General features: G+C 40.0%; 2 protein-coding genes across 4 annotated transcripts in view; one reads left to right on the top strand and one right to left on the bottom strand.

The window, feature by feature from the left end:
- Positions 1-438: 438 nt before the first annotated feature.
- On the top strand, positions 439-52677 carry STAMBPL1 (STAM binding protein like 1). Of its 3 annotated transcripts, XM_055119624.1 has the most exons (12): positions 441-814; positions 3057-3253; positions 28327-28407; positions 32707-32924; positions 34545-34620; positions 36881-36976; positions 39312-39663; positions 40891-41015; positions 43458-43595; positions 50174-50286; positions 51558-51657; positions 52354-52677. In XM_055119624.1, exons 3-12 carry the CDS (start codon positions 28378-28380, stop codon positions 52408-52410), a joined length of 1305 nt encoding a protein of 434 aa, XP_054975599.1. In that variant the 5' UTR covers positions 441-814; positions 3057-3253; positions 28327-28377; the 3' UTR covers positions 52411-52677. The 3 variants fall into 3 exon arrangements, with proteins under 3 accessions (XP_054975600.1, XP_054975599.1, XP_004607552.2); XM_004607495.3 differs by lacking the exon at positions 3057-3253 and having other exon boundaries at positions 442-814; XM_055119625.1 differs by lacking the exons at positions 3057-3253; positions 36881-36976 and having other exon boundaries at positions 439-814.
- Positions 52678-58600: 5923 nt separating this feature from the next.
- The window catches only part of ACTA2 (actin alpha 2, smooth muscle), a 16014-nt gene continuing 13666 nt past the window's right edge, over positions 58601-60948 (bottom strand). The window contains exons 8-9 of the mRNA XM_004607493.2: positions 59587-59768; positions 58601-58919 (exon numbers count right to left, since the gene is read on the bottom strand). Of these exons, the coding sequence (XP_004607550.1) occupies positions 58776-58919; positions 59587-59768 (326 nt within the window). The 3' untranslated portion in view covers positions 58601-58775. The remainder of the gene's footprint in view (positions 58920-59586; positions 59769-60948) is intronic.

Below are 60948 nucleotides of genomic sequence, written 5' to 3'. Positions count from 1 at the left end.
GAGAACAGAATGGTGGGGGTCGGTGCATGCAGCGAAACCTCCAAGTGCAGTTCCTAATACCAGTTATAAGTTGGATTTTTCACCAACAATTTAGTCTCCTGACTTCGCAGGGAGTTTCTCCACCCAATCCAGCTGCTTTGTGGCATGTAGACACTGCGGCTTTACCAGGCACCCTCTGCTGTCTATCTCGGTGACAGATGATAGTGGGGCAAAGGGACGCTCAGGGTTTGAGATGAGAAAATCTCTCCTTTCCTCTGGGCTGTCTGCCGGGCCTGCTTCCTTCCACCTGCGAGCTTTTCTGCAGAATGCGGGAAACCACGGCCCGAGGAGGAGGGGGCGGAGGCAGAGGCGGAGGCGGCACCAAAGGCCGGGGCAGGGGAGGCAGGGACCATCGCAGTGACAATTTCTTTTCCTGCGGCGCTGGCTGCAGGGAAGGCAGCTGCGGGCTGGGGGATCTGTCTGTCTGCCCGGGCGTTTGCGAGGACGCGATTAGCTCTAAGGAGCACTGTCCGCGACCGGGAAAGAGGAGGAGGAGGAGAAGGTGGAGGAGGAGTGCAACGCTGGCAGCATGAGCGAGTGGAACTAGCAAAGCACCGTCAGTCCGCAGAGGAGAGGGGGAGGAGGCACTGCCCAGGCCAGCCCGTGGGCGCCGATCAGCGCGGGCCATCTCGGCCGGCAGCAGTGCCTTCTAAGCAAAAAAGCCCCCCGCGGCCCGGGCTGCAGCGGTCAGACGGATGCCAAGGCCACACGGTAGGCACGCGGACAGCCGCTGCAGTCGCCGTCCCACGCGGGCTTCGGACCTCAGGGCTTGCCGGTGAGTGGAGCGCGCACACGTGTGTGCGGGAAAGCGGGCGCGCACCCGCATCGGTGCCTGCACGCGGGTGCGAGTAGCTGTGCGCGCGCCGGGCGCCTCTTCTGCCGGCTGGGACAGTCCCGGGTCGCACCGCACGGCGGAAAGAAGCGTGGCTGGCTGCCCACTTCCTTCCTGCAGATCCTGCGACCGCCGCCTCCGCCGGCGCTTCCTCCCCGCTCGCCGCCACCCCGCACCCCTGATCCCTCAGGGCTTGGTTTCACCTCGACGCGGAAGGCAGGAAGCTGTGGCACCGGGTGGCGGGGCGGGACTCTGCTCTGACTTACGCGCATGTGCTCCGGGCTCAGAGTACGCATGTGCATACTTGGAGTAGTCGGTATCTGTCTTTGGGGGAGCTGGTGTGGTTAAGGAAGGGACAAAGATTGGGGGGCGGGGGAGGGAGGGAACAGACCTTTGGTCCCAGTGGAACATGTGGCGCGCCCTTCTGGATGATGTTTGCTTTTATGCACTTTATGAGCCACTCTTCGAACATTTTCCTTCCCTTGAATAATTTAAGCCTTCACTGAAAGCTTTTAATGAAATAAACCCCCAAAGTGGAATGTCATGAAAACTTAATCTTTCCCCTAGCTCTATACAACAACCCCACAGCTGAGAGTCAAGAGCCTAATTATTGGTGTATAATTACCGGTTCTAAAATACACACACACACACACACACACCCCTCATCACCATTTAGACTGATCTGGAGAATTGTACGGAGAATGGAAGATCTTAAAATCTTCAATGTTTGGGTGGCTTAGAAGCAGTGACATTCTGGCAACCAGCATTCTGGCAACCAGCGTTTGGTAGTATAACACAGACATCTTCTCAAGCGAGCTCCCTTGAGCACAAGGCTTCCCAGACATCTCTCCACTCACTGAGAATAAAATAAAGTCTTAGTTTCTAAAGCGTTTCTGAAATTATGATGAGTATCACTAACGTGCGAATTTATGATCTCACGGCACAAAGCTCTGTTAGCGTCAATAGAGCTGATTTGTTTCCCACATAATCCACCTGAATATTCGATTTCCTGTTTCATGTGGGGAGGGGGGCAGTTTTCTATGATTGTTTTGAAGAGATGAAGTCGCAGGCATTCCCCCCCCACTCCAGACCTTGTTTCATTTTTTGTTTTGTGATGGATGCTAAATCGAACTTCTAAAAATTTACCCTGCAAAAATAACATACTGTCCATTAGACTTTATTGTAGATGATTTGTAGCTCTCCATTGTAAAGACCTATTATTATTTTTAACATAATATCTTTGAGAACCAGAGCTTTTGCTTATCATTTTCTCCATTCCAGCTCCTTTATTCAAAGGCATGAAATGGTATAGAAATCGAACTGGAAAATAAGCTGACTGCTGATTTTTTTTTTTTGGTTGGCAAAAATACATCCAAGAGTTTGTCATTTAGACATGTACATCTGAATGTACTTAAGCTGTAATTTATCAGCTGGTTTAAGAAATTGTTTTTCTCGTAAAGAGCATAAGCTTCATCATACACACACACACACACACACACACAAACACACACAAGTAAGCACATAAATAATCAGGCAGAAACTATCATCCTATATTTATATTGAGGTCTGCAGGGCAAGTTTCCTGCCCACTGTTCTCTGGTAGGACTGTTATAGCCATGCCACCAAACCTAGGTTTTAGACATGTCTTCTGCAGAGAAGACGTTGGGATCAGGTCCTGAGAAAGACTGAAAAAAAAAAAAAAGATTGCAAAACTAAAACCTCTATTTATTTTCAGCACAGTGTACTTAACTAAATGAATCTTGATCCCTTTCAGGGACTCTTCCCAAACTGACTTATAGCTATATTCTAGGGATTGGAGTTGTATTTTACAAAGAAAGGCCTAGCAATTCTTGCTTTGATTTTGAGAAGCAGAAGAAATGTTAAAGGAAATGTGTTGATATTGTTTGAGGGAGACTAGATGCCATGTTGGGGGGGGGCAGTATCAATTAGAAACATTTTAACATCCACAGGATTTGTGATTCTCTAATGGTAGCATATCTTCTTGACCCTGTTAAAAATTTATGTTCAGTTGAAATTATGATAAATGACTCATTAGTAGAGTCAGCTTTCTGTCCCTTGGGTCTGGTGAATCATATCTTCTCAATACATATTCATTAAATGAATAACATTGTCTTTATCTTCCCAAACTAACTGCAGCACCTCTTCTTGAATTGATTATTTTTAGCCATAATTTTAAATGAATCACCAAACATTTCATCAAATTGAAGCCCAGTTGATACAGTCAGCTAAGATCATCTTCTTCAACTGAGCCAACAGTCATCCCATCAGAACAAAACAAAAACAAAAAAACATCGCATTTGTTTGGACCTGTTGAAGAGCTGGTTGCAGCTCTCTGATCATGTGCTTTGTCCTATTGGACATGTGAGTATGCATTCCAAAATCCCGAGCTAACATCAGAATGTTCATTCAACTCAGGAATAGTCTGGACCATGGCTACATCTGGATGAGGCTTTTGTCAAAAATTATTTGCATTTGTAAGCCAATCACATGAACTGCTGGCACAATCCTGCATTTCCTCATTCTAAGTGGAAAAGCCAATTAAATGTTTGGCAAGTTGCTAAGTCTTCAAAAGCACATGTCATTTGGTTTTCTCTATACATTTTAGATTAAATCTATGTTATGTTTTTACATTGAAGGGGTGTCTCAGAGACTGATGGTTCATTCAGACTGATAGTCATTTATAAATTTTTCTTTACTAAAAAGCAGCTCCTTGATATTAAGGACTACTAATTTCTATTCATAGGTTTTCATTTGTTCAAGCTAACCTTTTAAGGTACTCTTAAAATAGATATATCTTGTAGACTTGAATATTAAAGTGTTTTCACTTTGTTTTTAAGTTTTGATTTTTCATTTCTAATCACTAGAGGTTTACTTTGTGATTTATGATCTAATTTCAAGTTGAAAGAGTGAAAACTTTTTTGAAATTTACCTGACTAATAATATATTACATTTCTGTACTGCAGATGTTCCCTTTGATAGTTTTTATATCCTTCTCCAATCAAGCTTTTTCATGAAGCATAGAATGAGATCCTGGGACATTTTCAGTTTTCCTCTTGCACTATGTCAAAAATAAGTAGCTAAAGTTAAAAATTGTTCATTACTCTTCTACGTAACACAAACCCCATGACCATTCTCTGAAGTGTGGTCATTCTTATCAAGTGTTTGTCTAATAAATACTCACTGGTGTACGTAAATGAGAGTTAATAGCATGCCCCTTCCAAGCTTTATGAAGGCCTGGAAGCCAAAAGGAGGGATTTTTGATTAGATATAGGTGTTAGTTCAAAGTAGGTTCCTTCAAAAGAGGTTAAGTAAAGAAAGCATCTTTTTATAAAGCTCTCTAGCAATTGGGTGAGGTCTGGAATAGTAGAAAGAGGGAGTGAAGGTGGCAGTCACTGTCAGATAATGACAATTTGATCGATTTCAGTGACACAATGATGAAGAAGGAAACACTGTAGGCAGTCAGACATCAGATTTTTGTTTTATGTGGAGGAGGGATCATAAATTCGTGACACAAGTGTCATGATGTAACTGCAAAGGTTCTGAAGATTCTGTTCCATGGCTGTTTGAGGGACTGATCAATCAAGCGACTTGGTGACAGGTAGAGAAAGAGTTTCATTAGCCACAAACTGGCTTTCAGGAGCTGGCAGTCATGTCTGTCCTCAAAGTAACCATCTTGTTTGCACAGTAATAAGGCATGCTTTATTGTTTTAAAGATAGGAACAAACAAGGAGGCCTATTTTCAGAAAGGGTGGTTTGCAGGGGGATGAGGGCCAGGAAAAAAATCAATAAATTCCCTTCGAGGTCCTGGGATAGACTCTACTGTAGTATCTGCAAATCTAAATAAAGATTTCTAATTAAGAGTTAAATTTGTCTTGGGGCAAAAAAAATAGCTTAGTGGGTAAGACAAGGTGCTTGCCTTGCACTCAGCTGACCTGGGTTTGATCCTGGTACCACAAGATCTGTGAGCACAGAGCCAGGAGTAAATCCTGTTGTATGGCCCCAAAATAAGAACAAAACCAAACAAAAATTCAACCTGTCTTAATCTTAGGCTTTGGGGGAAGAAAAGGTATGGGAAACATCATCAAATTTTTCATTCATCCTGGCACAGAAGCTGGTTTTTAATTTGGGGAATGGGGTAGGGCCATACCCGTGGTGCTCAGGACTTATTATTTATTTATTTATTTATTTATTTATTTATTTATTTATTTTGCTTTTTCGGTCACACCTGGCGATGCACAGTGGTTACTCCTGGCTCTGCACTCAGGAATCACGCCTGGTGGTGCTCAGGGGACCATATGGGATGCTGGGAATCAAACCTGGGTCGGCGGCATGCAAGGCAAATGCTCTACCTGATGTGCTATTGCTCCAGCCCCATCAGGGTTTACTCTTGGCTTATGCTCAGGGATCTTTTCTAGTGCCACTTGATATCATATGCAGTGCCAGGATCAAACTGAATTTGGCCACATGTAAAGCTAAAGCCTTAACCCCTGTATTTTCTCTCTAGCCCAGTAGTTTTTAATTTGGAATTCAGCCCTGAATTTTTGTTTGGGGAGAGGGGCAGTTTCAATCACTCATTCCACATCCATGGAAGATAGTCCAGTTGGTTATTCCCATCATGTTTTCCTGCTACGACCTAGTGTAAACTGAAAATTTTGTAAATATTGGTAATTATTAAAATTAGTCGTTAAACATGTACTTCATGCCAGATATTGTATGCAAGCTTATCAAATGCCACACAGATGTGGCGTGGTTGGGAACACTATCCCTTTTTTTGCCATTTCCCAGTTGTATTGTGTATCCTTGGACAAGTTGCTAACTTTTCTGGGCCTCAGTTTTTTTCGTGTTTCAATTGGGAAATTTGATTCTAGTCTAAGGTCTTGGGGAGGGCATTACATAATTAAATAGATATAAATGAAAATGCATGAAGTAATTGGCACAAAGTTAAGTGCTATATTTATGCTTATTTATTATCATGATTAATTTAAAATCTTCCGCAATAGGTACCAATCTTGATGTGAAAAATTTGAAGTACAAAGAGGCTAGGATAGGGGCTGGAGTGATAGTACAGTGAGTAGGGCATTTGCCTTTAATGCGGTCGACCCAGGTTTGATTCCCAGCATCCCATATGGTCCCCCGAGCACCGCCAGGAGCAATTCCTGAACACAGAGCCAGGAATAACCCCTGAGCATCGCTGGGTGTGACCCAAAAATATAAAAAATAAAGAGGCTAGGGTAAACTGCTCAGGCCGGTAGCTGGTAAATGTCAGAGCCAGGAATCAACCCCAGACAATGTGACTACAATGCCAACTTTTCTAACTTGTGTTTATCCTTGACCCCCATAGTACTGATGTTGGTGGGAGGCTTGGGGGTCCAGGAAGGTAGTAGTGTTGAAAATGAGAGTGCTGCAGCTCTTCTGCTTGCCCCACCTTGCTCTCCGACGGAAGTGCCTGGTTAAAGGACCAGGAGTTAGCACTTGGTATAAGTATGCCAGGAGCACCTATGCTAATGGCATGAAGGCTAGCATCCCATCAGCCCCACAAAGACAGTTAGCAAACTGTATCTGAGGTTCCATTTGATCTACATGATGCAAGAACTGGTCCCATCACCTGAGCTTTCTGGTCACTATGGTCTCAGGCAGCTGTTTGGAATTTCTCTTTATAAGAAAAGTAGAGTCAGTCGAGACTTCTGCTCAGAGTTCCAGGTTCATCATCTACCATTGCAGAAAAAAACTTCAGGAGGATCTGTATACACATATGTGGTAATATGACATAAAGTGGTATTATTTAGGAAATATGAGCAAAAAGAGAGAGGGTACTCCATAAAGTAAGAGAAAATTATTGTATATCTCTAGTTGGGATGCAAATGGAATAATGGCAGAGTAAATTTTAGCTGTTCCTTGGTTTGTTGAAATAATTATGTAATTATGTTTAATTATAAAATACCAGTTTTTTAAATTATAAATTGGAAGGTTACTGTAGCAATAAAGAATTAAAAAAATGTATAGTTTCCAATGCAGCCATTAGGAAAAATGAAGTCATGAAATTTGCTTATAAATGGATGGATCTGGAAAGTATTATGCTGAGTAAAATGAGTCTGAAGGAAAGGGACAGATATAGAATGACTTCATTCATTTGTGGGATATAAAATATATTTCATATTTATGTATATTATAGTATATAACATTGTAATTTATATAACATGTATTATAGTATGTTGTATATTATATTATATACGTACATATTCTGAGACTAATATCCAAGGTCAGTGTCTGGAGGGGAGGCGGGGGGATGAATGGTAGTTAGGATAGAGAAGGAACCATTATAAAAATAATAGTTGGAAATGATCATTTTGGACAGAAACTGAGTGTTAAAAGTAGATAAAAGGATATACCTGATAACCTCAGTATTGTATTGCAAACCATAAGGCCCAAAGTGAGAGAGAGAGAGAGAGATAGGGAGAGAGGGGGGGTGAAGAGAGAGACAGCAGAAAGAGGGAGGGAGATAGAGAGAAAGAGAGAGAGAGAGAGAGAGAGAGAGAGAGAAGTGCCTGCCATAGAGGCAAGTGGGAGAGGGGAGAGGGGGTGGTTGGAGGGAAATTGGGGACATTGGTGGTAGCGAATGTATACTGGTTAAGGGACAGGTGTTGAAACACTATATGACTGAAACCCAATCATGAGTAACTTCATAACAGTGTGTCTCGCTGTGATTTAATTAAAAATAATAATACATTTTTTAAAAGCATGTAGCTTCCCCAGAGTTTCTTTAGGATGGAATGTGCCATCTTTTATTTCTACATATATATTTGTTTATTTGTTTGTTTGGACTGGAACGATAGCACAACAGTTGCATGCAGCCGACCCGAGTTCAGTTCCTCTGTTCCTCTTGCTTGGGTTGCCCAGCAAGCTACTGAGAGTATCCCATCTGCACAGCAGAGCCTGGCAAGCTAGCTGTGGCATATTCGATATGCCAAAAACAGTAACAACAAATCTCACAATGGAGACGTTACTGGTGCCTGCTTGAGCAAATCGACGAACAACAGGATGACAGTGATAGTGAGTTTGTTTGTTTGGGGCCCATTTCTGGCAGTGCTCAGAAACTAGTCTCAGTTCAGTGCTTGGCGGTTGCCTTTGGAGATGCTCAGAAAACCATGCAGTAGAGGTGCTTAAACCTGAGTCTCTAGCACAAAAAGCATGTGCTGTGTGACTTTTCTCTTCATGAAGCCCCGTGACTTCTCTCTCCAGCCCTGTGATTTATATGTCTTAGCATTATACGAGTCCTTGTAATTCCTTGTTTCTTTATTTGGTGTGTGTTGTTTTGGGTTTTGAAGGCCCACCTGCTGGTGCTTACTCCTGGTGGTGGTGCTGGGGAACCGTGTGCACAAGGCACCAGAGGCAGTGCTGAGAATCAAACTGAGCCATGGACCAGGCAAGCACCCTACCCCTGTGCTATCTTTCCAGTGCCACAGTCTCTTTTTCTTCATAGAAAACATCAAAAAATCTTCTAAAGTTGTTTCTTCTATGGGGGCAATGACTTTTTTTTGACTTATATAAAATTAATGGGTAAAACATGAACTACTTTGTAATAGAAATTTTAAATCTTTAAAAATATATTGGGGGATGCTGGGAAAAGTACCCCAGGCAGGGAGTTTGTCTTGCGAGCTGGGTTCAGTCCCTCGTACCCCATGTGGTCCCCCAAACCTTCTAGGCGTTATCCCTGAGCTCAAAGTCAGGAGTAAGTCCTGATCACTGCCAGGTGTGGGCCCCCCCCCCAATAAACTGGAAAATTAGTACAGAGGTTAAGGTGATTGCCTTATGTTCAGCTGATTCAGCTTTTATCCTCAGCACCAAACATGTTCCCTGAGCACTGCCAGGAGGGAACCCTGAGTGCAGAAGAAAGAGTAAGCCTTGAGCACTGCCAGGTATAGCCCAAAAGTGTATAAACTCATAAATTTTCAAAGCAGTCATTTTAAAAGTCACTACTTCATAAATAATAACTTGTAATGCATACATATGTCCTTTTTTTTTCTTTTTGGATCACACCCAGTGATGCTCAGGGGTTACTCCTGGCTCTGCACTCAGGAATTACTCCTGGCAGTTCGGGGGAGACCATATGGGATGCCGGGGATCGAACTTGGGTCTGTCAAGTGCAAGGCAAACACCCTACCCGCTGTACTATCGCTCTGGTTCATACAAGGATTGTTGTGTTAGTACAGTGGGTAGGGCGTTTGCCTTGCACATGGCCAACCCCGGTTTGATTCCTCCATCCCTCTCAGAGAGCCCGGCAAGCTACCGAGAATATCCTGCCCGCATGGCAGAGCCTGGCAAGCTACCCGTGGCATATTCAATATGCCAAAAACAGTAACAACAAGTCTCACAATGGTGACATTACTGGTGCCCACTTGAGCAAATCAATGAGCAATGGACGACAGTGCTACAATGCCACAGTGCATACAAAGGCTTAATCAAAGGACAGAGAGAGACAGACAGAGACAGAGAGGTGTCCTTTGTTTTTAAATTCTGTGAGTTTAAACATGATTCAGGATGACAGATTTGGAGTGTGGATGAATTTATTGTTTGATTGTTGTGGTGCTGGGGTTCCTGCTTCAGCTGTCACACGTACAAGTCAAGTTCTCCACTGCTGGACTCCATCCTGCCCACTGACATTTTCTTTTTTTAAACATTTGTTACTTAGCAACCTACTCAAAGGTTCAGGAGGGGGTTCCTGTGCGATAACTGTTAGGGGGCTCATCATGAAGTATTCATTTTGATTGTTTGACTTTATGACGCTGGGTTCATTTAGAAACAAGAGAGAGAGGCCAGTGATGACTCATTTTTAACCTTTCCTGGCCCCAAGTAACTGCTGCCTCTGTTGCCTTTTCCTGTGCTCACAGAGGCACTCCAATGTGGGTCCTTTTTTGAAGAAGGTTACAATTCGAACTCAACCAATGGGGTCAATAATTAACTATGCACCTTTCAATTAAAGGCAGGAAGAAGGCTGTAATCAGAAATGATGATCATGGTGAAAGCTCACACGAAAGGATGTGATTTACCTATCCTGTTGCTGAGCTCTCTCTTTTAGCACGAGAAACAGACATGTCAACCAGTGAGAAGAAATGCAGACAGGCCTTGTAGTCTGCGGTCAGGCTTCAGTCTGTTGGGGGATTGACTCTAGTTGTTTTTTTTCCCCCCATCCATTTTGTCCTTGAAAGTCTGATTCATAAACTGCTCCATGAGAGTTTTATTTAGCAGCAGGAACAAATGAACCTGGTGATAAAATAAGGTTAGAAAGAAGAGGTCCGAAGCATATATTTTTCATATTATCAATTGTCTATTCATTGAGTTAGAGAAACTGCTCACTGAATTTGATATAGACCTTTAAGCCAAAAAAATAAAGCAAAATTAAAAAATTGAAATCACTTGCAATTATTACTAAATGTGGAGCATAGTTTTCCCAATGAATGAAAAATTAAAGAACTATAAACTGAGAGGAGGGGAGCTGGAGAGACAATATAGCAGATTAAGCACTTACTTGCCTTGCACAAGGTGAAACTGGATTTATTCCCTGGCACCCCATATAGTTCTCCAAGCCCCACTGAGGGTAAGCCATGAGTGATCCCTGAGCACAGAGCCAGGAGTAAACCCTGAGGATTACTGGGTATGGCCCCCAAACAAACAAACAAACAACGACCACTATCATCACTGTATCACTGTCATCCTGTTGTTCATCGATTTGCTTTAAGCGGGCGCCAGTAATGTCTCCATTCGTCCTAGCCCTGAGATTTTAGCAGCCTCTCTTTACTCATCCTTCCAAATGGTGCCATATTGGAGGCTCTTTCAGGGTCAGGGGAATGAGACCAGTTATTGTTACTGTATTTGGCATATCAAATACGCCACAGGGAGCTTGCCAGGCTCTGCCAACTATCATCACACATACACAAATATATATGTATATGTATACACACACATACACACACATAGGCTTAGAAGCAAATGTAAATGAGAAAATGTAAATGATTTTCTCAAACCAGTCTGAAAACCTAGTGCACCCCCTATAGATTATTGTTCAGTAGGGTTGGGTGAGGCCTATCCTAGAACCTTCATGGGAATAATCTTTTGGAGGATTTTGAGGCAGTTTGTCAATGAACCACATATGGAGAAAAACCTATTTAAGAGCTGAGCCTAGTTTTTATCCTGATCTGTGCTCTTTTAATTGTTTCCTTGGGGAATACACCTGGAAATGCCCAGAGCTTCCTCCTGGCTCTATGCTCAAGGATCACTCCTGGTGGGCTTGGGGAAATGCATGCTGGGAATTATACCCAGGTTGTCCACATGCATGACAAGGCCCTACCTGCTGTACTGTGTCTCCAGCACCCTGTGCTACTATTTTAAAGCACATATTCCTCTTTATTTGCATGAATATTTTTTATGTAATAGCATAGCTCTTTTCTCATGGTGCACTATATGTATATTTTTAAATTTTTAATTTTTTGGGTTTGGGGCCACACCCAGAGATGCTCAAAGGTTACTTTAGGATTTGCACTCAGGAATTACTCCAGGCAACCATATGGGATGCCAGGGGTCAAACTTGGGTAGCTGCCTGCAAGACTTGTGCCCTATTCACTGTACTATTGCTCTGGCCATATGTATATGGGTGTATGGGGTGTTTAGACCAAACCCTGGTCAGCCTCATGCAAGTCAAATGTCCCAACTGCTGTATATCGCTCTACCCCTATGGAAAGAACATTTAAAATACCATTTGAGCACTGTCATACTTAATTTTAAAATGATTTTAGGCTTAGAAAAAAATGTAAGACAAGCATACAGAGGGGCTGGAGAGATAGTACAGGGATGAGGCATTTGCTTTACATGTGGCTAATCTGGGTCCAATTCCTGGACCACATATGGTCCCATGAGTACCACTAGGAGCGTTCCCTGAGTAAGAGCCAGGAGTAAGTCTTAAGTCCTATTGGGTTTGGCCCAATGCCCTCCCCTTCCAGCCTCCCCCCCAAATTAGCACACAGAATTTCTGTAGTCTTTTCCCAGTTTCCCCAAACATTACAATCTTACATGATCATAATAGTTATCCAAATCAGGAAAATAAGATTTTTATAGCATTATTATCTAATCTAGTACTTTCCATCCCTTTATACCTATAGACAGAAACTACCATCAGATCTAGGGTTGAAAGCCTCTGTTAGCCAAGCAGCAATGACTTTTTCTCTTACAGGCAAGAAAGTAGAAAATCACTGGGAATCCACAGATATCTTACTCACATGGTGTCAGGATCCTTCTTCTGTCCCAGGAGTCATCCAGGATTACTCATTGTATTTAGTTGTCATTTATCCTCTAGTTCTCTTATTTTGAAACATAGTCTTAATTCTTGATCATCCTTGACCCTTTCAAGAGCACTGGCCAGTTGTTTATAGATAGTCCCCTCAATTTGGGTTTGTCTGCTGTTTCTACATTAGTATATGATTACGAGTATGACCACATCTGAAGGTGTTCATAAATATCTTTCTTAAGGCAGAGATGTTTAAGATAACACTGGAGGCTAAGGACATAGCTAAAATGGTTAGAGCATGTGCTTTGCATGGGGAAGATGGGGATTTGAATCCTGGCACTGTTGGATCCTTAGAACACGGCCAATAGAAACCCCAAGCAATGTGCTGTGTATCACTGTCATCCTGTTGTTCATCAATTTGTTCAAGCGGGAACCAGTAACGTCTCCATTCGACCCTGTTGCATGCTAGTGTAGCCCAATGGCATATTAGGGGCTCTTTTAGGGTCAGGGGAATGAGGACTGTCGTTGTTACTGTTTTTGGCATATCGAGTAAGTCACGGGTAGTTTGCCAGGCTCTGCCATGCGGGCGGGATACTCTCGGTAGCTTGCCGGGCTCTCTGAGAGAGACGGAGGCTTTGGGGGCTTTTGTGCTGGGTATAAGCCCTGGAAATCACTGTATGTGCTGCCCCCTCCTCCCTCCCAAATGAAGAAACAAAAAACACTGGCAAGTGTGGAGAGAGAGAGAGAGAGAGAGAGAGAGAGAGAGAGAGAGAGTACATTTGCATAGGTTTCCACAGTGCATTTCAGCCACAGAACATGCCTGTGTGGTAGAGGGGGAGCCTAAGAATTCTGGTGAGTTGCTACTAGGTTAGATTCAGTTTTGTAGAGCCTATTCAGACAGGTAATAATAACAGTAATGGAGATCCATGGAGGAGGCTTACCTCAAGGAATGACTATTAGAATGACATCTGTTTATAAGTGGAGTTAGTGAAAGAGGAGCATGATGAAAACAAGCGGATCCATTAGAAGTTTAGAATAGTAATGCAGACCGAAAAGAGGGTGGCATAAATGAATGTACTACGAGAAAAAGTGGTGGGAAAACAGATTTGAGAGCCATTTTGGGGATTGATGCTACAATGTAAGTTGGAAGATTCAGTGTGAAGTTAGGGGAGAGGGCATGTGCAGAATTTGTGTATTATTCTGTCCAGGTTTTGGGTAATTGATGTGATGTCTGTACCATTCACTGAGGAGAGTGTTTTCTTGAATTCAGCTGCATCACCATGTCCAATTCTCTTGACTGCTGCCACTTGTTGCCTCCATACACTCTAGTATACCAAGATGTCTTTTAACTTTTATAGTCTGTATTTTTTCCTTTGAGTAGACCCCAAAAGCTGTGTGTCCATTTCCACTCTTTTGACTGCTTTCAATCTGGACATCTGGGTGCTTTATTCCAAGTTGCTTATGCATCTCCTGTCAAGGTTGCTCATTCCTCTTCTTTCTGTGACTTTATTCAGCACTGCCAGACTATTATTTCTCAGATTATATTTCTCAGAGATGATTTCAGTGTAATAAATATGCACCAAGTGTCTAATTGGCGATTATCTTAGCATGAAAATTAAATAGAATTAAACAGAGCTTGAGAGTTGAGAATTAAATAGAACTTGAGAATAATTGAGAAGATTCAGAGAACAATTCTCAATTATATTTTGAGACAAGAGCAAAGAAGGTCATCCTGTGTGGTGATCAAAAGAAATGCCATCAAAAAGAAAAAAGAAAGTAAAAAAGAAAAGAAAAGAAAAAAGGAAAAAAGAAACAGTGTCCCTAACTTACTTCTTACATAAAATATATTCCAGGAGGATCAAAAATATTTATCCAAAAGTAGCTAACTATAAAAATGAATGAGAGAAAAGACAGATGGACATACGTAAAAAAAGTCATCACCAGTGAGTTTGAGGATGTTTTAAAGAATGAAAGAAAAGATAAAAAATTTGACAGCCTAAAATTGCAAAATTTTGTTCTCAATCAAAAACTCCAACTAAACTTATAAATGTAGAATAAAGGACAAAAAGAAAAATCATTATTTCAAGCATAAGTAACAATTGTGTCACTTGTTTGGGAATCATTTATTTGTTTAATTCTATTATTTTATTGTGAAAATCATTTGTTTGTTTAATTCTATTATTATTTTATTGTGGAGAATCCACACTTAAGCAGCACAATTATATAATTCAGTTGTTTGTTTTTTATATGGACCTTTCCAGGGGTGCTCAAGGACCTGGGGGCCAGTCTTGGTAGTGTATTGATTAGCTATGTGGGCCTGATGGTTCAGTGCCTGGGCAAGCAATAGTGCAACATGGCAGGTGATGACGGAGGGGAGGAAATGGACCATTTAGTGCCAGGGATCAAACACACAGCAGACAAGGTATGTGCTCCACCCCTATGAACTCTCTTCCTGGTCCCCAGAAATTGTCTTTGGATGCTAAACTCAGTGGATAAAAGAGTATCTACATAGTCTCAAAGTAACTTCCTGGAAGACACTTTATAATTATAAAGAAAAGAAATAGTACATATACTAGAGAAAAATTTGGCAGGCATAACTTAAACAAATGATCAGAGTTAACATCACTGTTAATGACGCAAGTCAATCTCATGGTGCACAAAGGACACACTGTCATTTCAGAAGTATTTTTGTCCCACAATGCATAAGTCACTATTTCCAGTATTTTGTCTTTGCAGCCGCTATTTCCACCCCGAGCTCTGTCCCATCCCCTACCCCTGGCAGAATATTCTTCACGAGATCGAATGTAGTCTGTCTCTTTGCTTATCATTAAGTAAAGTAGAAGCTTAGTAATGTTGAACAAACCTGTAAACGAATACATTTATTTGGAGCTAGCAGTATCTGTGGTGAAGCTTTTTTAGCCTTGAAACATATTGTGTGAGAAATCACAGGTGGGTGCCCTGGTGAAAAGGATGGAGGGTACTTGAAAGCGGTGTTAAAGCTTAGATTAAGATCTAGTTGAAATAAGGGGGAAAAATTGTGTCCTGTAGAATAAATGTATGTCAAGAGAGAAGACATTTGGCTGGGTGTGGCCCAGCCAGTATGAGAACAAACAACAACCAAAAACCAAACAACAAAAAAACAAACAAAAGAAGAAAAGGTATGCAAATGAAAAAGGAGAGTTGTTGAGATGTTAGGGTGAGGTTTGAGGGAGTAAATCTCAACTTTCTCAAGGTCCTGGCTTGAGTTTGTGTTTCTGTCCTTCAAGGCCACACAGGCATTTAGGGAAACATTCTTTTCTAATTGTCTTTGAGTAATTTGATGTGTCAGGTCTCTGATTTAAAGGTGCATCGGGATCTCCTGGGTTACTTAGTAAAAACAGATCCCTGAGGCACCTTCCCCCAAATCCTGACTCACTGGTGCTCTAACAACCACCCTGCTCTTCTTCTCAGTAATTATGGCCCAGGTGGTCCAGGGGACCCTTCAGGAAACATTAAATCAAAGTGTGGGGTTGTCAGCTCCAGGAAAGGAAAATAGGAAAGGGAGTGGGATTTTGAGCCAACCAAGGCCACTTCCTAACAACCGTGGCAGTATAAGGAGGTGCTGCAGCGCTTTACAATGAACTGCCAGAGAAAGTTCTGTAGTCACACACTGTTTCACTTTTGTCCACTGCATTGAAGAGATCATCTACTGCAAAATTTAAAATGTGACTGCAGGGTTAGTCCCTGAGAATTGCTATGTGAACCCCACCTCTCACTCAAACACATTGAACAGTTAAGATTTCTGCTGGGGCTAGGAAGCAGGATTTGGAGGAAGGTGGTGAAAAGGCACAAATTTCCATGTGTAAGATACGTGTAAGTACTAGGGCTGTCATTTACGGCATGACTAGTTTGGTTTGCACTGTAGTATGACTGGGAGAGTGTGGCTGAGAAGTTCCTGAGAACTCTGATCAAAAAGAATTTTTTTTTATCCTTCTGTTATACTATATGATATGATGGAAAACTAAACCTATTGGGTAATCATTTCATTATGCTAAGTCCCTTGAACTTATACAATGATGTATGTCAATTGTTTTTTCAGTAAAACTGAACAAAATTAAGGGAAAAAAAGATTTCTTGGGCTGGAGCAATAGCACAGCGGGTAGGGTGTTTGCCTTGCACGCGGCCGACCCGGGTTCAAATCCCAGCATCCCACATGGTCCCCTGAGCACCGCCAGGGGTGATTCCTGAGTGCATGAGCCAGGAGTGACCCCTGTGCATTGCTAGGTGTGACCCAAAAAGCAAAAAAAAAAAAAAAGATTTCTTTGCTTAGGAAATATCAGAGAAATGATAGATGAGAAGTATTCTGGGATAACAAAGTAAAAGTCTTTTACTTTGACCAGTAGTGTTGGACTAAATTCAATGTTTTAAAGTACTGGACTTGTAAAATTTATAAAAGTTAAATAAATCTGTTTAATAGTGCTTAAGTACTGTCCTTATCTGTGAGCTTCAGTAAACTGACAGTTGAGAAAAAATTCTTTTAAATTTATATTTCTGACTCATTTTGCTTTATTGTATTAGATGTCTTCTGCATAATACTTTCTTAAAAACCAATTACAATAGAAAGGGAAGTCTGTACACTAAAGTTGAGTGGTTTATCTTTAGAAGGCATCACTTCCAGGAAACTAGTATTTTTACAGTGGGAGAGCAAAATTACCATATCCCTATGGATTTATAATGGCAAAATTTTTATAATGTGCAAATATGAATTTCCCCACAAGACCCCAAATTCATTTTCCAACTGTTTTATTAGCACATTTATAAAGTATAAGAACTGGCTTTTAAAGGCCACTTTTTAGACTTTATATTTAAAATCAGGTATTCTGAATCATACAGTCTTGGTAGAATAATTGTGCATATGAATTTCTTTTTCTTCTTCTTAAAAAAATGGTGCTGGGTCTAAAACTCAGGGCCTTACACATGTAAATGCAGAAGCCTTTATATTTGAATTTCTTAACTACAAAAAATAGCAAAGCTTTCTGTTTACATCTCCTATTATGATGACTATTTTGCTGTATTAAACAGGATAAATAGCCCTCTGATAGTATTTTACCTTCCCCAAACTCAGCTCTCTTATCTAGATACTAGCTTCTTAATGGAGTTCCATCACTGAATGTAGGAATCATGAGGATTTGGCAATAGTAGAAGATTTCTAAATATGCAACAGACAGAAATTAATTTCAACTCAACCACCACATAATGAATCTGAAATGTTTCTGACTTCATTGTTCTCTCTGACATATTTCTCAGGTATAAAGGGATGTGAGTGAAAAAGATTTAAGGATTCCTGATTTAGAATACAATAGGTGGGTGGGTGGGGAGGATGCAGCAACAAAAATATTTCTTGAGTAACCAAATTAGAAATTATGTAGCACATTCTCTGTAATCAGTGTAGGTAGAATTTATAGGCAAAAGTAAGCATTTTATTGCAATCCTTCAGATCATTTCTAGCCTACATTTGAGTTTTACTAATAAATTTAAACTACTTTTTTATTGATCTAAAAGAGACTAAGGTAGGGAAAAATTAATATCAGAGCAGTTTAATAAGGGAGTTGCTTTTTAATTGAATTCTACCACTGTCAGTATCACTGTCATCCCATTGCTCATCAATTTGCTCGAGCATGCACCAGTAACGTCTCCATTGTGAGACTTGTTACTGTTTTTGGCATACCGAATATGCCACGGGTAGCTTGCCAGGCTCTGCCGTTCAGGCAAGATACTCTCGGTAGCTTGCCCGGCTCTCCCAGAGGGGTGAAGGAATCAAATCCAGGTTGGTTGTGTGCAAGGCAAACGCCCTATGCAGAGAAAATTAGAAATACTGTTTATAGTTTTTTAGAAACATTTTCCTGAAAATTGTTAAATATCACAAAATTATATTATTGTTTTTGTCCTTGTAGTTAGTTATAGAACTAAATACTTCTTTGATGACTATATTAATTAGGGTTCCAGAATCCTAAGGGAGTCTTAAACAGCAGCCTTCACATCTCACTTGGTAACAATTTGGAGAAGAGTTGCAAGATAATTAATAACTCACATTCATGCCACCCTTCACCTCTGCCATCTTTTATTTTAAAGTTCTTTCTTTGCTTATTATTATTATTAATTATTATTATTTTGGTTGTTGGGTCACACCCGGTGATGTACAGCTGTTACTCCTGGCTTTGCACTCAGGAACAACTTCTGGTGGTGCTCTGGGAACCATATGGGATGCTGGGAATCAAACCTGGGCTGGCTGTGTGCAAGGCAAATGCCCTACCCGCTGTGCTATCGCTCCAGCCCCACCTCTGCCATCTTTAACTCACTAGCCCCCCTTAACCTCTGGGTTACAGATGTTAGATGACTTACTTTTAAATTTTTACATGAAGATAAATGTCCAACTGATGAGAATACTTTCTTTAAAATGTCTGCCTCAGAATTCTGTCAGCAGGGGCTGGAGCAATAGCACAGTATGTAGGGCGTTTGCCTTGTACACGGCCAACCCAGGTTTGATTCCCAGCATTCCATATGGTCCTCGAGCACCGCCAAGAGTAATTCCTGAGTGCAGATACCAGGAGTAACCCCTGTGCATCTCTGGGTGTGACCCAAAAAGAAAAAAAAATTGTTCCAGAAGATTCCCCCTTCTAATAGCAGTATCCACGGTTTGATCTCTGACTAACTAGTCAAGTTCTAAGAACAAGAGAACCCAGGAGAGTGACCATCTCTCCTGAAACACTGGCAAGGAAGAAGTGTGTGTGTGTGTGTGTGTGTGTGTGTGTGTGTGTGTGTGTGTGTGTGTGTGTGTTGGGGTGGTTATGACTAGAGGTGGACCATGGATAGACCACTCCAGTGTGTCAAAAACTACTAGGAATATGTAAACATTACTCACCTCTGATAACTGAGGTAGAATGCAGCATTTTAGGACAGAGGTAACTAATCTACCTTATCCAACCATTTATTGTGAGAAAGGTCTTATTTTCTTTGCACTTTCCTACTGCATCTTGTGAACTGCAATAGAACTTGCCTCATTTAAGTTTCAGTTGAAATCTGCAAAGGGGCTTTTTCCCTTCATTTAACAAATGACAAGTCACATCAAATGCTATAGATCTCCCAGCTAGTAAGTGTTGAGACTGGCTTCTCCTACAGCAGTGGGTGCTCCATAGCCTAAGCTGTTGATACTAAGGTGCTCTCCCACCAATCCTTAATGTCAGGATAAAATTTGTATGCTTTTGAGAAATAATTTTTATGGCCAAGCATGTGACTTTCTATTGTCCCCAGGGAAACTGAACTTACTTCAAATTAATTTTAAAAATCTATTGGGATGGCCACAATCTTTCACATAGCCAGAATTCTTGGTGATGATTTTGATTTAAACCAGTTATCTGCTTACAAGAGCAGAATGAAATTCCAATAAAAATATTTCTAATATTCTGATCAAGTTTCTTTTTAAAATTGCAGTAACATTGGTTTATAACATTTAGGTTTTATGTGTAAAACATGATAGACTAGCAGTCTGTGTATACTTTATTATACACATCACCAAATATCTAATTTCCTTTCATCGCCACACAGTTGGCCCTTTGTACCCAACTTGCCCACCCCTTCTACTCTTCTGGCAACCCTATTTTGTTCATGAAGTCTTGGTGGTATTTTCATTTTATTTTATTTGTTTTCTTTCTATGGGACTGGAGCAATAGCACAGCAGGTAGGGCATTGGCCTTGCACACAGCCAACCTGGGTTCGATTACTCTGCCCCTCTTGGAGAGCCCAGCAAGCTACCGAGAGTATCCCGCCTGCATGGCAGAGCCTGGCAAGCTACCCATGGCATATCTGATATGCCAAAAACAGTAACAAGTCTCACAATGGAGACGTTACTGGTGCCCGCTCGAGCAAATCGATGAACAATGGAACTATAGTGCTGATAGTGCTATAGTGCAGTGCAGTTTTCTTTCTATATGAAAACAATAAAATCATACTTCTTGTCTCTTCATCTGACTTACTTCATTTACATTATATTCTGTAGGTCTATATATGATGCTGCAAATGGTAGCATTTCGTCTTTTATTTTCATAGCAAGCAGATTCCATGTATATATAAGCCATGTCTTCTTATGCACTCTTCCAACAGACACTTAGGTTGTGTCCAGCCCTTAGCTATTCTGAATCATGCTGCCATAAACAAGGACATGATTACCTCTTCAGATTAGTGTTTTTCTATTGTTAGGTATATATTCAGCAGTGGGCTATTTGGATCATATGGTACTTCTATTCTTAATTTTTTTATTTTTGCTTTTTGGGTCACACCCGGTGATGCGCATGGGTTACTCGTGGCTTTGCACTCAGGAATTAGTCCTCGTGATGCTTGAGGGATCATATGGGATCCTGGGAATCAAACCCGAGTCGGCCTCGTGCTAGGCAAATGCCCTACGAACTGTACTATTGCTCCAGCCTCTATTCTTAATTTTTTGAGGATTCTCCATATAATTTTTAAAAATCTGATCAATATTTTAAGCCATACCATCATGGTTACAGCATATTTCTGATGGGCACACTGATAACACAGATATGTAGAACAATCAAAGTAATATTAGTTTCAAATTCATAATTTTTAAGTCTTTCCAAATGAACAGCAAAGGTGAGTCTGGGTTATTTTTTCCCCCTTTCCAGTTGTAGGTTCCAAACTGTAAAGGTGTGAAAAGGAGTTCCTCCTTTAAACCTGTGTCACTGAAGGCATGGGAATGACACCTCATATCTCTTTGTCTAAGTCATAGTAGGTCACTGCAACCCACAGTTTTGGGTGATGATGATTTCCTTTATCACTAGCTAAGTAGATTGCACTATGCTCTACTTGAAAAAATCTGACCTCTAACCCAGTGGGAAGAAGAAAGTTTGCTTCTTTGGCCAATCAGAAAGGAGACTCCAGGAGGAGGAGGAGGTGGTGCGAGGTTCATCGTTTCACCTGCCTCCAGTCTACACCTGCTTATCCAGTTTGTTGCAGCAGTCAGGTTGAAAGGAGAACCAGAAGGTGTCAGTCTCTGGCTGTCCTCTGTGCTCTTAGTTTATAAGGAGGCTGCTCACTGCCTACAAGTCTCCACTTTGTATCTGACAAATGTAGTTTTGTATATGAAAGAGACTTGGGATTTGCTTAATCATAAGAGAAATATATATATTAATATACATATTATATATATGTAAAGGTAAGATAATTAAGGCTGAAAAGATCACAAAATAAGTGTGCCGCTCAATCATGTATTTTCCTCTGTTTGTTCTTGGTGTTATTTATTGCTGGTTTTATTTTGTATCTTCTGGAGTTTGGAACCACCCCTAGTAGTGTCTGGGGGCTACTCTTAGATCTGTGCTCAGGGTTCAATTCTGGTGGTGCTCTGGGGACCATATGTGGTACCAGGAATTAAACTTGAGTTCACATCTTGCAAGGCAAGTAAGTGCCTTAACTCCTGTACTATGTTTCTGCTGCTGTTTTGGGGTTTTGTTTTGTTTTGTTTTTGGTGTTTTGAGTCGCACCCCACAATGCTCAGAGGTCACTCCTGGCTCTGCACTCAGGAATTACTTTTGGCAGTGCTGGGAGACCACATAGGATGCTGAGGCCCAAACCTGGGGTGCTGGGGATTGGACCCGGGATGCCAGGGATCAAACCTGGGTCGTCCGCATGCATGGCAAATGCCTTACCTTCTGTACTACCAAACTGACCTGCTGTTGCTGGTTTTAAAAGTCAGACTTATGGGCTGGGCCTGGGGCTCAGTGCCCAGAACTATGGTGAAGAAATAAAATAATGAATACATAAAAGTAAAAATTGTAGAGTTGATTCCACACTTATTTGGGGGGAATTGAAAACTTGGGGTCATAGAATTGCCCTGAAATCAAAGGATCCTGCTATGAGGCTGCAAATTTGAGAGAATGTGGAAGAGCTAGACTTACAGAGGAGTCAGAGCTGTGACAGCTTGTGTTATTTAGGAGGGGGCTCCTGCCCCTTCCAGGACACATAGTGAGGAGACTCCTTTTTTTTTTTTTTTTTTGCCAGTCTCCAGGTCCCTCATTTCTGATATAGATAAAACTGTTCAGCTAGTTTTAGGGATTGCTTGTTAGTGGAACTGCTGGTACAAGGTTGACACCTCATGTTCACTGTGAATATGCATGGTTATAACACCTTTTCTATGCCATTTCCCAAACCCTATGTGTCAGAATCAAAAAACAAAGCAGGCTTATTTGTGGTACCATGGCTATAGACATCAAATAAAGGAAAGTTCTATTTAATGGGAAATTTAATAGTCATAAGATAGTACTGTGGTTAGATTGTGTGTCTAGCATGCTCCTGACACACTCAATCCTTAGCAACATTTGGCATGTTAAGCATCACCAGGTGTAGTCTTGGAGACCCCTGAGCATTTCCAGCTTCCCTGGTGGTCCCTTTCATCACATGGTATGAACAGCACTGCATCCCCAGGCCCTAACATTGAATTCTTGGCCTGGTTGGCTGAGATTTTCCAAAAGATTTCCAGAGCACCATTCGGTCAACCACTACCATCCCCCATAATAAAATAAAATGTAATTTAAAGTGGAAACTGGTTTTGTCTTTGAAGTTACAGTAGTGAAGCAGAAATAAAGGCTAGAAGACAAGAACTCTAAAGCAGAAAAACAAAACAAAAAAAACCTCTCTAGAAGTATATATAACAGGCTAACTCTCCTACGTGGCTGGAACAGTGAATGTTGATGTTATCGAACCATAGGAATGTAAGCCCTGCAAGGGATGGGGATAGTGAGGTGGCTGAGATTAAATCAGGCATTGCTTAGGATGTTTTCATTTAGAAGCTGTGGAGTGGGGTCCTGATGTGCCATTGTAAGTGGAAAGGGGAGCGCTAAGGACCCAGTAAGAATGACTCCAAGTAGGTCATAGAGACAGGACTCAAGTTCAGGTCGACACCAAAGGGTGGCCTTTGCACTCTGTACCCCAAGCTCAGTGAGCCTCCACCTCGCACAGGGAATTTGTTTTATTCATGTATGATGTTGAGTACCAACCATCTGCTTATCCTCCAACTTGCAATATTTATCTTATCTTTAGCAATCGAAGTTATTTTCAACCTGAAGTCTCATAATAGCTGCTAAAGAACGAGGAACTAGACAAGATTGCCCTGCCAGCTGTCCCATTTTGTTAATGGACAAGGATTGCTTCCTTTCCTGAAGTAGTTTGCTTATTATCTTGTCACTTGTGTTGTTGGCCTTTCCTCCTTTTGGAAATGGAGAGTTTATGTATAAAAATTACTTCTATTTCCCACAGCAGAGCCCAAACATTATGTTTGCCCCATCCACCATGATTACTGTTTCCCTGTATAACTGTCACTGTCACTGTCATCCCATTGCTCATCAATTTCTTCAAGCGGGCACCAGTAACGTCTCTCATTGAGAGACTTATTGTTACTGTTTTTGGCATATCCAATACGCACAGGTAGCTTGCCAGGCTCTGCTGCGCGGGCTCGATACTCTCGGTAGCTTGCCGGGCTCTCCGTGAGGGGCAGAGGAATCGAACTCAGGTTGGCCATGTGAAAGGTGAACGTCCAACCACCGTGCTATCGTTCCAGCCCTGTACAACCTAAAACATTATTCTCTCCTTCATGCTTTCCTACCTACCTACTCCTCTCACATACTCTGTTCTCAAAAGCACCCTCAAATATCTCTTTTAAATAATGAGGCCATTCATGCCACTACTTGCTCAACATCCTAAATAATTCCCCAATTCATTTCAGCCATGGTACCTAGTGCTGCCAGATCTCTGGTTTTCAAAGATAGGCAGAAATCTGAATTTTTATAACCAGATTTGTTTTTCATTTTTGGACCACACTCAGTGATGCTCAGGGGTTACTTCTGGTGGAGCTCAGGGGACCATATAAGATGCCGAGGACTGAACTAAATTCTGTGCATGTAAGACAAACGCCCTACTCACTGAACTATTGCTCTTGCCCATATTACATTTTTTAATAATGTTGTTAACTGCCTTAAGAATTTTAAATGACTGTAAAAATCAAATGAAACATTTATTATACCAAATATTGTCTTTGTTGCTTAAAATATCTACTTGTTGGAAGGCTTGTGTGGGACTAATTCTGAAGAAGTCTGAGTTTTATTTGGATAAGTGGGATCTCACAGGCTTGGCAGGATTTTGGTAAGCTATGGGAAGGGAAGAAGGAAGGATTATTTATGCAACTTCCTGGATTTGGGCAAAGGTGTGGAGGTAGAAACAAGTGAAGCAATGAGGGTGGTGCAGGAGACAGTGATGAAAGAGGTATATTCCTTGTCATCCCTGACTGTAGTCTCTCCTGGCCTAACCTACTATTCTTTCTAGGTTAAATTTGTTTGACTCAACTATTTTAACAGATACAAATGTATGATACAAGATAGAAATTTGTCAACCTAGTGGTCTCAGGTTGGCAAACTAGATAGAGTGCTTCTTCTTGCTTTGCCATGGCGCATCCTCATGACCCATGGTGACTCACCTGCACACCAATGTTTCAGCTGGCAGAAAGACGCGGGCTGGATGGGTGGAGAGGTCATGTCCCTTTATGTCAAAGGCAGAAACTAGGTGTTGATCACCACATTTACCTTCACACCCTAGTAGCCAGAACTTGGTAATATGGCTACATCTAACTCTAAGGAATCCTGGGAAACATAGGTTTTATCTGGGTGAGTGGCTCTATCAGGTAAAATTGATATTTGTATATTAGAGAGACTAATTTGAAGAGCTATGGCATCTTTATATTCATTGACAATAATTGCACTGTAGCACTGTCATCCCATTGTTCATCGATTTGCTCGAGTGGGCACCAGTAACATCTCCAATTGTGAGACTTGTTACTGTTTTTGGCATATTGAATACAATACAGGTAGCTTGGGGCTGGAGCGATAGCACAGCGGGTAGGGCATTTGCCTTGCACTCGGCCAACCTGGGTTTGATTCCTAGCATCCCATGTGGTCTCCTGAGCACCTCCAGGAGTAGTTCCTGAGTGCATGAGCCAGGAGTGACCCCTGTGCGTCTTCGGGTGTGACCCAAAAAAAAAAAAAAAGTACAGGTAGCTTGCCAGGCTCTGCCGTGTGGGCGGGATACTCTTGGTAGCTTGCCGGTCTCTCTGAGAGGGATGGGGGAATCCAACCCGGGTTGGCCTCGTGCAAGGCAAACGCCCTACCTGCTGTGCTATCACTCCAGCCCACAATTAAGGATTGAAAACAACTTAAGTATGCATATTCAGATGGCTGGATAAGAAGATAATTTATTTAAACACATGGAATACTGCTCAGCTATTTGAAAAAATATGATATTCTGATATTTGTAACACGTGGATGGACCTGGAGGGTATCTGGTAGATGAAATAAATAATATATAGAAAGACAAACACTGTATGATACCATTCACATATGGTACATAAAGAAACCAAATAAATGTGTGAACTAAATAAAACAAAAGTGTTTAGAGGCTGGAGTGATAGTACAGAGGGTAGGGCGTTTGCCTTGCATGCGGCCTAACTGGGTTCAATTCCCAGCATCCCATATGGTCCCCTGAGCACTGCCAGGAGTGATTCCAGAGTGCAGAGCCAGGAGTTACCCCTGAGCATTGCTGGGTGTGACCCAAAAAGAAAAAAATAAAGTAAATGTTTAAATCATAAGGCAAAATAGTGGTTACCAGAAGGGAAAGGCAAATTGGGAGCAAGTAGATAACTGAGGAAAAAGGAAAAAGGGATCAATTGTTTAGTTAGTTATGGTGGGCTAATTGTATTTTGTAATGTGTGTTGTTTACACAGCTATTGATTATTATAACAACCGTATACAGTATGCCTGAAATCTACATAATATTATAATGTACTGTAACTTCAACTTAAAAGGAGAAAAAATGGCTATTGAAGATTATGGAGCAATCTATACATCTGCTCTGTGGGTGTCAGATTCTGTGTGGGTCGGGTGCCGTTTATTATACCCTCAGTTTTCTCATTATTTTAGGAAGACCCAGTAGACCAAGTAGAAAGTGATACTAGATATTGCTTTTTTCTTCTTTTAGTTTCTTTTACGTGTATTTATACCCATTGTGTTTGAGTACTATGGTTGGAGTAACAGTGAGTTTTTGTTTTACTTTGTTATCATAACTGATCAAGAGAGTGTTTTTTTAAACTTTTTGATTTAAAGTCCTTTGGGCACTCTCAAAAATTATAAAAGATACCAAAGACCACCCCCCAAAAAAAATCCTTGTTTATATGAATTATAGTAGTTTGTGTTGGGGTTTCAGCAGCCAGCCTGAGACCCTGGCCAAATCCCCTGCCCCTAGAAACAGGATCAGGCTCTATTCACAGGGGCCCAGGGCCCTGTGCCCGCACTCCACCCAGAAAGGCACTCTGGTTGAGAAGATAATGGGATGAGGGACCTGACAGTCATCACTTGCCTGTGTTAACACACCCAGCCTTGAGAGCGGGAAATATAAATCATTTGCTAACATCTGTAATGAACTCGACAAGGTGTGTGCGATATGCATGTGGGCTGCCTCGAAGTCCATGTATAAATATCCTGTGTGAGAGCTAATGAAATGAGAGCTGCTTGACCTCCAGCTCTCCCCGCTCTGTGTGGTCCTTTCTTAGTGGCAATGGAGAGTCTGTGGTGCGCAGAGGGGCTGGGCAGAGACTTCTCCCCTTCTCACACCCTCTCCTATAGGGTATAAGTCAGGCGGCCTGGGGGATCATACTCCAGTTTGTGGGGGTCAATTGGCGAGGACCCTGACAGTTTGTATTTAGTACATTAAAAATGAAAGCATTTATGAGGATTTGGAATTGAGTATTCAATCAACTTGTAGCCTCTGGACCTATTATACATGGATACATACAGTTGAATGCAATTTTGATATAGGTTATCATATCAACATAATGCTAGTAATATTATGGAGATATTGACCTTCCAGGCCTTACAGATCTCTGGGACTCTGTATACACTTCAACAGCTACTAATAAAAGAGCACAGCCTGTTTGTGCTGACTTTGGGATACTGAGAATGCAACTGTTAGTGCGAGGAATTGGGATTAACAAAGAAAGGAATTAAGACAGGACCAATGTCACAGAGTAGTTAATGTTTCAATACCCCTCCACCCGAAACTGTTGATCTATTGAGCCATAAATTTCTTAGATTTGAGGACAGTTGGTTTATATGTTTGAACTATAAAATTGCTTGCGGGAATTTATAGTGATTGGTTTTATCTTTGGCAATTTAACAAATTCTGCTATCTTAATTTGCAGAATTAAACATTTCTTACATTTAGAAACTCATTGCAAATTTGCTGGATTTTTTAAAAACCCACCATTGATTTTGGCTACCTGGTCCAAATTCTGCCAATTTTTACTGAGTTTATCACACTCTGTCCTAGGGAAGAGAACAGTGCTATACTTTTGCATGTTTAGGTAATTCCCACTGGCTGAAGTTTTGTCCTCATGCAAAAAACTGAGAATTACTCAAACCCACTAATGCCAAGGGGCAGGAATCACGGAGGCCCCTTAGAGTTATGCCTTCTTGGCTCTAAGGCTTTTGTTTAATGCAGACTAACTCTAGGTTAAGAGTTCATGGCCTCAGGGGCTAAAGAAATAGAACAGCAGGCAAAGGATTCGTCTTGCACATCGCCAACTCAGGTTCAATCCAATTACACTTGACCACATTCAGGAGTAATTTTTGAAAACAGAGGGAGGAGTAAGTCCTGAGCACAGCTGAGTGTGGTCCAGAAAACTAAAGAAAATGACTTTTTCACCTCAGACTCCATACTGTCTCCAGTAGGAGCTTGATTTTCTCTTTGAAGAAAGAAAATGTACTTTATTATGTAAATGAGAGTTCCAAGTGAGAAAATACCCATGAGACTCATACTGAGTTCCAAGCAATTATTAATTCCCTTCACACCTACACTTTAGAAAAAATCTGCTCTTACAGTCCAGACAGCTTTAGAATACCTGTAGTTTTGTGTCCACAGGAAGAGTTTTCTCACAGACACTAAAAACAGATTATGTAAATTAGTTCAATTTGTTCCTATTTTCCTGAGGCAGAAATAATGCTGGGGCTGCTGAGAGACTTCAATCCTCAAAAAGTAATCCAGGTTATGCTCTTTGTCTCTGAAACAGATGAAGTAATTGAGAAGAAGCAGCGAACGCCATCATCATAGCCAAGACAGCATGGATCAGCCATTTACCGTCAGTTCTCTGGTAGGTAGCACCAACCGATATTTGACATATGCTTGTAAAACCCCAAAAGAAGAACAGAAACATACCAACATCTGAAATGAGTCACAATTGCTTAAAGAGGTTTAGCACTTGTCATTTCTTCATCCATCTGTGCGGTCCTCTCCTTTGAGGAAGTGACTAATAAAGTTCTCTTTTGCTGGAATTAAAAATAACTTTTTTCCACAAAAGTGTGAAATTTTGATTTTTCTGGCTAGATTCCAAGAGTGCTGAATGCTGGAGGGAGTTGATTTTGTGGCACATACTTCATACCTTAGCTTCTTAACTTTGTGTGACAAAGATCATTTTGGATTTTATGCTAGATGTTGCTTGAAGATTTTTGTGAGGATCTTTACCCCTTGGTTTTCTCCTTTTTCCCCCTTTAAGGTCCACCATGGAGTATACCTTTTCTAACCACATCGTAGAAGGAAGCTACATCTTACGAGGGAAATAACAGGGGTTTTGAGAATCCCTATTATTTGAGTTTATTCTGTCTATGGCCCAGATCAATTCTATGTGTGAATACTGGCACTCTAATATCCCTACGGCACTTTTGGTGCTTAGTCCCTTATGGCAACTGACACCACAGGCTAACATAGGGGCTCGGCTCGCTAATTAGAAAGTATTCATTATCACAATTACCCTGTTACTGGAAACCCTCCCAGTACACTCACTTGCAGCCCTGAGTAGTCCTGAGATTAACAGGAAAAAGAGGTCCAGTTCTTGTTCTGAACTAGGTTATGATCTTCTGTTCTTTCTGCTTATAAAAAAAATTCCTTACAGAGGCTTAGTCCATCAGGAGTAAATTTGAGAGATAGAGAAGTTGAGAAGTTTCCATTTTCTGATGTTATGTTGTCAATCCACTGTCAGATAATAAAGGCTGCCCGAAACTAGAGAGATAGCACAGGGATTAAGGCATTTGCCTTGCACACAGTGACTGATTCATATTTCATTCCTGGTACCATACATGGTCCCCCACACTGCTAGGAGTGATCTTTCAGCAAAGAGCCAGGAGTAAGCCCTAAACATCTCCAGTTCTGGCCACCAAACCCAAAATAAATAAATAAATAAATAAATAAATAAATGAAGACTACCTGTTTTCACTTCTACAGAGGAAAGAGTTATCTTTTGAGAAGGCCTTGCATGCTTTTCTGGAACACTGAGTAGGAATAATTAAAATCCTAGTTGGCAGGTCAATGTAAAAATGATCATATAAGGCATTTTCTGGAAAATTTTTGAAAATTTGGAAGTATTATACTTTAAGAAGTTCATGTACACATGGGACATTATAGATAACTGAAGACCTTAAGCTATTTCCTAGTTTATCGCTAAAATCTTTTTCCCCCTCTAAGAAGGATAAGGCTATTCAGTAAAAGGAACATAAATCTTATCTTTATTGTCATATAAAGGGTAGTCTAATCATAATCATGTGGGCTTTTCTCTCTTCCCTTTAATTTGATGTATTTATCATTTGTCTTGAAGGCAGAATGCTGTATCCTAGGAATAGATAAGTGGAAGATTGTTCTTTCCCTCAAGGAGTTCAGCAGTTCAAAAATATCTGTAGACAAAGCATAATCTATGGTGGACTAGATTCTATAGCAGTAAAAGATAGGGAAATCTTTTGTTCCTTTTGGAGGCTACACATTGTCAGTTTTGGGGGCTCAAAGTTCATGGGCTCCAATTCCAGCAGCTTCTCTGAAATGAGTAAATCAAAGGATTAGAAGAGTAACACAACACAGATAATAGGAGAAGGAAGTGTGGCTACTTTAAGATGAAGTCATCACTCTGGAAGGGTTTAACTGTTGCTACTGATGTCACCTCTCTGATCTCAGAATTTTGGACCAAATGGAATTAGATTTAAGATGTTAGGTGAGGATCAAAAATTAACTGAACATCTCTTTGAGAAAAGTACATCGTAGTAAGGGTCTTGTAACTTAGACAAAACATGGGAAACTGCTTAGACCAAGAACATGGGAGACTGTCAAGTCTTCTTGTTCCTTCTTTAAACTGAGATGGCTTAACCCATAATTTTCTAGTGGGATAGAATGAAGATCCACAGAGGGAGGAAACCTAGGCTGTGAGCACTTACTTGGAGAGAAAGAAACAGGAGGAGGCTTGCCTGTATTCCTCTGTGCCTGATCAGTAGAGTTACAGAAGTTGCAAATGGTCTGTGCTTCTTCTGATTTAATGGGATCTTAAGAAGCAAGTTTATGCCTCCCTACTTTATGTGTTAAGCTTTTAGAAGCAAGAATCATTGCAGGCCCTGAACATTCTGTCTATCGTACTAACCAAAGTAGACCAGATACCCCCAGAAACCTGCATGTATCTTATTCACTGCCCCTTGAGACTAACAGTTGCCCTTCAAGTAATTCATGGCTAGACTAGAGCTATGTCTCCCTTAATATATTTTTCAAATTTTTCTACAGACTTTAATCAAATGCTTCAACCACACTATTGTCAAATTTGAACCCTTTCCAAATTGGCAGAGAGATGTCTGGAAGCTAGTATTCTGGGCTAACTCCATTATTGAGCATCACAGGATAATAGACTGGGATAAAGCAGCACTTCTTAACTCTCAGTTTTTCTAGCCACCTCTGGGGAATCTGGGTCTATTGATCTGAGAAGATATGAGGCATTTGCATTTTGGGGGCATCTGAGGGCTAGGTTTCTGCCACACCTGGTTGTGCTCAAGGATCACTCCCGGAAATGCTCAGAAACCATATGAGGTACCAGGGATTGGCGATTTTACTCAGGTTTCAGGCATGCAAGGCCAGGGCCTTACCTGCTGTGTGATGCTGTATTTAAGAGCTTGCCCATTGCTGCTGCTGCTGCTGCTGGTTAAGCATCTCACTTGGAGCAGGAATCAGCAAATTACAATCAAAAGGCCAAAGACATCAGTTTCTTTTTGTAGATAAAAATTGTTTCGATCCCAGCCAGAATCATTTGCTTATATATTATTTGTAGCTGCTTGTCACCAAGTAGTTGCAATTACCACTTTATCCTGCCTTACAAAGTCTGAAAAATTTGCTATCTGGATTTTATTATTGTGGGGGCCAGGGAACACCTAACAACCAGCAGGTCAGTGTAAAGGCCCAAGGGTGGGGTTCAGGTGAGCCATGTGGGGTCGGCAGGGTTGCTTGGGAGCCTTATGATGCCAGCCATTGAACCTAGCTTAGGTCTGTTAGGCATGTAACCCAGCCTCTGTGCTAACTTCTGGAACTACTCTTTGGCTTTTTAGAGAAAAAAAAAAACAACCAAGTTGTTTTGTTTTTCTGAAGCATTGGATTTATATTGAAGGACTGGAGCGATAGCACAGCGGGTAGGGCATTTGCCTCGCACGTGGCCAACCCAGGTTTGATTCCTTTGTCCCTCTCAGAGAGCCCAGCAAGCTACCGAGAGTATCCCATCTGCATGGCAGAGCCTGGCAAGCTACCCATGGCATATTCAATATGTCAAAAACAGTAACAAGTCTCACAACGGAGATGTTACTGGTGCCCACTCGAGCAAATCAATGAGCAACAGGACGATAGTGCTACAGTGCTACAATTCTCATGAAAATACGTGCTTAGTGTTTTTCTAAATGTATACAGAGGTTTTGAAAATTACTGATGTTATTTTATTAATAACACTTTTTTGTAATATTGATATTATTTTTTCAGTCAGGGACTAATTCACGTGTAATAGCTATTATATGGAGGGCTAATTAAAAGAAAATTAAAATGATATTAAAAGAAAAAAGCAGGGGGAAGTACCCATATATTTGAAAAGACTTCTTTAGGATTTGGTGGTGGGTTTTAGACATTTAATTAAGTCGCAGGTTGGGAAGCTCTGACAGCTACTTAATGACTAGATAGATTTTAGTAGAATTGAATCTGTTTAGTTACTTTAAATCCAAGCTATTCCACTGAGTCCCTTTGAGTGGAATGACTTGATCTCTGCCCTGGCACGAAGCCTTCTCTCTGCTTTGTGTAGTGCAGGATAAAACTACTATAGAATATAAAGGTCAGTGTTATTTTATTTACAGAAACCTGAAACACTTTTACACCTCAGAGCTTGAAACAAAAGAAATGGTACTCCATTAAAAATGTATATTTACCCTGGAAATGTATGTGGTTTTTGTGGTGCATGGATGACAGGTAAAAGCCTTCATTTTATGAAGTCATGGACTCTTTTACAAAGCTTTCCTTAGGTATTTGTACTACCTATTCAGCATAGATCATATATGCATAAATTTATTCAGGTTTATTTCTTACTGTAATCAGAAATTCAAATTTGGCTTCGCAGAAAAAGTTGGCTGCTATGCCTGACCACACAGATGTTTCTCTCAGCCCTGAAGAGCGAGTCCGCGCACTCAGTAAACTCGGCTGTAACATAACCATCAGCGAAGATATCACTCCCCGCCGCTACTTTAGATCTGGAGTAGAAATGGAGAGGATGGCGTCTGTGTATTTGGAAGAAGGAAACTTGGAGAATGCTTTTGTCCTTTATAATAAATTTATAACGTGAGTATTTTATTTTGGAGGCCTTTAATGTAGGAATGCTGGAAAAATAATTACAGAGAATTTTGATGGAGCAGCATGAATACCAAGTGGTGTTTTATACTCAGGACAATACTCAGGAAAGAATAAAATGTCCAGGTTTGTAAATTGCCATGTAATGTGTTCAGAGGCAACTTTTCAACCTCTCTGAGGCTCAGGGATAGGAAGAAAGTCAGGGATCAGTAGGCTGACAAGTTATTTGCAGGTCCCCATTTTAATTTTTTTAACTTAAAAAAATAATACCATGGTGAGCTATAATAACATGTGATTTATAAACAGCATACCATGACTAATTATACGCTATCACATAACAGTTATAAAAAGTGGCATTTTACAGTCAGCTCATTATAGTCAACTAGGAAGAATTATTCATTTGTTTAACAAATATTTATTGAGCATTTACTATGAGCTGAACACTGTTCTACATACCGTGGACACATTAATAGGAAAAATGTAGAATTTCCTGTCCTTATTGAAAAATACTTTCTTTGCCTAAATGTGATATAAGTGATTACCCTGCATCTTTTGACCATTGTTCCTTAAAAAGATGATAATTAACTCCTAATAAGTACCTTCTAGGGCTAGAGCAATAGCCCAGCGGATAAGGCATTTGCCTTGCACATGGCTGACTCGGATTCAATTCCTTCATCCCTCTCAGAGAGCCCGGAAACTACTGAGAGTATCTCACCTGCACAGGAGAGCCTGGCAAGCTATTCGTGGCATATTCGATATGCCAAAAACAGTAACAACAAGTCTCACAATGGAGACGTTACTGGTGCCCCATCAAGCAAATCGATGAACAATAGGATGACTGTGATACAGTGAAGTACTTTCTAATCCACTAGAGACTATGGTTGTCATTTACTGGTTATGAATGTCCAATTAAGCATTTCTGACCTATGTTTGGAACTTTTGATTGATCAGTGACCCTTTGACTCTTTTCCAATGATGAGAAGGAATTACATCAAGCTTTCCAAAACCTTTACATTTTTACTTGTTGCCAGAAGCATACTCACTCAAGGTGCTCTCTGGTTGGAAGTATGCACCCAGGACTGAAAGACACAGAAGTGACTGAAGCAATTGATTTCTATTTGTGAAGCAACTTGACATTAGCTCATGTAAGTTGGTACTTAGCTTGCTGAGATTAACTACTCTGTAATGCCAAAAATAACAGTTGTGTTATTAATTTCATATATCTAGATATAGAAATATATAAATATACATTTAAAAAAATCCCTATGGAGAAGTAGGTGCCAGAATATAGGTTAAATGGTAGGTCATTAGCCACATAGTTTTTTGAAGAGGAGGTTCATTCTTTTTTTTTTTTTTTTTTTTTTTTGCTTTTTGGGTCACACCTGGCGATGCACAGGGGTTACTCCTGGTTCTACACTCAGGAATTACTCCTGGCGGTGCTCAGGGGACCATATGGGATGCTGGGATTCGAACCCGGGTCGGCCGCGTGCAAGGCAAACGCCCTACCCGCTGTGCTATCGCTCCAGCCCCGAGGAGGTTCATTCTTATGTTAGAAATAATCGAGCTTTTTTTTCTTATATAACACTGAGGACCTGTTTTCTTTTTCTTTAGCTTGTTTGTGGAAAAGCTTCCCAACCATCGAGACTACCAGCAATGTGCAGTGCCCGAAAAGCAGGATATTATAAAGGTATTGAAGGGCTGGCTCTCCCCTGTGAAATCAAATGCTCTACAAGTATCCATTATTGATTCTCTGCCCTCTTTTCCTTCTCTGTTTCATTCTCTTGAGAATTTAAGCCTGAAATTTTTTTCCATTAGCCACAATGTTTTTATCTCTTTTTAATCATTATTATGAAGTCAGTGTGGGATGTCTAATTGAAACTGGGGACAAACAAAACAAAGCAAAAGATAAAAGAATATGAAGAATGTGTCAGTCACCTTATAGCATGTAGAAGGAATTAAAAAAAAGCTTTTTAATGAATCATCGTGAGATAAACCTTTACAAAGCTGTTCATGATTAGGTTTCAGTCATACAGTGTTTCAACACTCATCCCTCCATCAGTACATTTCCCAGCACCAATGTCCCCAGTCTCCCCGCAAATCACACCCCACCTCCCCCCCAGTCTCTCTCTCTCTCTCTCTCTCTCTCTCTCTCTCTCCTTTTGGACATTTTGGTTTGCAATACAGATACTGAAAGGTTATCATGTATATTTTTTTACTTACTTTCAACACTCATTTCTTGTCCATCGTGATCCTTTCAAACTATTATTGTTATACAGATTCTTTATCTTACCTACCCTCTGCCCCTGCCCTACACACACACCTTGTGGTAGATTTCAACCATTGTCCAGTCCTCCTAGTGCCTGTTTTCCCTGGAGTTAGGTATTAGTCTCATACTATTAAAAATGATGTCATGAAATTAGCCTATAAATGAATGGATATACAGAATATAATGCTGAGTGAAATGAGTCAGAAGAGAGGGACAGATATACAAGGACTGCGCTCATTTATGGCATATAAAAAAAAGAAGGAATTGTTTTATGACTCCTCCCAGAGAATGGTTATCTACTTTCCTCCTACTCATTTATGATAGTCATTGTGGCTGGTTTTGATTATCCATATAGTTTTGAACCAAAAACAATTTGAAAATCAATGTTGATCATATGATCACAGAGTTATATTTTAATCCTTTTATACTATCATACCTGTATGTATATATACATTAATTAAAATGTTGAGGCAGTGACTTGAAATAGTCGCAAGGAAAAGGAAAGTGATTAAAATGTGTTTGTTGATACTATTTGCTACCCGTATAGTTTGAACACCTATCACTGAGAATATCTTTTTAAATTACATTTAAAAGAATTTACCACTTAATTTTCTTAAATAATTTGAGTTTATTTTACAGAAAAAATGATAAATTAATATATACAAAGTCAATAATGTCATAAAAATTTAAAAAAACACTTAAAAGTTATTTTACCATGTAATGGAAATGTACTATTTCTACGATTTATGTCAGACTAGGACCACTTCTGAGCAAATTAGATTTTGTCAAGTAATCATTTACCTTTTTCTCCCTGTCCCCAGTGTGATATGCCTATGTGTATCATGTCATTTCAATTCTCATATTTATTCAACCTAAGACAATTCTGTATGTATTCCAAACACCCTAAGCGGTAAGGGTGACTCTTGTACTCTAATTCAGGGTTATCTTTTTTATGAAGAGAAATAGTCTCTGAAAGCATATACATTTTCTTTGGTTATGCTTGTTGGACAAGTGGATCGGTAAAAGGATGCATGGATAATGCATACATGAATGAAAGAAAAGATAAAGAGAACAAAAATATTAATGAAAGGGTCTGGCTAAAGTAAGGAGACTTGGATTCTAGTTCTTAGTAGACTGCACATTAGTTTGATACTGGTAAACCTTTTAATTTCTTTCTTTTCACATGTCTAACAGAAGGGGGCAGTACTTGGATTACATTAAATTTTCTAGCCATTAAGAAAACTGTGAAAGTCTTTTGAGATCTAAATTCTTTAATCACTTCATTCAACATGTTGACTTGATGCAGATTAGACCTGGGAATCTGTGTTTTTATAATAATGCCTCCATTGCCCTTTATAGTCTCTGAAGCCTAGGAATCCCCCCTGCTACAACTTCCAGTATCCTGAGGACTAACCTAAACAAAATGCTTGGTGAACTAGTGGAGCTAATAAGCATACAATAGGGATTTCTTTTTCTTCTTCCCTAATGAAAATTTACATTTTGGAGTCCTAGAAAAGTGAGATTTGTTTTTCCCCATCATCTTTGGTTACTTGTATCTTGGTTTCTAATATATATATATATATATATAGATATACCAGCTGTATTTCTTTCTCAGCTGATGATCTGAAAGACTGTATTGAAACCCCCACCACTAATCAATATGTATATATATTTTTAAAAGAAACTCAAGGAGATTGCATTCCCAAGGACAGATGAATTGAAAAAGGACCTTTTAAAGAAATATAACATAGAGTACCAAGAATATTTGCAAAGCAAAGTAAGTCCTATCAGTACATTTATTTTCTAACTGTTGTCTGTACAAATATTTTTGAATTTAATTTTCATATGATGAGCTTTTCAAATGTCATATGCATTTAAATTAAAAATTAAAGATGTAGTTGTGTAGAACAAATAAAAAATTCATGTTGATGTCTAGGTTGAGCACTTGTACCAAAGATGTGGGTATTTTTATTTCCCTGTGACATCTAATAAAGTGATGCATTAGGAAGTAGATTTCCTACTGTGATTTAATAGAGCTTTTTAACCAACTCTTGCCAAAATAACCTTGAAACAGACCACATTTTTTTCCCAATGAATAGGCAGTAGGACAGTAGGTGATAAAGCAGTTTATGATCTCTAATGTACATATGTATGTAGTCCTTGGAAATGTGAATTATATTTTCAAATTACTGTAATGTTATATCAAGTGAAATATAACTGTCAGCAAGGGTGGTGGCTTCTGTATTGATAGTAAATAAGGAGTGAAAATGCTATATAACGACGTAAAAGAGATGGAATATTGTGAAAGAAGAAACTGGCCTGTCACACTCAGCTTCAAAAATTGAGTTCTTAATATTTATGGCATTATTATAATGGTCACTCTGCTTTTAAATTTGTGTGCTATGTGCTTTAGAAGTTGTTACCTTTACTAACTTTATACTTCAAACTCAGTTATTCTGAACAGGTTAGAAAATTTATTAATGTCCATGGACCAAACAGGAAGTCATGTTTGAAGTACTTAAATGGCAGAGGGAATGTTGAAGTCTGAAATTTGAATTATGCTGGGAAGATAGTACAGGAGTTAGGGTTCTATCTCTGGTAACACATGGCCTCCTGAGCATTGACCAGTGTGGCCCTGGGAATCCCCCAAGTAACACCCATTTTGTCCCTGGCACCTTAAGGCTAGACAGCACGGCATCCTTGAGCCTTAGCATTGAACTCCCAGCACAGTTGGCCAAGTGTTGCCTAAAATGCTGCTGGACCCTCTGAGAACTACTTGGGAGGCACAAACAAGCAAACAAGCTAAATAATCCTGGTGGTCCAGACAAAGCAACAGAAAGGGAGAGAAAAGCCAAGTTAATTTTCCTTTCTGTGCAGTGTTTCCCTCAGGGCTACCTCAGCAACTGTTGTACCTTCTGTCTTTAAGAGCACCGTTATTTAACAATCTACAGTAAGAGCCCAAGTATTTTTCATGTTGAGATCTCTGGCTTGGGGTGGGGAATCGCTGGAGCAGCCACTAGTGATATTTAGAGGAGATGCCAAGACATAAGGTAGCAGGCAGAGCTGACTTCCTGTGGTAGCTTCTAAGAAATGTCTCTCTAGCCCCACCTACAGGCTCCCGCTCTGCCTAATAAGACCATGGTGACCGGTGCTGCCCTATCTTACTCTGAATTTATAGTTACTTAGAAAGTCTAGTTTTTATTAGAAATAGTTTAGAGAGCTTACTAAAAATTTCTCTGAAAATTCCTACATATGTTTTGTGACTGTTTGGGAATCTTCATTTACAATAACCACTGTGTTCCCCTCTTATAGAAGTACAGGACCACATGTTGAGACTCATTTCATAGGGATGCCCTCTTCCACCATCCCATAAAGATCCAGTAGTATGAGTTCTGGAGACAAAAAGGTTCAAGGCAGCATTGCCCAATAGATTTTTCTTTTTTTGGCTTTTTGGGTCACACCCAACAATGCTCAGGGGTTACTGATCTGCGCTCTGGAATTACTGCTGGCGGTTCTTGGGGGTACCATATAGGATGTCGGGGATCAAACCTGGTTCAGCCACGTGCAAAGTAAATGCCCTACCTGCTGTACTATCACTCTGGTTCTGTCCAATAGAATTTTGTGTGATGACAAGATACTCTAGTTGGCAGGTATTAAGTTGGCATGTACCATTAGACATGTGAGTTGAACTGTAGCATTAACTGATCAGTTGACTTTCTAATTTTATTTCATTTTAATCAGATTTGACTAACTAGCCACATATGGCTAGTGACTGTCGGGCAGTGCAGTGTAGACAAACATTTCTCTGTATGGCCACTTGGGTGGTCAGACTGAACAGACAACCATGACCTGGATTTTCTAATATTTGAAGGTGCAGGGTCTTGGAGAGAACTTGTTTTGAGTGGCCTGTCTCTGGTTAAATTTAAGTGGATTTAGAACTGCTGCTTTCATCCAATTAGGCCCTTTTGCACTGGCACAGGAGTGCACCTGGGGCCTATTGCTGCATCCAGCTATCTTTGTCCCGTAGAAAACTGAAAGCATTTATTCCAGTTTGCTCTTTGGGGCCTTAGAAATTAATCTTTGCTTCTGGCAACCACATATATATTTTTTAGAACAAATACAAAGCTGAAATTCTCAAGAAGCTGGAACATCAGCAGTTGATAGAGGCGGAAAGGAAGCGAATTGCGCAGATGCGCCAGCAGCAGCTGGAATCAGAACAGTTTCTGTTTTTTGAAGATCAACTCAAGAAGCAAGAGTTAGCTCGAGGTCAGAATCAGGAAAGCCCTGCCTTGTCGGAGCAGGTTGATGGGAGTGCTTTGTCCTGCTTCTCTGCACGCCAGAACAACACCTTGCTGAATGTCCTTGCAGATCAGCCCAATAAAAGTGATGCAACCAATTTCGCCAGCAACTCTCCTCCGGTAAACAGGGCCTTAAAGCCAGCTGCAACTCTAAGTGCTGTTCAGAGTAAGTGATGGAATGCAGGCCCGCAAGACACTGATAGTCTTTTTTTAATGAGTCATATTTCTATAGCATCTAGAAGGGTTCCATTCCTTATCAATTTTCTTATCCTCACATGGTGGGGTACGAACAACATAACTAGTCTTTTACTATCAACTGCTTTTTACTATCTGTGACCTTGAAATTCAGGGAATATGATTTAGCCCCTAACAGAACAGAGATGATATATAAACACAGGGACTCTATTTTGTTGTGGTATTAAAAAGAGAAGAATGCCAGGTATTTTTTTATTTTCATTTATTTTAAACAAGAAACATAATGTTTTAAAGGTGTACATATACTGGAGAAGAAGGAAGATGATGAGAAATTTATCCAGAACTTTGTTCAGCAATTTATACTTGAATGTTTAAATTGCTATAGACCTGAGGAACCTTAGTCACACAGGTCGTTGATTTCCAAATGGATTATGTTTTTTGGCCAGTAATTATGCTACTTGGCACCACTAGAACAGTGATTTCCAAAAATCAAATGGGGTACTTTTACAAAGCAGACACTTTCAGATAGAAATCTGTGGTCTCAGTTATTTAAGAGTTATGATAGGAGCCATTTTATAAATTACCCTGCTGCTAATTAACACTGAAAACATGGTGCTTTCACTTAATGATCATCGGCTTCCTAAAACATCTTTACCTTGGGGCAAGAGAGAAAATCATCAGACTTGAACACATGTTCTGTGTGCAGCAGGTCTGGGTTCAGTGATCCCCTTACACTACTGGGAGCAATTCCTGAGCAGAGATTAAGCCCCTGAATGCTCTCAAGTATGATCCCAGAACCAAAAAACAAATAATTAACAGAATATTGGTCTTGCATCTTTCAGAACTGAGATGAATTCTATATAGTCTATGCAGTTAATAGTACATTTGCTTTGGGTCAAATGTATACACACACACACACACACACACACACACACACACACACACACACACACAAAGTTGATCCAGGACCCAGCATGTAAAAGTTCTTGCATATGAAAATAATCTACATGAAAAGAATATTTTTCCTTTCCTTCTAAGCAATGTTTAATTTTGTTTTAAGTTAAAATATGGGTAATGGAACCTCCAATACTTTCACTTTTGATAGTTATAGTAATCTGAATTTGCTTACCATAAAAATATTTTGAAGAACGAAATGTAAGATTTTCTTTTTGCTTTTTTTCCTTTTTCTATCTCTTAGATTTAGTAGTTGAAGGACTGCGATGTGTAGTTTTATCACGAGATCTTTGCCACAAATTTCTGCTGCTGGCAGAATCTAATACAGTGAGAGGAATAGAAACCTGTGGAATACTTTGTGGAAAACTGGTATGGATTTTGTTTCATATATCTTTTGTACCGAGTACTACCAGTAGGAATGATTTTCTTGTGATAGCAAAGTAAAATGTAAGCATCCTAATAGTCATAAATATTATTAAAATAATTTTACATAGTTAATTTCATAGAGCTACTATTATTATTAATGAAATTATCCTTTTGAAAGTAGATAATAAAATTTCAGAGATACTGTAAAATCTTGTAAATATTAGATCTTTGTTTAGAAACATGGTGAACTACAGGACCTCAGGTTACAAAAAAAACATATTGTTTTTGAAATCAATTTTCCATGGCAATTATTAATTTCACATGCATTCAATTTATTAAATATGCATTTCCCTGTGGCAGGTGTCATTTTTTTCCAGATACATATACAATAAAAACAGGATTTTGTTGATTTCTTTAGTTTAAGGAAATAGTTTCAACAAACCAAAATCTTATAGCCCAGGTTCATATTTAAATGTCAAAGATTTTTATCAGAACTATGTGATGAAAGATGATGTCAAAATAGGAGACAGAGAGAAGTAATGTTTCATTTTCTTCTGATAACGAAAATGAATAGTGTTGCTTTGAAAATATTATTGGATATCATTTTATTTTTTTAGTCTAAATGGTCTAGCTTAGTCAGTGGTTAGTTGAATAGCGTGTTTTATCAATACATATTTTCCTGCTATAGTATCTCCATAGAGGTACCATTTGTTTTCCTTGTCTCTTTAACTAATTGTAAATCCCAAAAGTACAATTCTAGGGTTACAGCTTCACTTTTTCTCCAGGAGACAAGCACAGGAGAATGAACTGCATCTACTCCCTATGATCATCTTAGCAGCCTGCCGTTCATGGGGCAGCATACTATGAATGCTTTTCTCTAAGATCTACGTTGTACCTTGATGGATTAGTCAGTTGACTTTTTTCTACCTTCTATCATCAGATAAACATGTACTCACACCAGGCACTGTGCTACGTGTTGACATTTAGTTGCCTACAATAGCCACAGTCCCGTGTCATATGACCCTTACAATGATGCTTATGAAGAGCTAAATAGATGATTCATTGTAAATGGGACCAGGTGTTCTCAGTAGAGAAATAAGGCATCATGAAAATGTGTAAAGGGAAACTAACCTCATCCGGGAGAGTTGAAATGTATTGAAATGTATTTCCCTAATAAGTATTTATTCTCAACTAAATATATATATATACATATATATACATATATATATATATATATATATATATATAAAGTTAGCCAAGAAAGAAAAAGATGGGATGGAAGAAAGAGTTGTAATCAAGGTATAAGGAAAAGCACCCAATTTACAAGAAAGTCCCTATTAGAGAGAAGATGGAGGGTAGGGAGGCTATTCACAGAACAAACATTTCTTTCCTGAGAATCCAGCCGCCACTTCTTAGCCCTTTTACTTCCAGTTCTCATCTTCTACCATGGAGATACCAAATTGATTTTTTTGCTCTTTAGCTAATTGTAAAGCCCAAATAGTCCCTTAACTATGCAGAATCCTAGGGTGTTCCCCAGTAGTGACAGAAAGTCATACCTTGAAATGAAACAAAATGTAATTAATAAAATAAAGACAAAATTGTCAACTTTGGGCCAGGGAGATGATTCAAAGGGCTGGAGTGCATGTTTTGCATTCCAGAGCTCTAGGTTCAATCCCTAGCAATGCGTGGTTCCTTAAGCATAGCTAGGAGTGGGCCCCAGAGCCTTGAGCTGGGAGTAAGTGAGCCAGGAGTAGCCCAAAACACCAAAAATGTGACTGAAAAACAAAACTAAACAAAAAAAGCATTGTCAACCTCACAAACCTTAAGAGTGTCTTCAGTAACACCTCAGAATTACTTACCTAGTTTCTCCTCTTATAAATAAACTTTCATCGTCAGCCTGAAGTCATATATATGAGCGCGCACACACACACACACACACACACACACACGTATATTTCAAGTGTGTACATGGATTTCAGACTGGAGCGATACACAGCGGGTAGGGCGTTTGCCTTGCACCAGCCAACCTGTGTTCAATTCCTCCGTCCCTCTCCGAGAGCCCAGCAAGCTACCCAGAGTATCCCACCCACACAGCAGAGCCTGGCAAGCGACCCGTGGACCCGATATGCCAAAAACAGTAATAACAAGTCTCACAATGGAGACGTTAGTGGTGCCCGCTGGAGCAAATCGATGAACAGCAGGACAACAGTGGTAAAGTGCAGTGCTATGTGGATTTCAAGTTCCAAACAACTACTCTCAAAGCTTTGGCATATGATATATTTTCACATTAGGAGTTTTGTTTTGAACTGCAATGGGTAGAAGGAAAATAAACAAAAGGTGGCCACTTCCTTCGTCTGCAGTAAATATTTTACTTCTGTACTTCCTGTTTTGTTTTCTTTTTCATTTCATATCCTTCTTTTTTTTTTTTTGCTACTTCTTTTTCAGACACATAATGAATTTACTATCACCCACGTAATTGTGCCAAAGCAGTCTGCAGGACCAGATTACTGTGACATGGAGAATGTAGAAGAATTATTTAATGTCCAGGATCAACATGATCTCCTCACTCTGGGCTGGATCCATGTACGTTCAGCCTTTTGCTTAATCTGTGTGTGTGTGTGTGTGTGTGTGTGTGTGTGTGTGTGTGTGTGTGTGTGTGTTTCGCTGTTTTCTTCTCTGAGAAGATGTAGCTGAAAATATTTTCAAAGGTGATAATGTCATCAAGCTGAAACATCTTCTTCAGTGTTAGGTTGTGTCTAAATTTATCAAATCTAGATTTAAGGGGGCTTTTATATGCTGTTTTTTACCATTCAAAGTGAAAAGAGAGAGAAACATTTGGAAATTATGTAACTTGTTTCAATGATCTTTTTTTTTACAGTCTGAAGAAGTCTAGTCAGGATTTTAGCTACTTTGTTTAGATAATTATTAATGTTTACTCTTTCTTTTTTTCTCTGAGTCTAAGCATGATTGTACATATGTGTGTGTGCCTTGTTTTGTTTTGTTTTGGGTCGTATCCACTAGTACTCAGGGACTACTTCTCTAACACTTCAGAGTTGCTCCTGGTGGTGCTCTGGGGACCATGTGGTACCCTAGAACAAATCTAGGCCTCCTGCAAAGCTTGTTGCACTGTAACCCTTTGAATTATCTCTCTACCCTCTAAGAAGGATTATTTTAAGAAAATTTCTAAAAATCTTTCTTCTTATTCAGTTAGATTGAGAAATAATTGACATATATCACTGCATAACTTTAAGGTGTAGAGCGTAAAGATTTTTCTTACAAGGTGTCAGAAACACATTGTTTGGGCCTGTAGAGAGTACAGTGGGTAAGGTGCTTGCCTTGCATGCAGCTGACTCTAGTTCCATCCTGGCATATCATATGGTCCACTGATCCCTGCCAGGAGGAATTCCTAGGTGCAGAGCCAGTAGTAACTCCTAGCATTGCTAAGTATGGCCCCCAAACAAAAAACAAACAAAAAATATTTTATTTACATATATTGTGAAGTGATGACATTATAGGTCAGTTAACATCCATTATCTCCTACAGATACAGTAAAGAGAAAAGAAAAAATATAGGGGCTGGAGAGACAGTACAGTGGGTAGGTAGGATGTTTGCCTTGCACGCAGCTGACCCAGGTTCAATTCCCAGCATCCCTATGGTCCCCCGAGCACCGCCAGGAGTAATTCTTAAGTGCAGAGCCAGGAGTAACCCCTGAGCATTGTCGGATGTTACCCAAAAAGCAAAAAAAAGAAAAAAGAGAGAGAGAAAAAGAAAAAAAAAATATATATATATATATATAGTCTTTTTTTAAAATTTTGTTGAATCACTGTGAGATAGTTACAAGCTTTCATGTTTGGATATCAATGATCAGTCTCTCCTGATGAGACCTCAAGACTAACTTATTTTCTTATGTATCATACAGCAGTACTAGCTTTAGTCAGTGTGTATATCACATTCCTAGTAATTATTTAATTTATAACTGGGAGGTTGTATCTTTGCCCCCTGTCTCTATTTGCCCTCCCTCTTACCATCTTAAAAATGTTTCTTTAGGGGCTGGAGTGGTAGCACAGCGGGTAGGGCATTTGCCTTGCATGCAGCCGACCCGGGTTCGATTCCCAGGATCCCATATGGTCCCCGAGCACTGCCAGGGGTAATTCCTGAGTGCAGAGCCAGGAGTGACCTCTGTGCATCGCTTGGTGTGACCCAAAAAGCAAAAAAAAAAAAAAAAAATGTTTCTTTAAACCAATGTTTTCCCAGGGTGAGAAAAACTACTCACTGAAGGATCCAGCAGAGGGGTGGCTGGTGCATTTGGGAGTCAATTACTGTTTGTTTGCCTAAAGATGATAGATTTCCACACTGTTCTGAAAAGGAGGAGTCAGTCAAATAAGTTTGGGAAACTCTAGTATTATACAGATGTTTGTATCTATTAGTGAGGAAACAGACACGCCACCACACTTTCCCTGCAGGCCATGGAATTAGGAATAGGGTCAAAGAAATGAGGGACAAAAATATTGTATTCCTAATTTCACTAGATCATCGTAAGAGCAGGATAGGGATGAGGATCAAGGGAACCTAAATTTCAGCTTTGTTAAGCATTCTATCTTGGAATATCACAATTTTTTTGAGTCTAAACTTTTTTATCCATAATATAGAGCTCATGGTAATTAATTTCAAGTGATGGTGAATATGAAATGAGATAATGTCTATAAATTTTTTAGCATATTGTTCTAGGGATTCAGAAAATGGTAACTATTATTATTGATGATAGTACTATATTCCCTTGTGCATGTTTTAATCTATCTGATAAGGTATTTTTTTCCATTTAGTCTTAGACATCTGGGCCTAGAGTAAGGACAAGTCATTCCTCGTTATGAAATGCTGGTCAAAATTTCCAGGCACATCTTAGAGACCTCCACAATTCCCTAGGAAGTGATATATAACCATTAAAAAATTATCTACAGTATAAAAAAGCACTGAGTAGAATGTGTGCACATGCACACACACACACACACACACACACACACACACACACACCACACCAACACCCCCACCCCACCATCATCATATCATCACCGAACAATTAGTGTCATTTAGAAGGATGGTAAAGACTTTTATTTCAGCTCTACCTATAAATAGCCTTGCCCTCTTGGTCAGCCTCCTAACTGAATTTCTGTTTTCTCATTGACCAAGTATAGTTAATGGATTCTTTCTCTCCCACACTGTATTTGTGTGAGCCATAAAAAAAAACCCTTTGAAAAGTATAAATCACTTATAAATAATTCAAGAAAACATTTATGATGAAATTTGCAAGTCTTTCCCTACTTCTATTTGTTCTGCTTAATGATAAGTAATCAGTGTTACCATTCATGTAGAAATAAACCAGGAAAGAACCAGAAATGTGGCTCTATGAATGATAAAGTGCATGCTTCATTGTATGAGATCCTAGGAGCACACATACACACACACATACACAAACACACACACACATACACACATGCATACACACACATGCACACACACACACCAACTTGCTGAAATTAAAGACATTATTTAGTTGAACTTAGTTTTTCTGTAACAAGATTGAATTTGAAGGTCAAATAAATCTTAGGAAAGAAATTGTAACATAAACCAAGAAAAAATTATACTTAGGTTGAAAATCCAATTTAATTTATCTTGCAAAGTATTTTCAAAATTAGAAACAAATGTTTATCCTTTATGACCTATCTGCGTAATCTATGCAATAATAGATTTGAATCATTTAAATAATGCATTTGGCATAACTAGAACTTTAGGAATTTGCTTTTTAAAGTGTATTTCACCACAGAAGATTGTTGTGGTTCAATGAATAGAAAGATATTTCTTAACCTCAGTGGTTTTATTACTTTGAGGATTTATATTAAACTAATAATAAATTATATAGTTAGATTTTTTTCCAATATAAATGAGTCATTGGAAATAACTTGAATCAGAACCAGACATGGTTATATGTAGACTAGTCTTGACTAGTTCAATGACTAGTTCTATTATTTTATCTTCTGCTCAGCTCAGTTTCCTCATCTTCAAAATGAAAACGATAACAGCACTTAGCTCATCTTCTTGTAAGAATATGAGTGGAGCTGAAGAGATATTTCAAAGACTGGAGTACATACGTAGCATTTGGGAGCTCCAGGTTCCATCCTCTGCTCCATGTGTCCCCCAAGCATTACCAGGGAGCAACCTCTAAGGACAAGGACAGTAAATAACCCCAGAACATCAAAATATGATCCCCAAAAAAAGAATATGTGGAAATTGATTAGTTAACTTGTATTATATCTTATCTTCAACTGTAATCATTATCACTACCACCACCATCATCAACATCATTACTTCCACAGAGTGGGGGTGAATACCTATCCTCTTCATGTATAAGTTATTCCTCTGGCAGAAATAAAGGGCTCATCAATACTTTTTGGTATATATTTTATTCTGGAAGTACATTGATAGGCAGAGTGAGCTCTTTGCTAATATGCTTGCTGCTTCCTCGTCTAGTGTTATTTTGAACACTTTTCCTTTTCTTAGAAGAGCATAGAAGACACTATTGTGCTAATGGATGAGTTTCTGGGGACCAGCCCTGAGTGAAGCAGGGGGTGCTTCGGGAATTAAGAAAAAAGATATAAATAAGAGAGAAAAACGCTTGGGAGCAGGGGACTGACAGCTTCATGAACTGAGAATCTCTACTGTCCTCCATGAACAGTGTTTATTGTTTAGAACCAATAATTATTAAAAAGAAAAGAACAACATTCTTTGGTCAGGCTCCTAGCAATCATTGTCTATCTAGGTTAGACTATTAGATATCTAAAGATGTTATTTATTGGGATAAGCATAAATGTAAAGGGCTTTCTTAAGGGGAAATTCTTCCAGAAGGAGGAACAGAGATAGAGCAGACAGGACTCCGACAGAGTAGGCACTCCAGGGCAGCATTCCGTATTTGGACCCCAGCATTCTGGATGGATCTGGTCCTCAGCAAAGGGTTTCACTAAATTAGATAACTGACAGTCAAACTTTCCTCCTCATGCCTTCACCTAAGATTTCTATTTTAAAAACTAAAATAGTTTTTATTCCTCAGTTGATCTAGGTCATTGCAGATCAAGAGTTATTCTTTCCTTGAAGAACATGTGTCTCTCTATGAATAGATATCAATGACTTTTCCTTTATTCTGGTAAAGTAGAAAGAAGTTTTTTAATCTTTTACTTCTTCAACAGATAATAATTTTATATAAATGTCTGAAATTATTTCTATGGGTCAAAACCCTTCAGTTAATGCAATGTTAAAATGACAGCAGCAGTAAACACAGTGATAACATATATAATAACAGCTAATGATCCTTCCTCCTTTCTATATGCTTGATACTTTATAAGAATTCTTATTTGGTACTGTATAAGAATTCTTATAAGAATACTTATAATGTGCTTGGTACTTATAAGAATTCTTGTAAGTGGTTCAGGCATATAATGCTCATATGAGAAATGAACCCTACATTAACAACTTTGTAAGTCATTGTGTCTAAATAAAAATTAAATTTTTTAAAAAATATGTCAAGGAGGAAGGCTAAGGGATGATGGGAGGGAACCTGGAGACTTTGCTGGAAGAAAGTTGACACTGGGGGTGAGATTGAGATTTGATTTTGAATATGATTTTGAATTTGATTTTTATTCGATTCAGATTCAAAGAGACCAGCAGAGTGGGCCGTAATCAAATGCTCCTTGTATAAGAAGAGATAAGACATGGCTCAGGGCAGAGAATGAAGGTCATGTGGCGACACAGGGAGACAAGGGTATAGTTAAGGAGAGACACCTCAAGAAACCAAACCTGCCAACACTGATTTCTTTACCTTCAATCATCCAGAACGGATGGGAAAATAAGTTTGGCTGTCTAGTCTCCAGGATTTTGTTGTGGCAGCCAGAACAAACTTATCCACTGTATGTCTGAAACTCAGCTATGAATGACTTTGAATATCACGGGCCTTAATAAAATGTTTTTCACTAAAAAAATTCTTATAAGTACTTTTATAAGAATTCTCATTTAATTTTTATGACCATCCAATGAATAAAATGATTATTATCCCTATTTTAGAGTTGAGGAAATGAACATGAGAAAGTTAAGCAACCTTCTAGGTATCAGGCAGCAGTGACGAAGTCAGTTCATAGAGTACGGCCAAGGACCTTGATTTTCTTAATTCAATGGTAACATTCCTTTATCAAGGATCACTGGAGTATACTGTGAATATTAAAATCACGATAGATGCACAAATTTTTCAGATTCAAATAGTAATTCTGCCTTGTCTTTTAAAAGCACAAATTTGTGTATGTAGCCAAAGCCTAAAAGAGTTTTTGTTTTTTCAATCTGTGATTAATCTTACCTTGCTTCTCACCCTGTGGGTATTAATTAATCTGCTGTGTGAAATGAGTCGCAACCACTTTCATCAACTTGGAGAATTTTGTAGGGCATAGGGTTCCACAACAGCAAGCATAGCAATGTGTGGAGAGTCTAGTAGAAATGTTGTGTCCAGTTTTGCATGTAAGTACCTCTGAGTTTCCATTCACAGTTATGCTCCTTTTCAACTGTGTGACCATGGGAAAGTAAAAACTCCCAGAGTGGGCTGGAACGATAGCACAGTGGGTAGGGTGTTTGCCTTGCACACGGCTGACCTGGGTTCGATTCCCAGCATCCCATATGGTCCCCTGAACACCGCCAGGGGTGATTCCTGAGTGCAGAGCCAGGAGTAACCCTTGTGTATTGCTAGGTGTGACCCAAAAAGAAGAAAAAGAAAAAAGAAAAAACTCCCAGAGCATCAGAATCCATGTACACAAAATCAAGATAAGATAGTAAGAATCTGGATTTGTGATGATTGAATGAGACTCTTCGAAACTTCTAACAAATAAATTTTTAGTTATGTCTTTTCCAGTGAGCACAAAGTACCTACCACTCCCAGGAATCTCCTTGCAAAGCTATAATCACCCCAAAGGGACAGGAAGAGAAGGATGGTGCTGACAGTCTTTAAAACCCATATTGGTTTAATGATGGTGAAAAGGGAAATTAAATAACTAGATTTTCTTTTAGAATAACTGTTGGCCTTGACAGAGACTCAGGGACCTTAATAAGAGTGTCCACTCTTCTTTGTACAGACACACCCAACCCAAACTGCATTCCTGTCCAGCGTTGATCTTCATACTCATTGCTCCTATCAGCTCATGTTGCCAGAGGCGATTGCCATTGTTTGTTCACCAAAGCATAAAGAGTAAGTGTAATTATGAAGAATAGTCACTGTCGAGTGGCCCCAAGTAAGGCTTTGGTAGAGGCTGGCTGCGTTCAAGTGTTTTCAGCACACATACTCTTGAGCAAAAAGAGATTTCTGTCAGCAGCTCCATCACCTATAATCCTGCCATCTTGGTTGGTTTTTGTTTTTGTTTCATTTTGCTTTGTTTTTGGTTGGGAAGAGCGGAGTTTGGACCAAACCCAGATATGCTCAGGAGTGACCTGGCTCTGTGCCCAGGAGCAGACTCCTGGTCATGCTTAGGAGACCATATGTGGTGGTGCTAGGAAACTATTGAGAGGTGCTGCATGCAAGGCAAATACCTTAACACCTATCTCTCCAGTCTTTCGCTTTCTACCAAGTTCTGTTGTAGAATTACTGTTTTACATTCTTAGTAGACCTTGAGAAACTAGAGAGATAGTACAGGGCCGAAGTCACTTACCTTGCATACAACCTACTCCACTTGGATTCCCAGCACCGCATACGGTCTCTCAAACATCACAGAAGTGATCCCTGAAGCACAGAACCAGGAGTAGCCTTGAGCATGGCTGGGTGTGGCCCCAAAACAGAATAAAAGAAACAACAAAAATCATGCCCCTTAGATGAATAAACTGGGTGTTATTCCCATTTGCCTTTCAAATCTTAGATTTATTGTAGAAAAATTTCCCAGCCTTTGCTTTGTTACTTCCAAAACCTTTCTTAGTTTGGGAGATAGTTCTGTAGAGTGATTATGAGCAGAGGCATTAGATAAACTTATATCACGCTGGAACCTCTGATGTTATGTCTGGTAAGACACTTGACCACTGTGAGCATCTCTTCATCCTGCATTCTTACCCATCATGTCCTGAGGTGAGAGTGAAGCTAGGCAGTAGTCTATGTAAAGGGCTTCTCCTGATGCCCGACACCACAGCTATCACTATAAACAGTGTTGGCATTATTTTTTTTTAAAAAAAGACAAAAATCACCCAAAACTTCTTCGACCAGCATCTTGGCTTTCCCTCCAGGGTCACACGATAGCTCTGCTGCCTCTTCTCCATATGGTATGCAGATGCTTGGAAATAGCTTTGACTTCTACTAGGCTTCTCTACTCTAGACAGACCGTGAAAAGATTGGTTTAAAATATTACTGTGCAGTTCCTAGTTTATGATTTCTTTCTCTATTCCATTTAAGGATCCTGTATGTTTTGTGCCATTCAGATAAAGCATCTGGAAAATTGATACTAAATTTTTATAACTTTTTATTGTCCTGAAATATAGCACTGGCATCTTCAGGCTCACCAATGCAGGCATGCTTGAGGTTTCAGCGTGTAAAAAGAAGGGCTTTCACCCACATACCAAGGACCCTAGGCTGTTCAGTGTGAGTAGATATGCTGTATATTTTTTTGGTGGATATTTTTAACTTTTTTCCGTTTTTTTTAGGAGAGAGGATAATGTGCTATAAAATACTTGAGTACTTCATTTGCAATTTTCTTATCTCAGGGAATTCATTTGTCGTTGTTCTTCTGACTTCTCACTTATTTTAATAACAATCAAACAATAACAATCTTCTCACTGAGATTACAAGGGAATCTCAGTAGCTGAGGTGATTATGAATCACATTACCTCTCTATATACCTGTGTCTAATACTTAATTTTATTCAGAGTCCAAGTAAGCAAATTACTTTTAAAGAGAAAATGATATTGAATGCTACATGAATTATTTCTGCTTTATATGACCAAAATGATTATTTTATAACAGTTTAATGAAAACCTTAATCATATGTTTTGTTTAGCTTTGTCAAAACTATAAATCTGACCTTTTTTCTGTACTAACAGCTTGGTTAGTGGCTCTCTGGCTATAACATGTGAAAAATTTTATTTAGAAATTAGAATTTATTATAAATTAAAATTACTTGGAAAACTATAAATATATGTACTGTTGAAAATGACTGTGTTGTAAATGACATGATTAAAATATTTCTGGTTGTAAATATTTAAAAATTAGAAACACTATTGTAAAGACAACTAGGACTTGCATAACTCCCTCCCTAAAAATAATTTTTTCTTTTACTAGATATGCAAACATGTGTTGATAAAAGACATAAAAGTTATTGTGCTGGATCTGAGGTGATGCGTTACGAAGATTAGTGTGATCATCGACTCTGGACAACTACCCATGGAAATGTGGCTTCTGGGTTTTCTTAAGATGTTTCCAGAAATTACTGAGATTTTATATTTATACATTTTAGATCAGAAAGTTTGATATTTATTGCTCCTGTACATTCTGGAGTTTTCTTTTTGAGTTGTTCTGTCTCAAGAGAGGTCATAATGGTGTTGAATCAAAACCTATTAATGTACCCAAATACTAGGGCCAGATAATAAATTGTGCTACAGACAACTTGTTTGTTGTTTATAGAAGTCTCTGTACTCGTTTTTAGAGCTTTAGATATTTCACTTAATGTTTTTCTTATTTCAATACAATATCATCCTAAGCAGAATTCAAAATTTAGGGTAGTCTACAAAGAGAGAGGGAAGAAGGAAAGAAGGAAGGAAGGGAAGGAGGGAAGGTGGGAATGGGGGGAGGGAGGGAGGAAAGGAAAAAGAGTGAAGAAAGGAGAAAGAAAAGAAAAAGAAAGAAAGAAAAGGAAGGAAGGAAGGAAGGAAGGAAGGAAGGAAGGAAGGAAGGAAGGAAGGAAGGAAGGAAGGAAGGAAGGAAGGAAGGAAGGAAGGGAAGAAGGAAGGAAGGAAGGAAGGAAGGAAGGAAGGAAGGAAGGAAGGAAGGAAGGAAGGAAGGAAGGAAGGAAGGAAGGGAAGAAGGAAGGAAGGAAGGAAGGAAGGAAGGAAGAAAGGAAGGAAGGAAGGAAGGAAGGAAGGAAGGAAGGGAAGAAGGAAGGAAGGAAGGAAGGAAGGAAGGAAGGAAGGAAGGAAGGAAGGAAGGAAGGAAGGAAGGAAGTTAAGAAGAAAGGGAGGGAGGAATTATACCACTTCTTGTGGTAGAAGTGAGCAGCTTACACAGAAGAGAAGAAATATGGCAGAATGGTAAAGACAGCAAAGTCCACTCGATGTTGACAAGTTGTCAAATCCCTGGTCAGAGATACAGGATCTTTGTGTCATAGGATCTTAGAGCTGGCAGCACCTAAGGTGGCTGCGCCCTAGGGTAAGAGCTTTTTAGAGTTCCAGAGAGAATAGACAGAGCAGCTTAGCAAATTAAAAGACAGCCCATTTTTCACTAAAAAGTTCTATTGTAGTGCCCAAAGAAGTGGAATAGTCTTGGCATTTTCATTTCTGTGCAAAAAGAAGCAAAGCCTTAGGCCTGAAGGGGAAATTTGAGAAACTGTTCTGGACGGGAGGTGGTTTGCTTATTGCCAAGTACAAATCTTTTTAATTAGACTTCTCAGGAGAACCTGGTCAGAGAGCAGAAGAACTTTCAGAAGCAGTGGCATGTCCTTACTGGCAGACTCCAAGTCTAAAAGAACCATCCAGAGTATAACTGTACTGTGTGGGTGATGTGTGACCACCGTGTCCTTCGGAGGACTTCCTTTGGAAATTATCGATCGTAGCTGGCAGTGCTTCTCTCCCTTTTGAACTTGAATCAATTCCAGAAACCCCTTTTGCACTTCCTGGCCTACTAGAGCTTAGAGTTCTGCATTTCTGTTCCGCATTATTCCCGTAGCAAAGCACTTAAGCCTGAGCTTCTTTCATGAGAACTTTTCCTTCAGATTTTTTGATGCTAGTCTGTTTTTGTAGCATCTGGCATCTTGGTGGACAGAAATGGGTCCCTCCAATATTCATATGTTGGGGTCCTAATCCCCCAGAATATGACAGTATTGTTGTGGATTCTATACCCAGTGATGATCAGGGACCACCAGGGCCACACCCAGCGATGTACGTGAGACAGGGAGGTGCTGGGGAGAGACCCCAGGGCTTTACACAGAGCAGGCGTGTGCTCTATCTTTTGAGTGGGCTCTGCGACCATTAGGGTAAGACTATCTGTAGACACAACCTTTAAAGAGGAAATCAAGTTAAAAAGAGACCAGAGTGGGCCATAATCCAATGGGCCTTGTGTAAAATGAAATTAGCAAGTACATGGGTCAGTGCAGAGAATGAAGGTCATGTGGAGACACAGGGAGACAAGGGTCTAGTTAAGGAGAAACACCTCAAGATACCAAGCCTGTCAACACTGATTTCTCTATCTTCAATCCTCCAGAACTGAGGGGAAATTAAGTTTGGTTGTCTAGTCTCCAGGATTTCCTTGTGGCCGCCATAACAAACTAATACAATGTGCAGTAAGTACCCACTTAATATTTTGTTTTTATTTTCTATTTTCTCAGAGATTAAATGGAAGCCTCTTGGTTCTTATGTAGAAATCCTTATCTTCTCCACAGATCTTATATTTTTAGTAGATTTTTCTCATGGAAAAATTGACTCTGGTGTGTGTGTGTGTGTGTGTGTGTGTGTGTGTGTGTGCGCGCGCGCGCTGTCATGTTGATTAAGGTCACTGTTAGAACTGGTTCAGTATTTTCCTTCCAAATTCATTCCATGTGTCAACCAAATTAGTCGTGAGTTATTAAAAGAGTTTGTCTGTAGACTGAGTTTTCTGTTGCGAAACCAGCTGCCAGTGGTCCCAAATGTGGAAGCAGAAGTTTCTCTCCTTGAATGTCTTACAAAATTGTCTAGCAAGAAAATGGCTTCTATGAGGAGGATACATGAGAATGTTGTGGGTTTCGCAATGATTAAGAGGAAAGGTGAACTCAGTAACAAGAATTTACTTATTATCTATTGTAAAGACAACACATAGGCAAAGAATCACCTTCTCTGTTCCTTTAAGAAACTTGTTTCCTTTCCCAGTATCTTGACCTTTCATTAAGCAAGAATATATTTCCCCTGGGGACAGCTGACAAAAATACATGGTGGCTCTTAGAGATTCATCATACTGGCATCGAAGACTGTTTTTGTTTGGGGGCCACACCCAGCAGTACTCAGGGCTTTCTCTTAGCTCAGTGCTTAGGTGTCACACTTGGCAGTGCTCTAGGACATAAAACCCACATCAGCCTCCAGGGCTAGCACCTTCCCCACTGTACTATCTCTCCAGCCCCATAAGAAATTTTTTTTAAAAATCATGGGGCTGGAGCCATAGCACAGTGGGTAGGGCATTTGCCTTGCTCCCGGCCGACCCGGGTTCGATTCCCAGCTCCCATATGGTCCCCTGAGCACTGCCAGGGGTAATTCCTGAGTGCATAACCAGGAGTGATCCCTGTGCACCGCCAGGTGTGACCAAAAATTTTTTTAAAAAAATCAGTATCAGGAAAACCAGAGTTGACCATGAAAGTTTAAACTTGTTCATTAAAACCATTGTCTGGGAAAAGCCTATTTTGGATGTTTTGGGGTGTCTGTCCTCCCAATCACTATCACTGTCATCACTGTCATCCCATTGTTCATCGATTTACTCGAGCGGGTGCCAGTCATGTCTCCATTGATCCCAATCCTGAGATTTTAGCAGCCTCTCCTTACTCGTCTTTCCCAACAATTGGAGGCTCTTTCAGGGTCAGGGGAATGAGACCTGTTATTGTTACTGTTTTTGACATATCGAATATGCCACAGGGAGCTTGCCAGGCTCTGCCATGCGAGCGGGATAATCTTGGTAGCTTGCCGGGCTCTCCGAGAGGCATATATATATATATATTTTCCCTCTATGATGATGTGTCGCATGGCCATTTTGCGGCTGCATGGTCCAGGAATATGTTAACTCATGCATTAACATGTGAGTTATGTTCCACAGGCTCGACCTGAGCATGTGGAAAGCAATGCATAACATAAATTTATATTACTGGAAACCAGAGTTATTTGGATTAAGGGTATTGCAAAATTGTCCTGGGAAAATGGGAGGTCATGGAAGAGTATTTGAGTCTGATTTGCAGTTGTGAGGAAGTGGAAGAAAGTTCAGGAAGAACCAGAGCTCTACATTGCTGGCTCTGTCTCTGCCAATTTTTGGAAGGTTTGTCAACAAGACTCTGCCACCTGGCCAGCCCTTCATTGGAGCTTTCCTGGGGAGGAATTAAGAGGAAGTGATCCATCTAAACCTGGGAGAAGCTGCTTAGGCGAAAGAAAGAAAGAAAAAGAAAGAAAGAAAGAAAGAAAGAAAGAAAGAAAGAAAGAAAGAAAGAAAGAAAGAAAGAAAGAAAGAAAGAAAGAAGAGAGAGAGAGAGAGAGAGAGAGAGAGAGAGAGAAAGAAAGAAAGAAAGAAAGAAAGAAAGAAAGAAAGAAAGAAAGAAAGAAAGAAAGAAAGAAAGAAAGAGAGAGAGAGAGAGAAAGAAAGAAAGAAGCTTTTCAGTAATGCACACTCTCTGAGTGGTTCTCCTTTTTTGGTTTTTTTTTTTGGTTCTTTGTTTTTTTTGTTTTTTTGCTTCTGGTCATGCTTGGTCCAGATTCTTTGAGACTCTTCCAAGCTCCTGTTACTTGTTGGAGAGCTAGCATCCTCTGGTGGTCAGTCTAAGTTATATCAATGCCACACATTTCACTCTTAAATGAATCTATTGGTGAAAATGGGAATGGTTGATGATGTTTGTTTGCTTGTTTGTTTTGACCACACCCAGTGGTTCTCAGAGGCTGCACCTGGATTGCTACTAGATCTCATATGGTGTGATCGGGTGCCGTGACTGCTGGAGATTGAGCCAGACCTCCCTTATATAAAGTCGGCTCCAGTTCTTTGAATTCTCTCCTTGGCTCCTGATTGGTGCTTTTTGCCTCACTTATGAAAGCAATCTGGTTGCAAGGTTCTGTACATTGAAGTGCAGGTTTCCCTTAAACTACCTCTTAGAAATCAATGAGAGTTGGCAGTCCAGAATGAAAAGAGAAGGGAGAATGGCAAGTGAAGGGGGTCATTTGGGACAAGTAAAGGATCTTTGGTAGTAGGATGTCACTGGAATTTTGATGGTGGGAGTGGTGACAATTATACACATGCATATGTATGATGCAAAATCCCTGAAATCCATGATATTATAAATCAATGGAAAAAAATATCTACAGAAGAGATTGGTCTCTCTGTTCTCTAAGAAATGCTGGTCTAATTGTTAAGAATATGGATTTGGAACCAAGCTCACGTTCTGCCTCTGTCAGTCATGTGGCCTTGGGTGTATTTCTTTACCACTCAGATACTCCATCTGTTATAAGGCAGCATGTTCTTGGGGCTGCCGTAGAATAAAGTTGGATCTTCACATGAAAGAGCTCACTGCAGAATCTGGCCATTACAGGCACCAGCACGTGCCCACTGGTATTTTTTGTGATATTAATCCAGATCAATAGCAAGCAATAGGGCAGAGAAGACCAAGGGATACTTGGATTTTGTCAACTAAGCGAACATTACATCCTGGACCTCAAGCCCTTTGCAGGGAATTGCTGTAATGGACAGAGACTCGTCATTTCCAAGGCGTCTTTAGAAGCCGCTCACTTACTCAAACGTTTTGACACTAAAGGACCAGCTACACCAGTCACAGACCCAGAAGGACTCTAAACAGGCTGGACCCACAAAATAAAATGTTTTGAAAGGAAAACTGACTTTTAAGGGTAGAGAGGTCATCCAGCATCTAATCTAGGTGAATATCAGAGCATTGAAGTTGAGAGAAGTTGAGTAATTGTGTTAAGGGAACAAATTCTGCTTCTTGGTCTTTAAAATGAGCATGAAAGCAACATTTTTTGCCACACCCTCCCCCACACACAGAGGAACAAATGTGTGTTTATACACATAAATCTTTCCCAACCTTTTTGTTTTGAATATATCTGTAGAATTCTTTTCAGAAACAAACATGGATGGGAAGGGAAAGGTGTGTAGTGAGATTATAGAGCAAAGTTTTTCTAATTAAAAAAATGTATTTTCTTAATATATTCAAAATATATCTAACAAAAAACCCCACGTTTGTTGAAGGTTTTATATACATTTGTTGCATATATGTTTCCATATGAAGATATATGTTATTGTCTGTGCATATAGACACTAATACTTGTTGCATTTTCACCCATCAGGCTATACTACCAGGCTTGTAAACAGAGAACAAAGTTATGTAATTACCCAACAAGTTGTGCCCAAGCTGTGAAGTCAGTGAGGATCATATCACTTATATACTTTAGTTCATGTTTATGTTTATCTCCCTGGTATTTTCAAAGGCTTTGCAGTTAGAATGTTTAGGTGGAATTTCCCTTGTTCCTGGGATTTGACCACTGTGAAACAGGCACATACTTATGGCATGTCCTGGGAGATACCATTAGAAAAAGCTAAGAAGAAAGGAGCATGGTCAATTTGCTGACCAGACACCAATGCTAAAGGCTACTGGTAACATAGTTCAGATTTATTAAAAAAAAAAAAAAGACCCTCAAGGCGGGGAAAAAAGACATATAGGCGAAGAGTCAGAGCTTCAGCTAGGAATGATTGGAAAAGGAGTAAAAGTATAGTTCCACAAAACATTCACAGTTGTGTGCTAGGGGCAGAGAGCAGGGGCGTGTTTAGAAGCATTTGCGGTGCACAATGGAAGGCCCCGCTTCGTCATACTCCTGTTTGCTGATCCACATCTGCTGGAAGGTAGACAAAGAGGCCAGGATGGAGCCGCCGATCCACACAGAGTATTTGCGCTCTGGCGGGGCAATGATCTGTCCATCAGGATGAGAGGGGAGCAAACAATAAAAATAAAAAGCCGTTAGTGCACTGGAACCAGAACGGGGTGGTTACAAAGGGGCATCGATGAAGGGGCTTTTTTGATGCCAAAGGAGAGAGAATAGTCTGGATCTAGAGATATTCAATGAGAGCTTTTGTCTTCCTAGATTCCTTCTCACAATCAATTCCAAAGCACCAGAAACATTTCTTACTGCATTTGCTCTGCTATTTGGGCAAACTGAAAATTGGCTCCCAGATTTTGCTTGATCGCCTCTCTAGAGTCCTACTCAAGTCTCTGATTTCCTTAAACTATGGCTCAGAACTTGACATTGCATATTTTATCTAAAAACAAACTCCCATCTTCAAAGGAGCTTTGATTGTGGCAGAAGTTGCTGTACAATATTGTACCAACCAAGTCCACTGGTTAGGCAGTGGTTAGTATCATAGATGCCCTGTTGACCTTTACACCTTTACAGGTAAGGATGAGTATGGGTTAATTCTTGTATGCAATAATTCTCTTCTTATGAACTGAGTTATGTGCCGTAAGGTGTGACCTGTGGCATTTTACCTACTGCCTAGCCCTACCACCCATGCACATGTGACCACAATGTGGGCTCTGCAGAGTCCTTCCCATCTCATAACAAGGCTTCCCCGCCTGTGTACCTTGATCTTCATGGTGCTGGGGGCGAGGGCTGTGATCTCTTTCTGCATGCGATCAGCAATGCCAGGGTACATGGTGGTGCCTCCAGAGAGGACGTTGTTAGCATACAGGTCCTTTCTGATGTCAATGTCGCACTTCATGATGCTATTGTAGGTAGTTTCATGGATGCCTGCAGACTCCATCCCTGGAAAAGAGACACAGGGCTTGGACCTGCCAGATATGGGAGACCAAGTGGGAACAACTGGAAAATCTCCCTCTGGGCTGACGCTGGGTGGGCTTAATCATCTAGGTAATTGCCATCTGAGAGAACCAAAGGTTCTTGTCATACCCATGGTTCCCCACCTGCTGTCCAGTGAAAATGCCCTATCGAAGACTTTTCAGGAGGGTGGGGCTACAGCGGATCTCCCTCTTTCTACTAGACACAGTTCAAATTAAGGTAATGTCTTCACACACCCTGTGGAAGAACTCAGGCTGAGTGGGGAGGTATCACTGCTCAGAACTCTCAAGTTCCTCTTTGATTGTTGCCTTGTTCTCCCTGCTCAAAGCTAAACCAGTCAGAAACATCTTCATGCAAGAAAGGGCTTACTACTCTTTGGGACAATGACTCTTTTTCTTCCACCCTGACCTATTCATTTCTACTGAGTCTTGTGAAAAGACTTAAGTTGATGCTTCCCTGTTTCCAGTGCTGTGGTGTGATAATGGCAGCAACAATGGCTGATTCTTCATTTCTAACCATCTCTAAGAGGGATGGCATGGGCTTGGTGCATTACACAAGGCTGGCGTAATTCTTCCAGCCAACCTAGGATATAGGTGCTGTTACAGTCCTCACTTTATATAGGAGAACACGGGAGCCTCAAAAGGTTAAGTGACTTTTCCAAGATCATTAAAGTAGTAGCAAGACTTAATCCTATGCTTCCCCCTTCCAGAACCTGCCCTCTAGGAGCAGTCAGCTAACCTGTCCCAAGATTGGTGCTAACATAGAACAGCCTCTCCCATGGTTCTCTCCTACAGCTATTTACAAACTCCATCCATCTGCTTACTGTGTTCTGAGCACAGGCATTACTTGATTCTTTCACTTTACATCACACATCAAATGCTTCTGACTACAACACTGGCTGCAACACAGTATGTGCTTAGCAAGGAAACTCCTCTTTAGGGCTGGAGCGATAGTTACAGCACATAAGGTATCAGGAGTAATCCCTGAGTACACAGCCAGGAGTAAGTCCTCAGCACCACCAGGTGTGACCACCCCTTCCCCAAAAAGAAGAAAGCTCCTTTCTTTGTTTCCCTAAGTCTATTGCCTTCCTTTAAAAAAAGAAAAAGGACTTTCCTGGGGCTGAGGAGTGAAAGTTAAGTGGTAGAGC

The sequence above is a fragment of the Sorex araneus genome, chromosome 11, assembly GCF_027595985.1.
Source record: "Sorex araneus isolate mSorAra2 chromosome 11, mSorAra2.pri, whole genome shotgun sequence".
Lineage (NCBI taxonomy): Eukaryota > Metazoa > Chordata > Mammalia > Eulipotyphla > Soricidae > Sorex > Sorex araneus.
This window is presented reverse-complemented; position numbering and strand designations above follow the sequence as displayed.

Coding starts and splice junctions, on each gene's coding strand:
- STAMBPL1 (XM_055119624.1), top strand. CDS start 28,378: ATGGATCAGCCATTTACCGTCAGTTCTCTG. Junction 32,925..34,544: donor CTTTATAATAAATTTATAAC/GTGAGTATTTTA, acceptor CTTTTTCTTTAG/CTTGTTTGTGGAAAAGCTTC. Junction 43,596..50,173: donor TCACTCTGGGCTGGATCCAT/GTACGTTCAGCC, acceptor TTCTTTGTACAG/ACACACCCAACCCAAACTGC.